This window comes from Leuciscus leuciscus (assembly GCF_965113295.1).
Source record: "Leuciscus leuciscus genome assembly, chromosome: 2".
NCBI classification, from domain to species: Eukaryota; Metazoa; Chordata; class Actinopteri; order Cypriniformes; family Leuciscidae; genus Leuciscus; species Leuciscus leuciscus.
Window position 1 is genome coordinate 35,528,594 of NC_138726.1, and position 72,089 is coordinate 35,600,682.

The 72,089-nt window shown below is 38.7% G+C and overlaps 2 protein-coding genes and 2 long non-coding RNA genes across 5 annotated transcripts; 2 read left to right on the forward strand and 2 right to left on the reverse strand.

The window, feature by feature from the left end:
• Positions 1–467: 467 nt before the first annotated feature.
• On the reverse strand, positions 468–4,061 carry LOC309492275. 2 transcript variants are annotated; one of them, XR_014203492.1, is made up of 5 exons: positions 3,833–4,061; positions 3,660–3,757; positions 3,282–3,582; positions 1,063–3,104; positions 468–934 (listed from the first exon to the last, which is right to left on the reverse strand). It is a non-coding gene; the product is annotated as an uncharacterized lncRNA (long non-coding RNA). The 2 variants fall into 2 exon arrangements; XR_014203491.1 differs by lacking the exon at positions 3,282–3,582.
• A 1,908-nt stretch (positions 4,062–5,969) lies between these two features.
• On the reverse strand, positions 5,970–11,905 carry cebpg (CCAAT enhancer binding protein gamma). The gene is made up of 3 exons (XM_082161188.1): positions 11,749–11,905; positions 10,493–10,732; positions 5,970–7,968 (listed from the first exon to the last, which is right to left on the reverse strand). Exons 2-3 carry the CDS (start codon positions 10,607–10,609, stop codon positions 7,585–7,587), a joined length of 501 nt encoding a protein of 166 aa, XP_082017314.1. The 5' UTR covers positions 10,610–10,732; positions 11,749–11,905; the 3' UTR covers positions 5,970–7,584.
• Positions 11,906–13,312: 1,407 nt separating this feature from the next.
• On the forward strand, positions 13,313–15,547 carry cebpa (CCAAT enhancer binding protein alpha). The gene has a single exon (XM_082161186.1). It carries the CDS (start codon positions 13,551–13,553, stop codon positions 14,415–14,417), a length of 867 nt encoding a protein of 288 aa, XP_082017312.1. The 5' UTR covers positions 13,313–13,550; the 3' UTR covers positions 14,418–15,547.
• A 22,055-nt stretch (positions 15,548–37,602) lies between these two features.
• On the forward strand, positions 37,603–39,859 carry LOC309492281. The gene is made up of 2 exons (XR_014203498.1): positions 37,603–37,967; positions 39,133–39,859. It is a non-coding gene; the product is annotated as an uncharacterized lncRNA (long non-coding RNA).
• Positions 39,860–72,089: the final 32,230 nt, after the last annotated feature.

A 72,089-nucleotide genomic window follows, 5' to 3' on the forward strand; every position in this document is an offset into this window, starting at 1 on the left:
CAGCGTTTGTAATGTCTGCACAAAGGGCAGCTGTGCGAAGATTCGCCTTTGGAGGAAAACTGTTGATTTTATACTCGAAAAATGTAAGTATCATTAATATTAAAAATTAATATTACCTCAGAATGCATTGCTATCCCACCCCAAAACATACAATAATAACAACGATAAATGCTGACCAATACTTAATTATATTACTTTTTACTGAAAATGATATAATTCAATAAAACAAACAAATTGTAATGTATGTCATATGGCATAGCTATGCATGATTGAATACACTCTAGATGTGTATATAATGAACATATATCTACATTTTCTTTCAAACAATTAAATAAAACATTAATTAAATATTATATTTTATTTACTGACAACAATGAGAAATATTAATAAATTAGTAAAAGAATGAATGAAAGTCACCATCACACAATAAACAAATGCATAAGTCAACACATGAAACAAAGCTTTATTCAAACTACAATCATGTATGTAGGATACAGGCGCTGAACCCCACATCCTTCTGCCATCTCAACACAGCGGTTCCCATTCTGCAGCTTTATTCTGATGAATCAGCTGACCGCCAGAGGTGAGCCGTGCCTTCGTGCCTGAGGTTGTTGCGTGATGTGTTGTGCTTCACAATCTGAGGCAATAAGAGCAGGTGGAGTGATGGAGGGTCTCATAAGGGCTGGTGGTGGAGTGATGGAGGGACTCATCGATGGCACCATCTCCAGGATTCAGCTCTGGGCTCCTCATCCTCAGTGCTCACACCAGCCTGCTGACATTTCAGATCCTACAAAATGCACAAACATAACACAAAAGCAGTAATTTTAACCGCACAATGTCATTTGATTTCAGTATTATTTAGAAGACAAAAATGCTTTTTTCCACAAATGCCGCCATCATCTTCCCTTGCAGGTCCTGCTCCACCACAAAAGATCTGCAGCAAATGCACAGAAATCAAGAATCAGAAAAGTGCTGTAATAGCTCTGTTTGAAATTACAATAATTAAAATAAACTACAACTTAAGATTTAAATAGTTGTTATTAATTTCTGTAGTATACTCACTCAAAGCCTTCATGAGCCACTCTCCACCAGATAAACACACATATGTTCATCTGACCCTGTAACATCCAGACAAGATCCACGTTACCTCAGGGATTTATGAACTCAACACTAGATTTACATGTTGAGGTTGTTTTAACTTTTTATCCAACATAAATGTTCCTCAATTTATCAACTACTAATGGACAAATAAAATAGATAACTTATGTTTAACGTTAGTTACTTTATCGATTTGTTCTACATAATAGCACACATTCATCACTCAGATGTCTATTTCATGTTGTGATATTTCAAGATTTTCCTGTCAGATGTAAATAGACATTTAAAATAAGCATCTTTAAGATGATTTATGTAAATCCACTTTAGAGACGTAACTTACGTGTCCTTACTGGAGCTCCCCTGTTAGTTAACATAATAAAACGTGTTTTTACAGCAAAATCACAACTATACTATACTGTGTAACGTCTTTACACCTTCAACAATTCAACAGTTTACTCTACAGTAGTTCAACACATGCAATTTTAACAAAAGGAACTGTGTTTACTCACATTTGAAAGCACCCGCGTCGCCGATCTCTACGATGTTTGATAATGACGTATCCTCTCGCGTGGCCTCCTGGGATAGAAGAGTATCCATCGGTTGAGCACTCGAAAATCTGGCCGGAAGCAGCTAAGCCAGCCGGGAACTTCTCGCCTACTCTTTTATGAATACTGATGTTTCGAACGTACTGCTTCCTTCACGTACTGTTTTCGCCTACTATATAGTAGGAAAGTAGGCATATTCGAACGCACTTAAGTCCGAATCTCGCGATAATTAGTACGTCACCCAGGTAATTCTCGCCTACTCTTTTGGATTCGTATATACTTTTTCGCTCGCCTGCTCTTTTTCCCATACTAAATAGTAGGGAAGTATGCGGTTTGGAACGCAGCACAGGTGCGTCCTCTGAAGGGGGTATATATACACACTCAGCAACAACTACTAGAGGATACCCATAATGCACTGTGAGTGTGGTGCCGAGTGAATTCCCGCGTCTCGCCAGAAGAGAGCGCCCGCAGCTGAATCATCCATCCATTCATTTTCCCAACCGCTGGTCCAATGTGGCTACAGCGTAATATCATACAGGTAAATTCCATTTTAATTGATTATTAAATAGTTTAATTAAGGTTCATACATAGTTTCCATGACAGAGTTCAAGGGTCGATGGTCTAAACTTCCCTTCCCTCGTTCACTTGACAAAGTTGAACACACTTCAAGTTCAAAGTGGTGTTGGGTATTAATTCCCTCGAAGGGAAGTGCTTAGGGAAGTGTCTAAAAGTTTTTGTTTTGTTTAATTGGTTTTAAAGAATTACAACTACAGTCATTGAATAAACAAAAAATAAAACAAATACATACATAAAAGACAGTGACAAACTTACAAGTTAAATAAAAATATGAAAATATTTACTACAGCTTTCTTATTTTTTAAATGTGGCAGGTGAAATATATATGGCTGGGCTTAGACCCAGGCAAATAGCGGACTACGCCACGATGGGACTTACACCCAAAGACTTAATGGTTTTTCGCTAACAAGGCACTCAGGTTCGTGAAGGGATCAGCCAGAGACAGTGGTCAAATACAAAAATATAATTTTATTATTATTAATTTCTCTTCTTTTACTTTTTATAAAAATGTACAACCAATGGAGCCATACACACCAGAGTCACTCCAAAAATTCAAGATTTCACAACAAACATATAGTACGAATTTCACAGCAAATAGAATGTAATTGACACCAAATCAAATAAACACACAGTATACTCTAGTCACAATGTACACACACACACACACACACACACACACGAGGTGAAGCTAGGGCTGAAACTTACCAGTGGGAGGCTAGTGGCCCGAGCAATGAACATCCATAACACAACACCCCACTCACACGTGATAGATTTCACACACGCACCACAAGGGAAATGATCATATTTGGTGAACGCACCGCCACTGCACACACCAAGGGACCCACCACCACAAGGGGCACTGCTCCCACTGGCGGTCTTCAGCACCTAGACAAAAGACAAACACGTGAAAATCAACCAAAACTACACACAACAATTGCAAAACACTATTAAACCCAAGATGGTACTAGAGTTAAAGATATGGGTAGCAATTAAATCACAACTCGAAATACAAAATAAACAAACAAAACACTGAGCCTATAAAATATAGACCAAAATAATTACAGTTAGTGGTGTCAGTCCATCCAACACTCCACACTTAAACCATGAAACTGGCCATATGATGCTGAATGAAACCAATTCACGGTATAACAGGAGGAACGAGATCACCAGGAAGCTGCCGATTAACGTGAGCAAACCACGGTTCCACTTATTCTAGGTCCCGGGTGAAAAAGGCAGCCGCAGCTGTTGACATGAGCATATTATATCCGCAAACAAATCGTGACATTAAAACGTAAGCAAAGCAGCAGATGTTCAGTGTCGATGTAGTCAACTGGCGGCCGCACCCCCGGTTAAATAGCACTCCCTAAAAATGCACAGGATGTCCATTTACAAATATGTCCCACATTAACCATTCAACCATTACTCAGTATAGCAACATACCCATGATTAACAGCGTTGCGTCACAGGCCCTGAGCTCTGATTGCTGATCGCAGGGCGCACACTCAGCTGGTGAAAGGGCTGCTGCCGCACCGGGGATTCTATGGCATGGAACATTCCCTATAAGCTCACGTTATAAAGTTAACAAGTGGAAAGAGAAACGAAGCTAACCATACCTGCAGCGCTACGGTAGACAGATAACCAGGCAGACATCAGGTCGCTGGGCAGGTAAACAAGACAAGTCGCGTACCGGTGACATCATTTGTCAAAAGAAAAGTCCCGGTTTATAAAGGGGTGTAGCCCTCGTGATTGGCTCAAAGTTAACTGCCCAGAACCACTCACAGCTGCAGCAAATTAAGCGTCACTTAAGGAGGCATGAGCCAGACAACTGCATCCTGCTACATAAACATAACATTATATTTAGGTATGGCCGAACTTCTGATTTTAAAATTAAAAACAAGGGCTTATTTCCTCCAAATTTACATTTATGAATGCTAAATTTACCTAAAAGAAGTGTGTAGGCCCTATGTCTAAAAGCAGCCCATGATGTGACCGCTTAAGTGTAAAGAACTGATTCAAAAGGGCGATTCCTTTGCGAATCGGCCGTTGCTATTCTAAACGGCCGGCAAAAAACGGCGGGGATCAGACATAGGATATTTGTTGACAAAGTGCTGGAAAATAAATAGTAATGTTACGCTACTGAGAAATGTAGTTAAACTAACAACTTCTCTGTTTGTAGTGAGGTAAACTGCCCAAAGATGATTGCTGTAATTATAGTTTATGTGGCACATTCATTCATGTCTATCGCCCCCTGTATACTATTAGACTTTATCTAATGGTGTTAAAAAAAAAGAAAAGCAGATGTTAAAATTCATAAGGGTGTGACGTGTGAGCACATTTTGAGTTAAAAAATGTAGACACAAGCATGAGGAGCTTGAGGTTTCAGTACCCCCGAGAGCTTGTCTACTTTACTCTCAAACTTATCAGCATATCCAAATTGGAATCAGTCCAACAATATACTCACTTAACTTGATATCTGTCAGATGATGCTGATGTCAGTCGGTTATAGATTAACTAACGAATGGGCTGTAGATTATTACAGTAACCTCAGCAATGTAAATGTACCACACTTTTGAATCAGCATTTTACTATCTCTTGTCTCTAGCCATTTGCCAGCTGGAGTGACATAGTGTCTGGCCTTGTACGCTTAAACCGGGACACCAAATGCATCAGCATCTTGAAAGCCATTTTATTGTATTGAGTAACCTGTTGGCTTTACGGTGAGCTTTAAGGCCTAGAAATGCAGTGCAATGGAAAATATGTACTTCCGCTGGAATTACAGGGCTGTAAAGATAACTTAATGCCTAAAATCCTTATCACTATGTTCATCTCATGTAGACAAGAGAAATATACACTAGAGAGAGAAAAATAAAAGTTTATAGGAAAAGGGGAAGGAGAACAAAGGCGCGAGTTGTAGGACTTGGTGTTCTGCGTCCTTCCTCTATATTGGGACACTGTGCCTGTGTTCCAATACACGTCATACATCTTATCTCACTGAACAGGGTATGCACTCACATGCACACACCTATAACAGTCCAGAGTTCCAGTACAGAATGACTCACCTTCTCTATGTCATTCGGAACATCAATCTTCAGTCTTATTCAATTTATTTGCCTCCACTCTTTGTCAGTAGTTTTTTTGGGTTTTTTTTTGCAATGACTGAGGTTCGGTTCCCCTGCATTCAAACAGGCTGCTAATGCACATAAAGGGATAGTTAACTCAAATTTTTTTATTCTTTCATAATTTACTTAATGAAACCCTCTTGTCATTTCAAACCTGTATAAATTGTTTTCCTCCGGTGGAACGGAGAGGAGAAATTTAGACATTTTTATTTTATTTTTTAAGTCAATGGGGTCCAATGTTGTCTGACAACAGCATTTTCGTGTTAAATGAAAGGCCAAAACGTTTTTAGTTGAAAACGGAGTTGTGTAAACTGCTACTAAGTCTGGCATTTACAACGTCAATTAAATGTTGTAAATGTAACATTAATTTTGTGATTTTTGTGATTATAATTTTTTTTTGTGTGTGTGTGTGTGATAAAGACCTCAGATGGAATGTATTTTGCTCAAATAGCAGTAGCTCTTAAGTTTGAATTGAGTTCAGGTAGCGAGGTGTTGAAAAGCATACCACGATTTATGTCCAGTTCCATTGACTGCAGCAGGACACTGTGCACTGTTGGCACCTCTGCTGACTTGGTAAATGAATGTCTACGTTTTTTGCCCCTCCTCACAGTTAGTACAAACACAAGGAACGTATTTTGTATTCAATTTTAATTTACAATGCACAAAAACCCAGTATACATTATGTAAAAAAGCAAGTTGCCCAGCAACCCTCATACTTAAGCAAAATATGCCAATCAAATATTCATGAAATATTGACTTTAGTCTCATTTTTAAGAAGTTTTACACAATAGCTTTATTTTAGCCCAACCTGATACAACAATACAAAAGTATGCAGTTGCCGATTCGCTATTACTCTATAGAGCATAATTTTTAATTAGTTGTTTAAATGGTTCTAATCATGCATAGCCTTTCATGCTTTTTTTTAAATGTTTAAAACTTCAGGTATAGAAAATGAAAATATACATTAATTAAAGATGCTTCAGACATCTTAACGAGATTGCCTTGTCTTTTCTTATCCTCCCCTTTTTAATCTTCTCTTAAACGGGAATATACATCTTAAAGGCTGTCTGGTGAGGCTATGACATATAGCCTGAGGTACAAAAGTCTATCTACAGCGACTCCAAGAACACACAGCTCTATGAGAATCAATGAGGGCAAAGGTCACGTGGCTATTCGATTAACTTTTAGTAACACCTCCTGCATATGTACAGTCAAACATATTTCTCTGAGACTGGTCAGGGAAACAAAATAGCCAATATTTGATGTAGTCAGATAAAAAGCTTCTTCGGATAAGTAACTTTTCAATATAAATAAATTTGGGGCACGTCAGGTGATTGATGACTTGAAATTTTCAGCACCAGTCATTCTAAAGCCTATCTTATCTGCATCATCAACAGTATTTACACAGACACAAAAGTTGCTGTTATGAAATAAGTTTGTGTTCATTTAGCTACCAACATCCTAACATACAGGCTAGAGCTAATATTCTACTCTATCTTTCCTTCTCCACCCTTGTCAGAATTGGAGGCTTAACTGTAGGGATTTAAGGACTACTGGTAATGGGGACACTGTCTGGAGTCTGATGCAATATGTTTTGTCTGTCTACAGTCTGTTACCATAGATACAACAGTGTATTAGCTATAATAAGACATGGTCAACAAGTAAAGAGTTTGAATCAATCCAAGCTGACAGGCAAAAAAGCTGTCCTTACTTGATCAAAAAAATTTGGTAGCTCTAATTCCAAGTCATAATGAATCATGTTAACAGACTGGGGTACTGTCTATTAGCTCAGTTTTTGAATCGTATCGTCAGACATTAGAGTGGAGTGATTGAACACATTTACTATTATTTACAGTCAAATCTTTGTGACCAGCTTTGGCCGGATTTCAAAATTGTCTACCGAGAAGCTTTCACAGTCCTCTAAGATATTGCAAAGTTTCAAGTCATTGAAACATGGTGTTTTACAATTGAAAGTTATAAAAGTTATCTCCAGCACATCAAATCAGAGCGTGGGTTGGACTTTCTGCGGTTGCTATGGCCACGATGTCGTAACATTCTGCACGAGATACAATACAAGTGAAAAAGAAACTGAATTTGAGTGTACAAACAGAAGTTAACAAGTTAAGCACTGCGGACAGTACACATTCCAGGACCAGGAGGGGAAGAAAGCATAATACGATTAAGTAAAATGATTTGCCTAGAGAGCCTCCACACAGCATAGCACACTGCAAACCAACATCAGGCCCTCACTGGCTGCCGTTACTGCTGTTGTTGTTGTTGTTGTTGTTGTTGTTGTTGCAGATGTCTCCAGGGCCTCCACCAGAAGCAGGGTTGTCTGCGAGATTGTGAGCATGCTCTAGAAACAGGTCTTTGAGCACACTCAGTTCTTTGCTAAGCAATTTGATTTTGGCCTCCAGTCTCTCGTTCTCCTCCTTCAGCTCATTGACGCGCTGTTGGGTGTCCTGCGCCTTCTGCTTGCTGCGCATGCGGCTCTTCTTTACGGCCAGGTTGTTGCGTTCTCTCCGTTGGCGGTACTCGTCGCTATCTTTATCCATACTATTCTTTTTCATCTTGCTGGGTGGTTTAGCCTTACCCCCACCTCCGGGACTCACTGGAACTAATTGAGGAACCTGTCAGAATTATAATAATGTCACACATAGTAATGATAAGTAACAGCATATCCAGTATATGGCTAATTTGTGGTTTTGACTTTTACATTCCAAGTCTTCTATAAACAATTTTCTTTAAGACTACAAGAAACTGGATGGGTGGATGCACTTTATGAATACATATGAATGCATGATATTGAAGAAAAATGTTATATGCAATAACTTGTTAAATGCAATATTCAATATGCGTTACCATAATGCTTTAAGTGTGTAAAGTAAATTTATGTTAATATTTAAAAACTGAAAATTATATAACCAACATACATGTTTCATATTCTTTTTGTGAGAAGGAAGCATCCCTACAAAGTGAACCGCAGTGTTTTACTGTAGAATTACATAAAAAGTGAGTGTCATTTTAACGTCAGTGTAAACCAGGGGGGTTTAGGGTTTCAGGTAGGTTTAAGTAAGGGATAATGTAGAGCGCGGCGGTAGTTATAGCGAATACAACCCCGACAGGCTGATCGGGTGGTGGTAGCGCAATGGATAAGACACATGCCTTTGGTGTGAGAGACCCGGGTTCGAATCCACTGTGTGACACCAATGTGTCCCTGAGCAAGACACTTAACCCCTAGTTGCTCCAGAGGCGTGCGACCTCTGACATATATAGCAATTGTAAGTCGCTTTGTATAAAAGCGTCAGCTAAATGAATAAATGTAAATGTAAAAATGATCGGGACCCCGACGCGAAGCAGAAGGGTCTTGAATTAGCCTGAAGGGGTTGTATTTGCTATAACAACTGCCTCGCTCTACATTATCCCGCTTATTACATGGCTACCCACCAAATAAATCAATAATTTGACACAAAATATTGATTTAAAAAGGAGTTTATTGATTTAAAAACTATTGTATTGCTTCCGCTAAAGAAAATAGTCCGTTCCGTCTCTACGGTTAGAATCCTGCGTCCATAGCAACGCTGTTTTTCATGGCAACGGTGTGTTATACTTCGCAGTGGTCTGTTATCAAGAAATAACAGACCGCATTCTACATTGGAATTCAACCAAGCCATGTAATAACAACAGATATTGAATAATCAAATATAAAAATAAAACGTTGCTTAGTCTTCACTGTATGAATTAAAAATACACTGATTCTTATTAAAGCTACTGAAGTTATTCAGTCAAGTGCAGTGAGTGATTTTCTCTTTGTCTCTTGTTGTTTGATTAACATTAAGCACACAGACGGAAGCAGGTTTATTAGGCTGCTGTCCCTTTAAAGGTCCTGATATACTTCAAGCGAAATCGAAGAACGAACTGATATGACTTCATTTCAAACAAAATCAGGCCAAATCAAAGTTCGTTTGTGTTCATTTCAGGAGTTCGAAACGTTTCGAGTTCTGGAAAAGTTTGCTCCGGCTGGTAAACTCCAATTGGTCGATGGCGATTACGTAATAGGTAGGTATGCGCTAAGGGTCGGCAACCATTCGCCTTCTTTCACATAGATCTCTTCTCTGGTTTATTTCTTCTGTTGAGTCCGTCGAGGTCAGACATTCGCGGGTAAAAACGCTAGCACAGTGGAGAGTCGCTTTGTAGTAGAAAATGAAGATGAAATGAACTGCTTTTCATGTTTAATACTGTAAAGCTGCATTCTTTTAAGCAATCTATTGTATTAAGTGCTATATAAATAAACGTGACATGATTTTCCTGGAGTGCCGAATTGCAGAGCTTGTGCAAATATCCACGTTGCTTTGAGTTGGATCAGATGCTTTTATTATGCTTTCTTTAAAAAATGCTTGCTGTTTTCTCATTTTTGTTTTGTGTTTATTTTGTTATTGAGAGAGAAAAGTACGCAGCACATATTTACATATTCATCTTACCGTCACTCTCAGCAGTGTGGGCGGTTGTTGGATGTTCGCTAACAGTATATCGCTGGTCACGTAGCCTAATTCGAACTTCTTTTTACCCCTAAGCCAAGAACGAAAAAAAAAAACTTTGCCATGAGTTTATCAGGGCCTTAAGAGCTGCACGGATCCAATATGTTGTTACTCGTGCACTTTCTTTCTCAACCATTTAGTCCACTTAAGACATAACTGACCATGTTTACATGAATACTCACCAAAATGGGCAATTTGACATAATTTTGTGTGTATTTGGCCACGTAAGCTACAGAAGAGAACTGATTTCGGGATCACATGGTTTCCGAGAGGCTCTTCCTGTGCGCCTGAGTACTTCGCTCATTGCATTTAATTTAATTTAATTAAAACATTAAGCATGTCACACATATGAAACAGTCATCTGTCTACTCTTTGCTGTCTGCGATGACCTAAAACTTGGACCTTTTGTAATCTTTTGGAGTATGAAAATCATGCAGTTATCACGAGACCTTGTGATATGTACATCTGCGATTTTTTTATATATCGTGCAGCCCTAAGTCATACCATGGTTTAAGCACTGCAAAATGACACAATGCAATGCTTTGATCTTGGTTTTGCAGAGTCATTTATATTCATTAATGCATGGGTGAATAGATCAGCTTGTTGATGTGTGTACCTGCTGTAGTCCTGCAGCTCCTGCTGGGTTAAATGCACTATTATGAGGCTGATTCTGTATAACACTGACACCGTTCTGATCTGTGCTGGATATCTTCTGTTGCAACTGCTTGTTCATTTGGATCCACTTCCACTGTCTTTCTCTCAGCCTCTCCGACCTATGTTGTCGGGTTTCGCAGAGCTGAAGTTGGTGTTAGCTGGTCTTGTGTGAAGCTGGATGCCACAAAATGCAGCCGTGTGCCTGAAAACCAGACAGAATGGAGAGAAAGAAGTTATACAAGGTACTCTGCACACATCAGCATCATTCTCCATCACACTTTTACATATTTTGTTGGCACACAATCCCCACCTGAACAGATGCTTTACGCAAAACGCATTATTTCAGCAAAATGCTGCAACACCTTAAAGTCGGGTCAACCGCTTGTGCTTATCCGTTAGCATTATGTTGTTGTAATCCGACCGTGCCATGTCAATGTGCATATGTGGCAAATTTTCTTTCTCTCAAATGAGCGCGAGCTCAAGTGTTGCCCGCGGTTGCATCATCGCTCGCGCTCCCACCCGCTCATTTTTACACGGGAGAAGGGAAACTCCGTAGTCATGCTGAACTATGCCGAGCTAAAGTTAACATTTTAATCAAACATCAGAGTAGTGACGATACGGTACAGAAAATGAAAGTTTATTAGTGAACATTTTAAAGCCATACAATGTTTTGTATGTTGTTTTGAGTCATGACAGGCTTGTTACATCATACACGGAACTGTGGGAATGAAGGGGAATACCGCTGACTAGCTTTCAACAACAGTATGCCTAACTTACATTAAAAAATGTCAGCAGCTCCAGTAAATCAGTATTGTATTCTATAGCGTTGAACCCTGTACAACACCCACAATGTTGACACATGTCACTTTAGGGCTACGTGCGTCCGTAGCCAGTGGGATCAACTGCAGGTTAGCAGGTTGGCTAATAGTTGGCACATTCCTAACCATGACGTCAGGCCTCTAACAATGAACTGAGAGCTCATACAGGCTGCTTTCTACATAAAAAGTTACGTGAACGAAGAATAACGATTCGCAGTCGATCGCGATCATGTTTAATCGTCGGTTATGAAGCTCTAGCTGGCCTCAAGATCCGAGAGTTGAAGCTATTTTGCAATCGAGTGAGCGGCACGGATCCTGTTAGCGAGCCATCGGTTAATTGATTAAAAAAAAATACACATTCGACAGTCTGTATTGCTACAATATCCCCGCAAAAACTTACCTTCAAAACGTTCCAGGCTTACAAGTCACCCACTCGAGTTAATAAAGAATAATGTCCTCTTTGTTCACGGAAAAATAAGCACAGGTTGAGGTGTTATTGTTTGGTAAAGCGGCGCTTGGGAGTATTGCGAAATCTTGTGACCATGTAGGGAAATCTGCTCTCGCAACCAATCAAATCAGAGGGTTGGGAGACGACGAAATATACTCTTTGAATGACATGTCCCTAAACCAATCAGGCTGTATTTCTCGGTTTGGGGAGTTTTCATGCGGTAAAACATTAGATCTGTCAAGAATACTAAACAAGTTAACAGTAGACTATAGCTCTCGTTTCATAAAGCTGGCGAAATTTAGAATTATTAAAAGGAAGTATTTTTAAAGATTCATAAGCGAGAGCCAAGCTAAATAAAGTGATTATTGGTAATACTCCAGTTTCTATACTTAGGCTGCAGTCTGGTCAATTCTTGCACTTTCGACTTCTGGAATTTATTCTGATTGACACCCGACTCCACCAACAACAAATGAAACATATCAAGTCAGATAAAACATTGTCATGTTAATGTAGGCTATAAAACATGTAGGCTACTTTTGAATCTAACGAGAGGACTTTTTTTTTTCTTTTTTTTTTTTTTTTTTTAATGCAGGACAAGTAACATAACCTGATAGGCTATATGGCTCCAATACAGCATGGTAATTTCTAAATCTGACATAAGGTAAATTAAAGCAGACCAAAATAAATCAACAGAAAAACGTAATTATAACACATCTGTTGCTGGCCTCTCGTCTCATTCTTTTAATTATGTGCCAGGCTTGCGCTGTAACAATAGAGGGAGCTCCCAGACTGCTCACTTTCAGCGCATGCAATTGTCAAGTTGCTGTGTGCTCTCCAGCTTCTCTCGCTCATGTAGGTGAGACGTGTGCTGCTGCACTGTTAGTTTTGGCAAAGTATATCCTACGTAGTTATTATTGTTCCCAAAAGATTCTCCCAAGCGCTAAGAAAATAATGGATGGCACAATACGGCCAGCGGAAAATATAAGAATAAACACAACAAATAAACACAAAGATAAAATCAATTATTCAATGGGATGGCAGTATTTTTTTTTTTTTTTTTTTTTTTGAGATTTAATGTCGAGGCGATTCATTTGACTTTTAATTTATCATAACAATTTCATATGGCATATAGGCCTACATGGTGCGTTTAATATTTTTCAAGAAGCGAGTTTTAAGGCAACCGCAATGTTTTATTTTTCTTTCTCTTTTCATTTTTTGAAAAGGCTGCTACAATACTAGACCTATCGAGCTTCAAAATCTAAATTAATTTAAATTTACAATGTAAAAAAGCAACAACAACAAAAAAACATAAAGATGCATATTTAATTTTAGGAATTATTATTAATTATCTGAAACACATATTATTTGACCTATAATTCAATAATAATGACATTTCTGAAGGACCAGGTCGATATCAGTGCGTGCGTTGAGCTCTCGCGCAGAGATCACGCAGTGAAGCATTAGGACCCAGAGCACGCCCGCCCTCCAGACTCCAAAGCATATATAAGTGGACTGAGAAAGTATTTGACAGATGTGAAGCTCACACGCTGATGGTGTAAGTGTCATATTAAAGGAGATCCTGAGTGGCGTTTCAGCCTTTAAGCTTTCATTCACTTTACGGCCAAATACACAGCCACGACAGGCTGCGCGCTCCCCTGTCCCGACAACTTGGAGCCAGCACGGCTTTCTCCGGTACTGCGAACAAGCTGGATTCCCGGAGCTCTTCACCATGTCTGGCAGGTTTTAGATACCCCATGGAGCAAGCAAACCTCTACGAGGTCGCCCCACGGCCACTGATGACCAGCCTTGTACAGAGTCAGCAAAACCCTTATATCTACAAAGACACCGCTGGAGACCTGGGCGAGATCTGCGAGAACGAGAACTCCATCGACATCAGCGCCTACATTGACCCCTCTGCCTTTAACGACGAGTTCCTGGCTGATTTATTCCACAACAGCTCCAAGCAAGAAAAGCTCAAACTGGCGAGCGGAGACTACGAGTACCCCCACGGCGTCAATGGCACACCGGGGGCCCCGCAGATGTATGGCTGTCTGAACAGCTATATGGATTCCTCCAAACTGGAACCCATCTACGACAGCCATGCACGAATGAGACCCGTGGCCATCAAACAAGAGCCCCGGGAGGAAGATGAGCTCAGCCACTCGATGCCACCCACATACCACCACTCTCAGCACCACGCACCGCATCTATCCTACCTTCAGCACCAGATCGCGCACTGCGCGCAAACCACCATGCACCTCCAGCCGGGCCATCCCACACCTCCCCCGACGCCCGTACCCAGCCCGCACCACCAACACAGCCACCTGCCGGGGGGCTCCATGAAGATGGGCGATCGAGGGAAATCCAAGAAACAGATAGACAAGAGCAGCGTCGAGTATCGTATGAGGAGGGAGCGCAACAACGTAGCCGTGCGCAAGAGCCGGGACAAGGCGAAAATGCGCAATGTGGAGACGCAACATAAAGTGATCGAGTTGTCGACGGATAACGAAAGACTGCGCAAGAGGGTGGAACACCTCACGCGAGAACTGGAGACGTTACGGGGCATCTTCAGGCAGCTCCCAGACGGCTCGTTTGTCAAAGCCATGGGTAACTGCGCCTAACGGAGCGGGCTGAACTTTTGAAGTAACTTTTGCGTGATTTTTACGTCTGCTGGATAAACGCTGACACATTCTGAAAGTGTTTCTATAGGAGCCAGGCAGCTGCGGTATAGCCTACATGTGCCTTTTGTACAAAAAAGAGACAAAAACAAACAAACGATAAGCTCATCTCTTCATACATTTGGACTAGCTTGTTGTAGGTGTAGTCTTGTTAGAATGTGTTAGCTACGCGAAATATATCAGTGCAGCTAATGGGCATGATTTCACCCTGTCAATGTACCTTTTATGTTAAGTTACCAGCTTTCCTACTCCCCCTTGCCTCTTTGGGTTACATACAAACCTAAAGCGACAAAAAAAACTTTCCTGCCATAGCAGGCTGTTTTCCCACCACACCTGCTGCTGCACAACATTCACTGTATGATATTGTTGATTTAATACTTTTTTTTTTTTGCAGGGGGTGGGTTTGTTTCATGGACGGTAATAGACAAAATGCCAAAGCATAGGACTGGAACTCATAGGTTTTTACTGTGGTAGACTATCTGTCATTCATAACGCAGACTGTATGCACTATGTCGTCCAAACGCGACCTGTTGAAGCGCAGTGTGAACATTTTTTCCATGATTCGGGTACTGATTTGTAAAACGCCTGTCAGTATACGCTTTTAGAGTAAACGCTTTGTATTTATGCAATATGATTGATAAAAAATGTGAAAGGGTGCATATCTCTATGCAATGTCTGTTGCTGTCATGAGAATAATTCCGGTGGACGATCACCGTGTGCTTTCTCACTGGTTTTGCAGTGAAGTCCTGTCTTGCTCTGTAAGTGTGTGCATTTCATGTGAACTTTTTCTTTCTTTTTTTTTTTGTACATCAACACTCGAGCAGAGACCGGTTTCAGTGCCTTTTGAGTTTTGCTGTCTTTATCGTCATCTCTGACTGAACTTGGACAGAAATACACAGCAAGGAAAAGGAAGCACTTTTTCTTTTTTTTCTTCTTTTTTTTTCTTTTTTTTACAAACGGCATATTGCAAATGTTATACGAATGTTTAATATGTTTCAGTTTTAAAATGAACATTATATATAAATATAAATATATATATATGCTAAAATGATGAATTAAAACATTGTCTTACATATACGTCTCATCCATTGCCTTCTCATTTTGAGCAGTTTTGCAACTTAATATGTGTTTGTTTATAGCAATGTAGCTATGTGTATATATTTGTAATTCACCTTACTTCGTTTCTTAGTTTGTCGCGCTCGTGTCTAGTATAATTCCCTCACTGTTGTGTGATTTCTTTTGTTACTCTGTGTAGCATCAGCCCAAGAGTGTTTAGTTGACACATGCAATTCGCTCGGCACCGATAGGTGGCGCTCGAAAGTCGTTTAAGTCCAACATGCACATACATATTTTTTGAAACACGTGTGAGTTAAACTGGAAACCAGAACTAACTGGAATAATACTTGTAGAATAACTTTGTTTATAGTTTAAATGATAGCTTCCACATCATTTGTCTTTTACGTGAATACGAGAAGGCGTTTCCAGAAGGATCCCTTCAGCTCATGCAGGGTCTTTGAGCTTCACTGTTAACTTTCACTCAACAGTCATTCACAGCGCTAAATATTTACAGTGAGTTGTTGCACTTTTAATAGAGTTCACATTGAACACATTGTCAGTAAAAGATCAGGGTCACTGATAACGACTTGTGAGTGCCACTTTCATTGATTAATGCCTCAGCCCTCAGCTCTGAATTGATCAAATTATCCTTAAATTAGATAATGTAGAGTGCTACTGATGTCTTTATTTCTCTTGAGTAGGCTATACTTTTCATAGAGAAAGAGAGACAGGCTCTCTCTGACCTGTGGAGACGTGTTACACTCCATTGTTGTCAATTGACATGTTTTTACATTATCAGCTGTGGAATGATTGAATCAATAAATCAAGCCCCTTTCCAAACCTCTGTTGCAGATAGAATGATGGCACACACAGAATCTGTCTCAGCCAGGTTCAAGCATAGTTGTTAAGCCAACATTTTTAGTCTCACTTGTACTTGCCTGCCAGCTCTGTTCTGTGGCCAGCTCTTTTTCCTCATTCAGCTTCACCTGTGAATGATCTGCTTTGTCTCGCTCTGTTTCTATCATAAGTCAGAGAGAAGTTTCTGTACACTTCCATTATTCTAGATTAATAATATTAATTCTGAATTGAATGAAACTTAAATGGGGAAAGTCTGGTAATGTGCTGATGTTTCCGAGACTTTTCCAAACTTTATGGCAAATATAGCACGACCAGACAAAATACACCATAATGGAGTCTGAGCGACAAGTTAATTGTAGAATATTTATAAATTGTTATGAATTTTGAATTATTCAAGAATAAAAAGCACATTTTTACATTATTGTTTTTAGTTATGATTTTGATCATTTTTTGTAAAAAAAAAGAAAAGATAATCAGCCATTTTGCTAATGTAACTTTCTGTAATTAAATAATTGTAAATTAGCCTGCCTTAATGCTGATTAATACAAAGGACGATGACAATAATGATAACTATAAAGATTTAATAATCCAATTCTGTGAGAATAGGGTAGTCTGCTCTATATCATATCAATTTTTTTTCCAGCTGATGAACGATAAAAATATTGAGAGCCAATCAGAATCAACCCAATTTTAAAGAGCTTGAGCATTGAAACTGGCCGATGACTTAACTGCAATGTTTGTTTATGAGAAATAGAACATTATCATCCTTTAATTGTAGATGCCAATAGTTGTCTTTCTCGGTGTGAACAGGCCTTTAGAGTCTATTGCAGCAGGACCTCCTTTACATTGAATATAAGTGCTTTCTGAGCGCTTACATTTTTTCTCTTACCAGTCATATCAAGAGCCATATATTGTATATTTAATATGTGAAATCCCATTACTGGATAAAAAAGCTATTGTGCATATTGTGCAACAGAACCTAGTTCTGGTCAGGAAACGTGTGGGAAAAATGTTCATAGGGCGAGTAGATGGCTTCTCTTCTCCCTGAATGGAATACATTAAAGCATCAAGCTAAAACCTGGATGCTTCCTTTGCCATCTTATTTCCTCTATAGCTGCGAGAATTCTCCAGTGATTGAATTTTGTCTTCTCTCTGTCCAACTTTTGACATGTTTGAGAAAAGCCAAATCTAACTGGACTTGATGTGAACTTAATGTGTAGTTGTGTGCAGCTGTGTTTCATGTTCGCTTTGTTTCATTATTGCAAATTCCTTTGCTGGGGTGTGTTGTTTTTAACTCTGGTCAAACACCTTGAGAATGTCTGAGATGATATCAAGTGTAAATTAGAAGAGCCAAGTGAAAAGAAGTAGCTAATTTGCCAAAAGCTTAGTATTCCACCAAACAAATTCAGTATCTTATCATTTGCTGAAGAAATACGTGAAAACCAACAATATGATAAATCCAATATGAATATGTGTGCGTAAGTCAAGTCAAGTCAAGTTTATTTGTATAGCGCTTTTCACAATACAGATTGTATCAAAGCAGCTTCACAGTATTAAATTAAAATAATACAACAAAGTTTGTTTCAAGAGGAATTTATTGATTGATAAAATAAAATAAAATATCCCCAAAATATCCCCAACTGAGCAAGCCAAAGGCAACAGTGGCAAGGAACCGAAAAACTCCATCAAGTGACCTAATGGTGTCCTAAAACTCCATCAGGTGACCTAATGGAGAAAAAAAAAACCTTGGTAAGTGTGCATGCAAGTCAGTGTGTTTAACCACGTTATTTGATAATACACTCTTTCTTATTTGTTGTCTGACAAAAGTTTAACTAGACCTTTGAGTGAAACTTCAAAAGCCAGAAACTTGTCTCGGTCTCTCCACACTCCAGACTCTCTCCTTCAAGTGAGATATGCGTATACTCACGTTTGAGTTTGAGAGTCTGATATAGTACAAATCCCTTCAGTATCGATATGATTTAAAACTCCCTGTCCAGTGCTTTCACCAGCTGCCAGCAGGCCCAGAAATTTCTCTTTGGGCCCAATAATAAATATACCCTAAGAAAACCTGAGCCCAGTGCAATAGAAGGAAGTATATAACTGTTTGTTTGCTTAGGGATGGTCGTTAGAAGGCTGGAACCTGGACTTGACAATTGCCAAGACAACCAAGAAGAGGTTAAACCACACAGAAAAATCACACACTGCTCTATGTCTTGGTCTCTGTGAAGTAAGTAAATGCTTTAGCTCTTTGCTGCGAGAATATTCAAGATGAAGATTGATTGCAGAAAAACAGGAATTGATGCATTCTTAAGTTAATTGGGTAACATTTTTCAGCAAGCTCTCATTTGCTGTTTTGCTTTACGTCTCATTTACGCCTGGCTTGTTTTCTTGCCCTGTTCAGGAGCTCCACCAACTCTTATTTTTGATCCATACCTCACTCTCTATCAATCTCTCACTGCAAGTGTTTACGTGATCTCTCAGACTGCTATGGGAAGCATATAGTGTGAACTATTATATATTATATAGTATTATATTATATTATATTATATCATATCATATCATATCATATCATATCATATCAATCATATTATATAATGAGCAGTCTAAAATGCAATGTCTAAAATAGCACTGTCCCGACTGAACCACACAATGCAACACATTGGATGGCACAATAAAAGTGATGTTTTGAACAACTGATTTTTGTTGCAAGGTATAGAAACTGGCCTGGGCTTCACTTTTGGGGTTGTGCATGTATAATGATCTCTAAGCCAATGGGTAGAACAGCTTTGTCACACTGAGCATTTGGCTTCCAATACAGTGCATAACTAAATAAAACTGGCAGTTTGAGGACAAGGAAAGATTTCTGTAATTTGGCATGCAGATGGCCAGGGCCCTTGTGGGACTGCTATAGCCCTAGCTATGAGATCTCCATTATGAATAATTATCTTTATCCTACTAGTCATTACTCAATCATTACATCTATTTTTGCTTATGTTTTAGCAGGTCACATGATTAGAAATTGCTGTCAAAACAATAGTAAGTGTAAAACAAATTCAGTTTAGTGTTTATTTTAGATGATTTGTTTTTATGAATAATATTTTACATTTCATCAGCCTAAAACCTTAAGTACTATAAAATGCTCTTGAATGAATCCAAGAATCAACTTAATAATGGTTTGGGTTTAAAGAAAACAATGAATTGGCCAGAACAAAACCTTTTTTAATTTTGATAAGAAGATTAGGAAAATGTGTTGCCTGGTTGCCTTTCTTTCTTTTTCTTTTCTTTTTTTTGCACTGAATTTATATGTATTAAAGTACTTTTTACTTTATATAAGATATTTTCAACTTATTTAATTCATTATTTCAGGCATTACTTAATTCCAGGACAATGATAGACTATTTTAGTGCATTTGTGTGCGCTTGTTTTTCAAGTGAGGAAATATTTGTGTTTTTAATGGTTACACATTCTTTTTTCAGAAGGGTGTTATACATTTTAAGTTGCAGTGCATGACTGCAACATATTATTTAAATCAAGACACCACTTCACTCTCTGTGCCTCTCTCAGTACCCTGCTTATCTTTGCCTGTCTCACTGCTTCTGTCTCCCTCTGTTTCTCTTTTACTTTCTCTCATATCACAAAATGAAAATTGGCTGTTTATTTTCCACCTGTGCGTTTGGCTTATTATATTCTGCCAGCCTCTGCCCTCTCTTCTCCATTCATATAGCATCTCATCTGCGTCAGACCATCACATACCCCCTAAGCATACAGACTTGTTAGAACAGTGTAATTTTCCACAACAACAGCTGAAATTGAGGGATCTTTTGAACTGGGTTCAGATTAGATTGTCCTCTGAAGCCTCCAATACTGGTGATGTGATTATCAAGAGCAGAACAAAATATCACCAATCATTTCTTTTGCACTTCAAATGCACTTTAGATTGGTGGCAGAGACTGTATAAAATGTTAAATCTGTTTGTGAGTTATTTAAAAAATGCACAAGTTTTGTCAGCAGTTTATTAGTCAGTATTGAATGGCACATTACCATTCAAAAGTTAGTATGATTTCTTTTGGGAAAGAAGTCTATGCACAAGGCTGCATTACTGAATCAAAAATACAGTGAAAACAAACAGCAATAATAATATTATGATGTTGAAAATATTTGTGCTTCAACTTAATATTTTGTGGAAACCTTGATTTGCAGGATTCTGTATGAAATAAAAAAATGTAAAAAAATGTAAAAGTTTTTTTTGTACTGAATTTTACATTTAATGATTTATGCGTCCCTGAATTGAATTGAATTTCTTTCCAAACATTTTTTTTTACTGACCTCAACTATTGATTGGTATTTCAGCTGATGTGTAATTGAACATACATAGTCATTTGATATATATTTCTTCTGGTTTTAAAAAGGTCTTAAAATATCTTTATTTGCCCTTACACAAATTAAGGCCTTAAAAAGGTCTTAAATCAAAGCAGAAAGTCTTAAATTAATAACGTTATGGTAATAAATGTTGCATGCATTGCTTGTCCTGTTTGCCAAAACAAATATCTAAGCATCTTTAAACCAATATACATTTACTTGAGATGAAAATTTAAAATGTGTCCTGAAAACTGGACAAAATTAAGTGAGTTTATACCTAAACCAAGAACAAATATCTGTTAATGAGTTATGAAAACCTCCCTTTGAATTAAATTGATTGTTCTGAGCCCATTGCAGATATTTGTTCTTGTTTTAATCATAAACTCCCTTTTTGACCAATTTCCCAGATAGCAATACTTCATATTTTATGTAATTTTGCAATGTTTGCAAGTAAATGTATATTGATTGAAGAATTGCATTGGGAAAAAAAGACAAAAATACTGAGGAAGAACGTCACTTTTGTGCTGTGTGATCGGAAGGTTATTTATAAGTTATTTAGTGGTTGGGAGCAGGAGCAGTATTCAAGCTACTTTTTTGTAAAATGATTTACAAAGTGATGAATATCTGTTGGAAGTTGTATTTTCAACACTTTGAGGTGTTGCTATAATCCATAAACACAAAAAAATAATTGTGTTTCTCCCTAGACATTTAAATTTAGAGAACATACTGACGTAATGTGTTCCCTTCAATTTATCCCTTAAATGTTCTTTACTTCATCTTAAAATGACTTAAAGTCATACATTTACCTTCATACAAACTTCAGAAATCCTGATTTAGATTACTTTGGCCATTATGTAACACTTATTTAAAGTGAATTAATAATAACACCCATAATTTAATAACACTGTTAAATGTAATCTTTCGTCAAGTTTACTTATTGTGCTTAATACAAAACAGATTGCTTCAAAGCAGATTTACTATAATGCATTCGATCTTTAGCAGATCGAATTTGTCTTTCATGCTTTCGATTATAATTTTATAATGCCTAAATTCACTTGTAGATTTAAATTTTTTTTTTTGATTGTATAGAATTTTAATAACAGCATTTTTTTATTTTTTATTGGGCATAATTTTAAATTTATCAGTATATTCCAGAATATTTATACAAGTGCATAGAATCTAAGTTTACCAGCATCCTGTTTAGACAAGACATAAGTCTACTGGTGTAAAATAGTGAATTAAATATGGTCGTATTAATTTCAGTGTGTATTTCAAAGTTACATACTGGATATTGTTGATATGCATATGCCTGATAGTGCTGAATGCCACAGTATAATGCAGAGTGATTTTTGTTTTGTTTTGTAACTCTACTTTTTGTTCCTTTCACGGTAAAGTGCTGTGTGCAGGCATGATAGCATCTCTTGTGGTTTTCAGTGGATGGCTTTTTAAACGCATTCTCTTGGCTGTGACATGTATCATGGCTGTGTGGAACTGCTTTCATGTCCTGCCCTGTTGTTCAGGTCTGCAGCCCGATAGAAAGATACGCACTGGAGCTCTTGTGGTACTGCTGGTGTGTGTGTGTGAGAGTGTTTTTTTTTCACTGGCTTTTTTCTAATACTTTGAAACATTTGATCTGATTCATACAAAAGTTAACACAACATTTGTCTCTTTTTCTCACACAGTCATGTGCATGGTTTGAGTGGTAATTATCTCAGTTGCAGTGTAGGTTTTGTCTGGGGAGTTTCAAAGACCATACAAAAATGAATAACGTACAAATAGTGTTAATTATTTGAACTATAGGAAAAGCATTTAATATGTGTGGGTTAGCTGGCAGGAGCCAAAAGATAAAAGACTGCCGAAGTCACATACTTGTTTGGATATGAGGGTAGTTTCCAATGGCTGATTGCTTTTTCTGATAGGTAAAGTTCTAATCTATAGTGGCGTTTCTGATGCCAAAATGCCGTTACAGTTTATTGAGTCATTGCTGCCATGCAGTTCTCCTGCCTTCAATATGTGTGACTGACTGAAGAATTTGAGATTGTCACGATAGTTTATTATTACTGAACTCAAAGTGTTGTCAAGTGTTGGACGGACATATGATATGAATCATTGTTCCTCCCAGGATTCGCGTATTTGAGTGGTTCCACAGTGTTACTCGTACATGAATTATAGGTCTTTTCACAGCCTTCACAGTTGCACTAAATTGACATGTGGTTTGGATTCCCCACTCTTTCTCTCTCACCCGCTTTCTGTCTATGTGTTATCTGTGTGTTTTTTATGTGAGTGTACCTGGGGGGTCTATAAGATTGAGGATGATGGCTGAGGAGTTCCACATGTCTTTTCTGAGTGAAATGATCTGATGAGATTTTTGCGGTCATTGTGGATTCTGCTGTTTTGGACTGAAAACAGAGCTGTCCCTCAGGGCAGCCCGTTATAATCAGATACAAATTAGAATTTCATCTGAATGAGGTCAATAAGAGTGACTTCAGTTCACTTGCAAAAGAGATTTAGTAGCTTAATGTGACTTTCGGAGATTTACTAGCTTAAAGTGGCAGCTATCTTCATTTTTTTCTCTTCCATTTTGGTTCAAAAGGGTGATTTGCCTTCAGTGTTCACATATTTTAAGGTCAATGATGTATAAGAGTGTTCAAAAGGAAAGAAAATGAACATCTTTTAAATATTTCTTCTAGTTTAAAACATGTTGGTTTCATATAGTTTTGTACCATTTTCAAGTTTCAAGAAGAATACAATTCTTCTTCATGAAAATAAAAAATGTCATATGTGACATCAAGTGAAATGTAGTGACATATTTCCCTGAAACCTTGAAAACATGTGTTCATGAGTGTACTCAAATTTGGAGTCTGTAAGGCTTTATTGGGAAATAATTTTGCAATTTAAAATGACTGTTTTCAATTTTTTCTATTTTAAAATGTAATGTATTCCTGTGATGGAAAAGCTGAATTTTCAGTATCATTACTTCAGTCTTCAGTGTCACATGATCCTTCAGAAATCATTCTAATATGACGATTTGCTGCTCAAGAAACATTTCTTCATATTATTAATGTTAATAGTAATGCTTAATATTTTTTGGGAAATGAATAGAAAGCATTAATTTGAAATAGAAGTCTGTCTTCACTATTAGCTGTGATCAATTTAATGCATCCTTGCTGAATAAAATAATAATAAAAAAAATAACTTTTGAATGGTATTATATCATAACATTTTTAAATAAACATCATTTCATAAAAAGTATTTTTTTAAGTCACAGCAGGGGGAGAAATTAAAAACACTAATCATAGAAGACGTCTATTCAAGTCACTGTATGTGTGAATTTTTCAGGGTTCGGAAAGAAGAGGATTCAATTTGAGTAATACACAGTTTATTGGGAAAACAGGAGTTCAAGGGTAACAAACAGAAGTAAGGTCTAGACTGGATAAGGTCCACAGTCAATGATGGCCGCAGGTAGCATACAAAGTCCATGGAACAGTAAAGGGCCGCAATATACTCATGGCAAAGTACTTTTTCGTTCTTTGCTGATGGTAAAATGAAGTTTGAAATACGTGAGCAGTGATATACTGTTAGCGAACATCAGATGCCACCCACACTGCTGAGAGCGAAGTTTAGATGAATATGTAAATATGTGCTGCACGCTTTCCTCTCAATAACAAAATAAACACTCTACAAAATTGAGAAAATAGCAAGCATTTAAAAAAAACATCTGATCATAGCAACGTGGATATGTTTGTATGAACTTGCATGAACAGTGTTTCATTTCATCAAAAGTACAACTTAATTTTCTACATTAAAGCGACTCTTCAATGTGTTCATGCTTTCACTCGCGAACGTCTAAACTCTACAGTCTGAACAGAAGAAATAAACCAGAAAGAAATTCAAGGCGGAGCCTCACTGCACACCTACCTATTACGTAATCACCACGGCCTAATGGTAGTACAAGGTGTTTACCAGCCGTAGCAAACTTTTCCGGAAGGTTTGCTTTGGCAAGCTGTTTCAAACTCCCGGATTTGTTCGAAATCACATCAGTTCGTTCTTCGATTTCGCTTGAAGTATATACGGAGCCTTAACGCCCAACCAGCAAGTGGGAGGCTAGGATGACGGTGAATGAGACCGAGGAAGCAACGGGCAGTGGTGGCAGGTGAGGCGGGGAGAAGGGGAAAGGAGATAGCAGCGGAGAAGCCGGAGATGGCAGGATGATAAGCACAGTCCAGCAGCCAGCGAGATGGGGAAACTGCAGAGAGAAAAAAAGGAAAAGACAAGACAAAATTGATCTGAAGGCGAGCCACAGGAGATAAAATGAAATAAAACGGAAAAGAAATAAACAGAAAAAAACAAACTATTAACTATGCCACTTGAAAAATGTTGAGACGGGAAAGAGTAATTAACTGGATAAAACAAACGGGTGCTCTAGACACAGCAAAAGAAAAGCAAAACAGAAAAACCGTAGAATCCAAAGCAGAATCAAAACTGACGACAACTGATGGGCAAACACAACAGAACCACACATGCCGAAGAACATTGCAAACAAACACAAACACCACACGCCGAAACACATGGTCGGACAAACAAGACAGCCATGTGCTCCGGATGAACAACGGCACAGACACAAACACAACCTTTTCTATATTTTCATAATAACGTTTATGACCATCAGTGGACACAAAGTACTTTAGGTAATTTCCAGTGTCTTTTCTCTCACTTTTATAGAGAACAGTTTCATATTATCATGCACCAGATCAGACATGAAACCCCCTTTAAAGTGAAGCCTTTATTGCATATAGGGATTTCTGAGAATCACTTGCTGTATTTCAGATCGGGCCTTTTGTATAGCATACCTCAATCGAGGCTGTTTATGTAAATGGTCAAGCTAAGATGTGAGTTTAGTTTAGGATAATTTGGACGATAGCTTGAGAACTTGTCATTAAAAGATAAGTTGTCAATCTTGACACGATCTGCACACAGTTTCACATATGGCGCCAACATAGCCGTTTCCAACTGTTGCCTTCAGATCCAGAAGTTTTGCCGCGAGAGCTCGGATTTCGCATTTGTGAGGATTGAGACTTATTTCAAGAGAATATTTCAAAGCCATGTAGCTCTTTAAGCCTGAGCTTTTTTTTGTGCCTGGCAGGCACAGAGCATTTCTTTCTCTGTGGGTAAGCCTCCTCACTTTCAGAAATCAAACTGTACCATAACCCACCTCCTATCCTATACATCCAGAGGGTCCCCTCTCAGGCACACAGAGGTGTCAGAGCCCCCTCACACATAATCACTTTTAACGAACCTAGCCAGCCCTGTTTCTGACCACATTCTGCCCCTGGTTGCATGTAGCTTTGTGCACTTAGCCTCTGGGATTTCAGGGGTTTTGGACTATGGACTAATAATCTGAACAGGATCCTAACTGAAGCACGTGGGTTGTGGATGTTTGGAGTACTCCGTTCCCTGTGCTCTGTACACAGCAGGGGGGCAGCGGGATGCCTGCTCATGCTTCACTCAGCATGGATAGAGGGAAGTGGGGAGAGAGAGAAGCCATGCTCAATTTGAGCAGGGGAATGCTGAATGCTGTTAAGGACTGCATCCCAGTACTCTTACATGGTTCACTCTCATTTATGAGGAAAGGCAGAACAAGGCGGTCAGGGATTTTATGCTCTTGCTCTGATATCTGGAGTTTGAAGTTGTGGGCTCTTTATAACACTTAACCATAGATGTTTTCAATTCACCTCCGAAACCTCTGGGTCTTCACAGTGGCGATACTGTGTTCGTTGATTTTTGGAGTAATTTTTTTGTTGTTGTTAATTGAAAACACACACACACACACACACACACACACACACACACACACACACACACACACACACACACACACACACACACACACACACACACACACACACACACACACACACACACACTAGCACCCACCCACACACTAACAGTTGTTTGGCATACAAAATAAAGGGAATAATGAGAAAAGATCATCAAGATAAATCACTTCAGCAGTTTTGCTTTGAAAAGACTGTATATGTATGTGAGTGGAACATACCAGATGTTGAAATACTTTTGCATTTTGATACAATCAAATTTCTAGAACCACCCAGGTGGGCTGTATGATGAATACCTTTAGTATGTGATCTTGTAGAAGAGCATACTATGCTTTGCAGGGTGGGCAAATTTTTTTAAGTCGCTGTTGAAAGACTAATTAAAAAGTAATGAAAAAGAAAAATAATTCATATTTATATAAATATATTTAAACAATTTAATGTTCACATGATTATTCTTATCTAATTATTCATAATTTAGCATTTCATTTTTATTTAGTTAAATATAATTCATATACATTCTCTCTCTTTCTCTCCAGTTTTTGTTTATTTAATTGACTCTGGCAAACGTGATGATTACTAGATGATAAAGGTGATGAACTGTTGACTAAAGTTGATTCTGGCCCTTGCATTGTCCTTCTTATCAGTATGCACCATGGTAAACTGCCAATAACAGACATCTGAGGATCTGAGGATTTCTCTTACTGGTTTATTGCCTTGTTGGGACACTGTCCAGTTTACAGTTTTTATGGAAACCATACTGGAACAGATGTTTACAAAATGTACAAAAGTTGACTTTTAAAACTTAAATGACCAAAAATCTGTTTATTAAAATGAAATAAATAAATAAATAAATAATCATATTAATATGATTAGTTTTAGTTTAAACTAGATTAAACTCACTGCAGGCCCATTTAGGTTAATATATGCCTGAAGTCTCTCTCTTATAGGCTGGAGACACTCATTGCCTTGAGCTGAGATGAAGATGAGCCCTGGGCTTATCTGATATCAGCAGAGCCTTGGGTGAACACTGAACACAGTTCTTCATGTTAATCTCCTCTGTTGTGAGAAGTCATGTGTCTGCTCTCTCCCTGCTGCATGTGCAGATAAAGTAATTAGGTACTTCCTGTGTGTGTGTCTGACCATAAGGAGTTGAAGCGCTCAAGCGCATGAGAGCTCCTCTTAATAAATGTGTGTGTTTGTTCTCTCTGCTTACTTTGATTGATGGTATTGTTTTAAGCCAGGGAGGTTTTGGACCGCTTCACCATTGTTTCAGCTCTTTTTTCCCCTCTTTTTTTCCCTCTTTTTTTCCCCTCTGTGTCTCTAAAGGGAAGAGCAAGGGAGAATAAAATGGGGAGGGGGAGGGGAGGTGTAAGAGAGAAATTAAAAAAGACTAAATGTAGCATTCATCTTGTTTATTCACTCAGTATTAAAGCTGTTGAAATCTGTTATGCAGATTTTTCCTGCTCTGAAAGTTTTTGCGGGTGCTGGTGTTTCACAGTTTGCCTTTGGTTTGAGGCTGGTGTGTGTATGTACTCTGGAGCGTGCCAGTGTGTGTGTGTGAAAACAAGAAACAGATAAAGATAGAAGGAGAAAGAGAGGTGAAGGAATTATGAATTATCCTGTCCAAGCATACTGACCACAACCACATAGCCGTGTACAATCTGGATTCTGCTTTTCCCTACAGTCTCTCGTGTGTGTAAGTGCATGTCAGACCCCCAGGACGACGGAGAGGGGAATAGCATCTCACCACCGTGGCTCAGAACCGGGTATGGAATTTACAGTGTTCTAACAAAAGCCATTCCAACACTTTTTCATTCCCTTTTTTTAGTTTACGACTATTATTCTTACAAGATGTTTTAGGTTCTGGTCATCCTTGCTGACACAAACCACAGTACTTCTGATTATTCTTTTCTTTCCTCTTCTCTTTTTTTTCATTGCTTGGAATGTTTTGGGAAAACAGAATGCAACAGAGCTCTGATGGTGGTCTTTTTCAGTTAGGCTTGTCCAGGGTGTTAGCCACCAAGGACATACTGAAAATAACTCTCTGTGGAGCTAGGTATGTTATTTTAGGGAATGTCCATTTTATATGATGGATATATGGAATTATGACTTGGTTTTTCTCTTTCTCTCACCCTCACTTTCTAATGACCTCATCAATCTTTTATTGCTTTGGGGATTCAGCTCTGCAATTCTCTGTCCTCTCAACATGCTGCATTTACATTTATTCATTTAGCAGACACTTTTATCCAAAGCAGCTTACAAATGTGAAAAAAAGCCTACAAAAAGAACAATTCATTAGTATTGAATTGTAATATCTGTATTTGATCAATAATCACATCCCTAGTAACAATGTTTGTTATTGTTGGACTTGGTGAGTTAACATGTCACTTATTGAACAGAGATCCTGTCCTATTCTTTCTCATGGAAAACTGCTACTCAACACTCCTTACCAAGTGTCAAGGTACGTCCCAACTTGTGTACTTGTGCACCATTCTATGACGTTTTTAAATATAAATAGTGTCTTAATTTTAATTACGTAGAGGAGGGAGAGGGGCACCAGACTCTGATGCTGAATGACAAAATAACCTTATAAAATTCATACACTACATGGATGAGTACATAGTGCATAAGTACGTAGTGTATAAGTGCACAGTGCATAGTGGGTCATAGCTCATATTTGCATGCTGACATTGTTGTGTTTTTAATCTGTGTCTAGTAGAAAAAAAAAAAAACAGGAGTACTATTACAGTTACAGTCAATGATTACGGTCTCTTCAAAAAGTCCAATCTTGTTTTGCATGTGGTTCAGAGGGGCTTTCACGCTGAGTCACAAGTTCTGCAGAGGTTCTGCGTGAGAAACCTCATGTATCTCACTCAGAAAGTGGTTTCACACAGGTCACCACAGTCCATACAGACTATCTGTAGGTGTCATTTCTTTACAGCAATGTCTGAGACAATGTGTGTGTTCTCTCCCCCACTCTCTCTCTCTCTCTTCATCCCTACAGAAAAGAGTTGATCAGCATCATTTCCCACCTCTCGAGTCTTGTAAACTCATCCTCTGGTTGAGTGTAGCGCATGTTTACATACCCCACTGTTTTTATGTTTGTCTAATCAAACAAAAGGAAATGGAGAGAGAGAAACAGCAACATTCCCTGTCCACGCTGTTTACTTAATCTCTGAAGAACTGTTCATAAAATGACACATGAAATATTTCAAAGCCTGACTAGAGACAAATAACTCCAGCCTGACCACAGAATGTCTAGCTGCTTTGTGTATTTTCCTGTGTTCATTTTTTTTGTTGTCTTTCTTTATTTGTAATGTGTGTGTGCCTGTGGTGGGCTGTTCAGCTGTTTTAGGTTCTGTCCCTTTGTCCCCTTCTGAAGGGCATAAATATTCAAGAGAGCAAAAAAACAGTGCTGACATACCACAGACATGGAAATGCGATCAATACACACAGGCTTTGCCTGAGACAAACTCTGGGTTGTAGGGTTGAAAGGTCATAATGTGTTGATCAAGGTCACAAGTACTGACTGGTCATTAAGAAAGACATACTGTTTCAGAAAAAAAAATATTTCAAATAAATTCAGGTTCTTTTGAAGTTCTATTCATCAAAAAATAATGAGAAACATTTGTATTACAGTTTTTACAAAAATATTAAGCAGCACAACTTTTAAACTTTGATAATAGGAAATGCTTTTTGAGCACCAAATCAGCATATTAAAAGGATTTCTAAAGGAGTAACGATGCTGAAAATTCAGCTTTGCCATCACAGGAATAAATTACATTTTAAAATATATGAAAGTAGAAAACGGCTATTTTAAATTGTAATAATATTTCACAATCTTTCTGTTTTTATTTGTGATCAAATAAATGCAGCCTTGGTGTGGATAAGATAATTCTTTCAAAAAATAAATAAAATAAAATCAGAGTTGTGTAAACTTCAGAATTGAAGAATTGGTTCCTTTTCAGTTCAGATGTATTTAAATCTGATTGGTCACACCCCACAGGACGTTGAATTTATGCTACTCAAATTCAACACAGGTAATGGATTCTGGATTCTACCACCCTGGTCCACAAAAGTTAGTTTGTTAACTATGATGAAATGCATTTAATATAAACATTTAATATTATAAAATATATTTTAAAAAATTATTTTTTACAACTTTCAAAATAATCTTTGTCGAGCCAACACAGTGATAAAAAAGTGTTAACACTAACGTCTTGAGACGTCATAATATTCTTGTAAGCTCTCTTTATCTCACTCTGATTATCTATTTTTTGTTGTTGTTTTTTTTGTCTCAGTCTTGATATATCTAACTTGCCATGTTTTATGATATAAAAAAAAACGTAATATCTGTTTGTGTAGTAAATATCTGTGTGTCTGCTCCATCATCCACTCGCTCTAGAAATTCCTTGATACAAATAGACATATGATTGATATATACACACACACACACACTCTCTCCTGCATTAATGCTGTTGCTATGTTTAACCTATAAAACTAGGCTTTAGGCTTTAAACTCTATGGGTGACTAGCATCTCCAAACAAAGGGAGATGACAGGAAGAGGTGTATGGATCATATGACTTGTTTGGATCATCAAGCAATTATTTGCACTTCTTAAACACCACCCCTTACCAACAGATTGATCTCACTGTAGCTCTCTACATATCTTGTTTGAGAGTTATGTTTAGTTAGTTAAAACCTTTATCCTTTCTCTTTTTTTTCTCGACACCATGTTTGCTTGATACCTGTTCTGCCCTGAGGTTCTGGTGTTTTAAGACTTAGTTACAGCATCAATGACACTTGATCTGTACCGTAGCCAAGACCTTCCCTGTGACTCCCTTGTGCTCTTGACCCTCTGTGTTTGACCGTGTTTCAATGTTTTTCTCTTCTGTACTGAAAAAATCCTTCTATTTCTTTTCTGCATTTCTCCTCTTCTTTAACTTGCTTTCTAATCTAGTTGTCAAATAAACATGGCATTGTTCATTACAGATATTGTTGGCTCTCTGACAAATTGCTTTTGTTCCTGTTTTGTAAGTTGCTTTGGATAAACTCGTCTGCTAATGTATATTTTTAAATAGAGATGTAAAAGTACTGTGACTCTTCATATTTGGGTTTTTGTACATCTTATTACAAGTGTGGTAATGATAGACAAGTCAATCTTATGGACAAGTTGTGGTAATATTGGTTTGGCTATTGTGTGCAATAGTTAGTGATTCAGAGGATCTTGAGCCACCCAGCTGTCCGCTCAACTTATTTCTGAATATTTTTCAAGACATTACATAATTTCTCACCTAATGGGAGTTAAGGAACTGATTCTAGACTAAATCCTGTCAGAGATTTAATTCCCAGCTAAGTCTTAATACCCAGTTAAGAGTCAGAGTATGCAGTAAAATCCATCCTGGCCCAATTTTGTCTTAAAACACTTAAATGCCAGGTCATGCTGACTGTTGGAGTGTGAAAGAGGTAGTATAGATGTTTTAGAAGAGTACTAAATGTGCATTTGGACCGGTTGTCCACCCTCTCCAGCAAACACGCATATATTTCAGGTACGGTTGAGTTTAACAGTTCTGAAGGGGTAAACGCTCCTTTCAGAGCACTGGTATTCACTGGTTTCAGGTATGGAGGCAGTTAGTGAGTATATGAGTGTGTGCGTGCGTGTGTGTGTGTGTGTGTGTGTGTGTGTGTGTGTGTGTGTGTGTGTGTGTGTGTGTGTGTGTGTGTGTGTGTGTGTGTTTGTATGTGTGGTGGGATGAGGATAGAGAAAGAGGAGGACACACCTTAACCTCCAGTGTCGACTCATTCTGGCTGGATATCACACTTTAGGATGCACACAAACATGAGCTTAGCATGACTATTGAGATGCATAAAAACCCACCAACACACACCCTGTTGTGTTAATCTGTATTCGTTGTGTTTGTGTCTCTCACCTCAAACAGCCTTAGTGCTAATAGTTTTGTTGATTGAACCATTTAGTCTCAATCTGATGTAAGGAAAGCACTCTTTGGAACGTATAGTCTTTGATTAATCACACGTACACAAGTGCACACACTCACAATCATACACGGAGCTCTTTGGATCACACACACACCTTCATTAATGAACATTAGTGTTGGGCTGTGTTTTGCTGCAGTTATCTTAGTGAGATGCTATCAGCCATATCCAAATGCCAGTAAACTCACACACTTGGAGTTCACAGTGCTCTCTGCAGACCCTCAAACGCCTCCACAACACACTGCTGATCACACACACACACACACACACACACGCACACACGCACGCACGCACGCACGCACACACACACACACACACATACATACACACACACACTTGGTCCTGTAGCTTTGATAGCTGCCAGATGTTGAGAGTCGAATCAGTCACTGTGCTTCAGTACACTGCAGCGGATATCTGTCCTAGGCCTGGTTCTCTCCAGATTTAGTGCACACATACACATGCACATACATCCAGTCTCAGCCATTAGTGTGCTTTATGAACTCATACATTTGTATATACAATTTGGTAGACATGCCCTTAAAGCTCAGATATTAATGTTGTTTGTTTTAGTGCACACTGTGTGTGTTTACATGTTAATGCATGCATTCACATCTATGACGTATCATTTATCAAGTACTGTAGATAAGCCCTTAGTGAGACAGACAGACAGAAAGACAGGCATACGGATAGCTAGACAGACAGACAGATTGATAAGGATAGATAGATATAGATAGACAGACAGACAGACAGACAGACAGAGGCATATGATTAGCTAGGCAGACAAAGGGATTGATAAGGATCGCTAGACAGACAGACTTACGATTGATAGACAGGCAGACAGACAGACAAAAAAAAAACAGACAGATGGATAGCCAGACAGACAGACAAACGGATAGCTACAGACAGACAGACAGACATAAAGAAAGACAGGCATATGGATAGTAGACAGACTGATTGATAAGTTAGCTAGACAGACAGACATATGATAGATGGATAGATGGATAGATAGACAAACAGACGGATAGACAGACAGACAGACAGATAAGTGGATAGCTAGCTAGACAGATGGACAGATAGATTGAGATTTCTAGTTGACAGGTTCTCTCAAAAGAGCTTAGAGCTAGTTTATATTATGAGACTTATTGTATTGTGAACAGATTTTTGTCATTAACACAAAGATCCAGCTGGGGAAGTTTCAGTGCAGAACATGATTATTTTTCCATATAACCACAGAACTCTGGAGAGTGAGATTATATCTTTGAGTGTTGATAAATTGCCACAAATTTGTCTCTACACAATCTCTTGCTGGTCATTCATGAATTTTCATGTATATCAGCTTTATGGCCTGGTTTCAGATACCCCTTTTCCACCAAGGCAGTGCTGGTGCCGGTTCGGAGCCGGTGCCTACTCGCGAACCAGTTCTTTGTGTTTCGACAGCCAAAGAACCGGTTCTCGGCCAGGAAAATTGGTTCCAAAGCGGCACCAACTCTTTGCTGGACTAGAACCGTTCTTTTATCACGTCATGCTTACGTTGGGGGCTGGGGGCGGGGTTATTGTCGAAATCGAGACGAGCAGCACAAATGTGTTCTAAACGTCTTCTTCTGACCCCAATATAGGATCGCAAAGCCAGGAGAAACATTTGGAGAAAGACGATGTAGTCCGCCATTGTAATTGTTATGCTTGAAGTTGGCGCAAGTGTTTCTAGGAAAGCTAAGACGTAGCCTATGGCAACGTACACAGTGACGTAACGACGTCGTTCCCTGGGCTCTCTAGTCAGTGGAAAAACAAACAGGTTCTGAGAAGGTTCGCAAGTTGAACCAACTTTGAACCAGCACCAGTTCCGAACCAGTTCTTTTTTGGTGGAAAAGGGGTAAGAGACAGGGCTTAGATTAAGCCAGGAGTAGACCTTAGTATTTAAGGTGTGTGTGTGTTTACATTTAAGTAGCTGTAATAAACATGCCTTCGAAAAAAAGAAAGAAAAAAAAAACATTACTGGTGTGCATCTTGAGACAAAACAATGGCAGTGACATATTTTAAAATATGCCAGTGCAAGTTGCTTTCAGTTAAACAGCTCACACATGCATTTTAGTCTGGTAGCTTAAGCCTTGTCTGTGAAACCAGGCATATGTGTTTTAACTGTCATATCCATAAAATAAAGGGTAAATCATTTTGTATTTACACCAGTACTGATTTTGTTTTATCTTTGACTTTTTTATGGGATAAACATAGTAGAAAGAAGTCAAGTGCACTGTGGCAGAGCGTAATGGGATTAAAGGGGTCATGAACTGGCTTTTAAAAATTTTTTATATTGTTGTCTGAGGTCAACTTATGACGTTCGCTTGGTTTTTACATTCAAAAACATAAAAAATGAATAAGTAATAGGCTATATTCTACCCTGGTTTTGAGTCTAGCTCCTGAAAGCTCGGTTTTTATGGGCGTGCCCCATTGAAGACTTGGAAGTAAACGCCCACTGCTATGATTGGATAACAGTTTTACATATTATAATGAGTGTCATGTAATGCGCGAATCGGTGGGCGGGGCTGAACAGGCAGTGTTGAAGTAGGCGTTGATCTTCTTCTGCGGAGGCGGTGTTTGATACCCTTTGACGTCATAGATCCCCACTTTTAAAAACCTGTCGTTCGCTGTGCCTGGTGTCAATAAAAGCTTTTATTGGACTAACAAGGAAGTTTTCTGTTCTGAAACTTACAGGATATTCTTATTGTATGATGACCTCTTATATGTCCAAAGCTCAAGGAAAATTTGATTTCTCAGTTCATCACCCCTTTAAGACATTTGAAATGGACTGGATTCATTTGTCTCTCTTTCCACTGCTCTTGCATTCATACGTAGTTTGCAAATCACTGAGATGTTTACACATCGATGTCTCTTCATCATTTGTTCTGTTGAGGATGAGAACTACAGAGTCAAGAGCATGTGTCCAGTATACCTGTACTCCTTTCATCCTGCACCACACCCCTCTTAAACAGCTCACTCACTCACTCATTGCCAAAAGAGGGGCGGGAGGAAATGATGTCATAAAGACGTAATGGAGTCAGTGTACAAAATGTTTCTTGGTCTCAACATTCCTGTAAGTCATGAGCTGCCAGTGCTGCTGTGTCAGTGACGTGTTACTCAATCCTGAAGTGGTTTTGATCTACTGATAGTCCTGCAGTTATGCTTCTACTGCATTTTTATTGGCATTTACTTTTAGAACATGATTTCTAATTTTAGGTCCCATCATGTTAAGCAAATAAATAAGGTAAATGTGAATGACAGTCTCTTTTTAGTTTTTTTTCCCCCACTTGCATTTTTGTCACCATATTCTAATCTCCAGCCATACTACAAAGGAAACATTTTCTAAGAATGGCAATGAAACACATTTTATATGCTGTTTCATTGAAGTATCTGATCTGATAATATGATTTGTCATTCTACATCAGGGGTTTCTCGCATTACACACACACACACACACACACACACACACACACACACACACACACACACACACACACACACACACACACACACACACACACACACACACACACACACACACACACACACACACACACACACACACACACACACACACACACACACACACACACACACACACACAAAAAGAAAAACATTCCTTTATGAACTGTATTTCATATTTCAACTTAAAAAAATAATAAAGGACAGTACAATAAATGTTATATTACAATAATGAAATTGATATTTTAGTTTATGATCCATTTTCTGTTCTATTCATTTGCATAAGTGTAGTCCTTTAACTTATTTTATACTAAATTTAGTTTCAGTCCTCAAATTTTGCTTAGGTGATAAAACATTAAACCAGGGGTTCTCAACTCTGGCCCTAAGGTCCACTTTCCAGCAGAGTTTTGCTCCAACCCTAATCAAAGGGCCAGAGTTGAGAACCCCTTCATTACAGTTTTTCTCGATTGTTTACACACATTTTCTGAAAGCATGCCTCATATTCTCAGAACTCTACACACAAATCCAAAAAAACACACACAATGGGCAAAACCCCTCAATTCTCCTGCAAAATGAAACTTTACATTCAAAACAATGTTATTTCTTCTCAAAATGGTATTTTGTTTTCAAATGACACACACAAACCATCATATGAATAGACATTTATAAGAACCAGTTGAACACTGATGTGCTCAATGTAAAACACTATGATGAATGGAAAACACTTCTACTCCATTCACCATAATGACTTAGGCCTTTTTTTGTTCAGTTACTACAGACAGTACATACATAAGTGTGTTGTAAAATATTTGAGGATATTGTTTTTATACTCAGAACACACAAATACATGGTAAAAAATATATTTTATTTTTCCCACAAAAACAATGTACACAGTGTACATCCCAACCAACACAAAGTTGTACATACAGTGGTCTACATACAAAACAACAGAATAATTGAATGTATACAGTTACAGTAAAAAAAAAAAAAAAAAAAAAAAAAAAAATTCCAATGTTGGCATCCATTGCTCCACTGAAGAGCTCACCTGTTGCCCTTTTATGCTAAAGCTCTGATTGCTAATTGTAAAACTGTGTGACGGGTGTTTGCCCATGTGATGAGTCAGTGTGCATATTTGAATGGCAGTGTGTTCCTTGTGAAAACAAGAGATTTTCTGCATGAAAATTGTGCCAAAAGCAGAGAATTGTGTGTAGTGTTTTGAAAAAAAGTGTGTTTTAGAACTGCAATTTGAGTGTAAAGCAGGAATTGTGCTTGTAGTTTAGCAGAATTGGTTCAGGGGGTTGGTGAATGAGTTACATGTTGTGGTCATTGTGTCTCAAGTACCAGAAAATGTGTGTAAACAATCGAGAAAAACTGTAAATGCATACAATTGTCTTTTTCTTTGCCACTTCCTTATAGTCTTTGTCTCCTTTGGTAGATTTTGATGCAGCCTCCGTTCAACAGATTATACCACTGTTGAAAGGAGGACTGTCTGGCAGTGTGGTAACAGTCCTCAGCCTGTTATTTAGTGTCATACAGATACATGCATGCAAACAAATACATGTATGCGTGTTTGGGCATGACCATGCATACATATACACACATTCAGACAACCTACTGTCCCAGAGACAAAAAACATGAATTCCTGTAATGCTTAAGCCACAACCTGTCATCATCAGTCCACAAACTGCCTCAGTTACAACACTGTTCTCTTTCTCTCTTTAGCTCGCTCTTTCTTTGTCTTTTACTTTTGCTTGTTGAAAGACTCTATAGCACTGGATTTAGCTGCAGATATTACAGGACTCGGGCTTATATATAGTGCAGATCTGCATACCCTAATTATTGTTTCATTTCTCAAAGAAACTTCGAGTTCTTCTGGAAATTAGTATTTTGCTTGGATGTGACTACCGTGTCAAGGTCTGTCAGTTTGTATAATGATGTATGTGTGTGTATTTTCACAAAGTTACAGGCCTGGTGTGTTCTCTGAGAGTCAGATTTTCGTTGTGCGCGTACATGATGATGCTTTTGACGATGTTGACTCAATGTTAGTGATGAAGGACTATAGGCAGTAACGGTGTTAGAGAGACGTGCTATAACTGGAAAAGGCATCAGAGAGAGAGAGCGAAAAGAGTTTGGGGTTTTTTGGTTTTAAGGTTTATGAATATAATCACCCCCGTAGACACAAAGAAGAGCTTTTGGGGTTCTGTGATTTTATGGACCGCTAGAAGAGAAACATTCAGCAGGAAGAAAAACCGCAATGGCTAAATAATAACACAGCACGGGGGACCACTTTCCCCTGAGAGCATCCGCAACACTCTCTCTCCCGCTTTCTTTCTCACTCTCACTCTCTCTCTCTTTTGCCCATGTGTAATTTACAGTATAAACATTGTGTGTCTGTGCTCATTCTCTGTGGCCCTCTGGTGCCGGTCTGACTAACACAATCTCCCATTTTCCCTCCCTTCCTCTCTATTCAGCCCTATTTACAGTGCTCACTGCCTCCACAACCAGCGCTGACCAATCAGCGGTCACTTTGGTGCCATTTAGATATTATTCTGTCCAATTAGACGTGTGGTAAAGCTAAAGATAGATCCTGTTGAATAGACCTGGTGCCTGTATTGATGGCCATTTATGCCAAGCCTGCCACGTTAAAAAACCCAGTGACCTCCCGACAAGACGGAGCCTCTTCGTGAAAAACTTTCAATCGAATAATTATACCACGCATGTGGAATTGAACAGAACGGTGTTGTGTTGTAAAGCTCTCAATTGCCATGCGAGTTTTGCCTACAGCTTGTCTATAGAACAGAGGAGAAAAAGCCAGCATCAGGATCTTAAACAAGTTAATTGATACCTTATCTGGCAAAATTTCAAGTTGTGTTAAGATGTTCACTAAATAATTGCTAAAAGTCATTAAGAAGATTTTGAGTTACTAATTACTATAGGATTATAAGTAAATGCAACAGTAAAGTGTTTCTTCATTCTTGTGCCTGATGTGATAAGAGTAAAGATAGAGGGGAGACCGCAAGGCAGAAATACTTACTGTTTACTTCATTAAGTATTTATCAGACTCTGTTTATTTTTTAAGGAAAGTTCCCAGGTTTGAGTTTCAACTGAGCCAGGAGGCTTTTCTGTGTGAAGTTTGCAAATTCTCCCCATGTTGCAGTGGGTTTCCTCCGGTTGCTCCAATGGACCAGCCATCCATCCAGTGTTTCCCTGCCTTTGGCCAAGACACTGGGATAGGCTCCAGAATCCCCACGACCCTACATACCTTAGGTAAACAACTTAAATTTCATTGCTATTGTTTTAGAAAAATATATGACAACATAACCTAATAGTGGGGCTTTATTTCTACCAAAGGCATCTACCACAACATTTTAAACATTTTACCATGTATTATTTAGATTTGAATAATCTAAATTTAAATTTGATTATTTAGACAGCAAAAATTGAAAAGTTAACATCCAACAATAACAAATTATTGTTTTGGCCAACAGAAATTGAAATGGCCAGAACATTTCAAATTCTCTACTCAAAATTTGAAATGGCATTCTTTCTCTGATGACTTCAGTCAAGCCCACCCTCTATTTTTTTCCTCATTCAATATTCTGTCATATTTCACATATGTAAAAAATACATTTCACAAAATTATAATTTCAGAGTTAAACCCTGGTTAAAACCAGTTCACTGCTCTTTGCACTGCTGACTAACAACTTGGACTTTGAAATATTGAAATATAGTTCTTGACTGTGACCACTTTCTTGGTGTTTTCTTAGCATGCTTAGTACGCCTGGCCTTTTCAAATCTGACACTCACACCTCAGAGAAAAGATTAATCCATGAAATTCTGTGTTGCGGGAGTCTGTAACAGTTGTGGTGCACATAAGGACAGGATCACTGTGGCCTGGATGAAGGGTGTGTGTGTGTGTGTGTGTGTGTGTGTGTGTGTGTGTGTGTGTGTGTGTGTGTGTGTGTGTGTGTGTGTGTGTGTGTGTGTGTGTGTGTGTGTGTGTGTGTGTTTCATGCGGTTTGTTCATTGCTAGGATTAGATTGTAGAGTTCTAATACATATTAGATGCTATTATTGTGTTAATGCCAGTGATTTAGCCTCTGATAACTCATATAAAATGACGTTTCCCTGTGTATTTGTGAATGACGTTCGCCAGCGTGTAGAGAAAGGTGGGATGTGAGACGTGCATGCTGGGAGTTTTATTCTCTCATATAAACTCTGCTTGAACTTACACTGCTTGCGCGTGTACAACTTCCTGCCAAAAAGCATCCCGGAGGATGATGGGACACTCAGGTTGAACCAGAGCTGACATCACTAGCACACTTTGTGTCATAGCGCCCCATTCTGCATCTCTGTAACCCTATAACCTTTAATCAAGAGTGTCTGTAATACAAGACCTTTGCATATCCGATATACGAGAGGCCCTGTTTAGAGTGGAGAGAAAGGAAATTGCTAGCAAACGTTTGGGAAAAAATTTGGATTATATCACTGTAATTGTTGCTAATTAGAATTGTTGAGCCAAATCTTTTGAGAACTATAATAAATAAAGAAACAAAGAAACACATGCTTTCTGACCAAAGCCAAAGGGTTCAAGAACTTAAAACAACTGCCATATATTTATTGATTTATATTTGTGTAGAAAAGGTGGAGAGAGATGAGAAAGCGATATGGAGAGCACAGGCATGCTAACATATAGTTTGTGTAATTACGGGTCTGAAAGCAGGCACGTGTTAAAGCACACCTGTGTTTGTGATGTGCGTGTGTGCACACATTTGTTCTCACAGATCTGTATATAAAAGATGTTTTTGCCTCAGTACTGAGCTTTTCTGTTACGGATGATTTATTGTTGCTCTCCACAGACCAGCAGATATGAGAGATGATCTCATTTGATAACGCCCACAGGTTTATGATTTAGGATCTCACTTCTGTGAGAGACGGTGGAGGTCTGTGATGTTGGGAATGTGGGGTCATCCTCTGGATGCAGGATACTCAGGCCATTCAATTTGCAGTTTTTTTGTTGTTGTATCATTGTGTGTCATTTCAGAGCAAAAGCTAAAGAATGCCTTTATTTTTTTACTGCTTCAGGCATCTATGGTCGAAAGCCAGGTATATATGACACTGTTGATGCCACAGACAGGCACAGTTTTTATAGACACATCTCAGTTTTAATTAAAGAAAAGAGCTAACTCCTGCGCCCTCCCCCCAAATGTAAAGAGCTATATGACATATCAGTGTTTGATGTTTGATCAAGCATTGCATTTTCTTTTATGTTATAATTCCAGCATATTCATCCTAAGCACAATAGCAGGTGTACATTTTGTTTTCAGAAACATTCTCCTATATTTTTACTGCGTAACTGAAGTGTGGCTTCGTACAGAAAATCAAGTGATCAAGATTTTAATAATCACTGCAAATTATAAAATGGTCATCAGGTGGTGACCATAGAGAATTATTACAAATTTGATCATTGTGAAATCTCATTCAAATGAGGGAAACCACATTTAACTATTAATAGTAATTATACTACAGGGCCGTTGAATGCTTGAATCTGATTGGTTGACGAACGTTCTAAGGTGTGCATTATTTTCAGGGAAACGCACGGCTAAAGTAGTTCCAGGCAGGTCTTGACCGCATTACAGTTCCATATCACTTCGCGTAGTCAACTGTAATAACGGAAAATAGGATACAATTCATAACAAGAAAAAGCATTTCGCCCCATGCGCTTGATCTGCAATTTTCAATGTCTAGCTTCACAATCAATAGAAACATGCAGTTTAATTTGAATAAATAAACTATAAAGTCCTATCTATAATCAATAGAAAATTAAACTGAATATAGGCTAAATAAATGGATAGTCCTGCAGCACGGATTTTAATTGCAGATAATAACAAATAAATAATTATTGATAGGCCTACTAGTTAAAAGGGCTTTGGGTTTCATTTATTTGGCTAGTCTACTGTCATCTGTCAATAATAGAAAAAAAAAAAGAATTAACGAATTAATTAAAACGATTGAATTAATTAATAAATAATAATATTGACGCACATGCTTTTCTGTCTCATTTATGCAACATCTCTCTCTAATAACTGCATTAATAACTGCATAAAGCCGGGAACACACTTTAAGGCCGGTTATGAATGTAATTTGATACTTTGACTGATCATGCCCGCGCGTGTTCAGCGCGTTACAGTCTGTGTTCAAAGTCGGTGTTTAAAATCTGCTGCAGTCGATGAAAACAGTCAGAGAATGTGTCAGCTAGTCGTGTGTCCCCAGCATTAGTCTGCTATCAGCGGCTCAAACCTCCGTTACTAACTCTGAAATGACGTTTTGGAATTAGCAACGGAGGCATGGGATTAGATGCGTAAGAAATTAGTCCTACATACAAGAGCGTTTTAATGACAAAAACTTTACAAACGTCTTGAAATACATAATCTGAACAATGTTTCGAGGTGTGGTAACTGTAGTATAAGCGGAATAATTGACTTCAGGCCGTTGAATTATTAGAAAAATAATGCACACCCGAGGTGTAACGGCCACTCCGCTTCGCGTCGTGACCGCATTACCACCTCGGGTGTGCATTATTTTTCTAATAATTCAACGGCCTGTCGTCAATTATTCCTTACTTAATTTACCTGAAAAGTGTTCTGTTGCTTAACTGCTAAAATTGTCTAACATACAGTACACACACTACTGTTTTGTAGTTTGGGGTCAGTAAGATTTAAAACAAATTTTTTTTGACAGAAGTCCCTTTTTCTCACCAAGGCTGCACATTATTTATTTGTATAAATAAATAAAAACAGTAACTGTTTTCTGTTTTAATATATTTCAAAATATAATTTATTCCTGTGATGGAAAAACTATTTCAGCATCATTACTCCAGTCTTCAGTGCCACATGATCCTTCAGAAATCATTCTAATATGCTGATTTGCTGCTCAAGAAACATTACTTATTACTATACATGTTGACAACTGTTTTCAGGATTGTGTAATTAATATAAAGAACAGCATTTATTTGAAATAGTAATGTTTTGTAAAGTTATAATGTCTTTATTGGCACTGTTAATGCAATCGAATGCACCAGTGCTGAATAAAAGTGTTAATTTCTTTTAAAAAAAATAAAAAAAAAAAAAAATTCTTACTGACCCCAAACTTTTGAAAGGTATTCTAAGCCTCACATAATGTATAACATAAATGTGGCATACTGCATAAATGACTGCCATGATTCTGTATGTCTTATTTGTTTTTCTTCTGAAGAGCCTGTGTTCTTCAAAGTGTGTCTGGTAATTGGGATCTTTTTATTTGAGCTACAAGATGGATGTGTGCGTGTATCTTGTGTAACTCTGTTCCTGTTTCAGATCTCCTATTTTCCGCTGTCTGGGACACTCCGTTGAGAGGCAGACTGTATTTACAAGCAACATGGCAAGGAAGGATCATATTATGCCGTCAGAGATCTTGTTTTTCAAGAGGGCCACTAAAGGGCACGTCTATATAGTAGCCAAGCAGCTGTCACTAAGATAGAGAACTACAGTATAGAAACTCTTCACTGCAGGATGGATGATAGCTAAAAGTGTGATCATTTGATTTGACAACTTCTACTTAGTGGTGTACCGCAAATCCCGGATGCCCCCTGCTGAGCATGAGACAGGGTCCCGCCCACAAATAGTAGCCCCTATTATCGTTGATGGAGAGACAGTGATGTTATTTTGGGAAATGTAGTCTCCTCTTAAATACTGCTTTCTTTATTTATCACTTTCATTGCTGAAATATTATCTGTCCATTTTTCAGGATTTGTCATTTACAGAAAACGAAGGATGGTTATAGCTCTGGAGTTTTAACATTTTAATCATTATATCATGACATAAGCGAGAGGTAAGTGATTACACGATTCTAGTAAGTTCTGATGACAGGACAGCATTCAACAAATGCAAAATAAGTTGTTTTCTGCAGTTCTGATTCCCATGTAAATACATTTAGGCTGACTCTGTGCAGCATTTAAAAGGCAGGTAGTAAAATCACTGTATACTATCATAACAATTGCCATACAGCTTTAACAATAAAGGTGCTTTATTGGCATTTATGCCTTTAACATCCATGGAACCTTTCCATTGCACAAAAGTTATTTTATAGTGAAAAAAATTATAATATTTTTTTTAAATATTAAAATGTTCTTCACACTAAGAAAAAGAGGTTATTTTTAGAACTTTTCTCTGGGATCGTTGGGGAACCCAATGTGGTTCTCCTTCTGCCATTGCTGTGAGCCCCCCTTTTGGAACCTCTATTTTTAAGAGTGTAGTGCTCATTCTAAACCCAGACTTTAGAGACACTTCTTCTGAGATACATCTACTAGAAAATCTTCACAGATCTCAATGTTATATCTTACACACTTTTACATGATACATTTTCAAATATCTCAGGAAGTGTATCTGTGAGTGTGTGACTAACAGATCATTGGACAAAGATGACCACACACACAGACACCTTCAAAAGAAATCCGGTATTGTTGTGATATCTTTTTAGGGATGTGCAAAAAAACATTGAAATCGACTAGTTACCTAATCAGACCAAAAGCCCTGTGTAATTAAGCTGTTTCAGGTTGTCTTCACACCCATCAGATGTGTTTCTCTGGGGGCCATTTATATAAGAAACATCTAACATAATGGACCAGAATGCATGAGGTCTTGGGATGCGTTTTTAAAACATGTTTTTAACTTGACATGTGCACAGTGCTAAAACAGTAATTCAACGGCCAAAATTATCTCCTGCACCGTTCAAATTGTAGGGGTTGGGGCGATATCTTTTTTTATGTTTCAATGTCAGCAGGACTACATTTATTTGAAAATTAAATTGAAATATTTTTACATTTTAAAATGTAATTTATTCCTGTGATGTCAAAGATGTATTTTCAGCAGCCATTATGCTGCATTCAAGATGACAACACGTGACATTCTATTCAGAGCTGTTCCATAGACAGTATAAGAAGTGGACAGAGCCATCTCATTGGAACTCAGTTGAGACAAGTGAAGCCCGTTTTTAGCACTTCCGTTCCTGACGCACAGACTCAAACTAAGCTTGATGACGTGAGCAACCAGTCTGACAGATGTAAATCTTCTAGTAGCTGTGCGTGCAAACTGCCAACGTTAATCTTGCAGAGACGGCGAGCTTGAGCAAAGAGTTCTTTGGTGTGAGTGATCAGTAAGTATTCTGATTAATTATTTTGACAGTATAATATATCTATGGGCTTCTCCCTTGACATCCCCCCCCGATTGCCTGCGAGCTTCTCCTCCTGTCTGTACGGTAATTTCTCTACTGTGCGACAGAGAGTCGAGTGGTTATGACGCAATCGTTAGCCTATTTTTACAAAAACTGTTTCTACAGGGCCATAATGTAACATAGAAGGTAATGGAGCCCTTTATACATTGTCGTGTTTCTTTAGAAATAAATAATGGCCAAATGGAGTCTTTAAACGCCTCAGATGTAAAGTTATTCGCTGTCAAAGTGACGCCAAAATGAATGGGAGTCAATGGAATGCTAACGCAAGTGAAGTTCTGCTACAAGATGGCGGAACGCGGCCGGCTTCAACTTCCGGTCGATGGATTACCCGCCTGAGCTGTTCACGTCCTGGGGTACGTTTCCCGAAAGCATCGTTAGCCAACTATGGTCGCAAGTTCTGTCGTTATCAGCATAGTTCAACGAGTCTGTTGTTTCCCGAAACCATTGTTCCAACGAACATTCGCAAACAGCATCGCAAAGTTGTGTGGTTGGAATGACAGATTTCGAGCTGTGGTTAGAAGCATAGTTTCTAGATTGCATGACGTGGACTAAATAAATCCGAATCTTGAGCAAAATAAGCAAGCTGTCATTCAGTACAACCCGTGTCTTTTATTTAGAATACATACAAATGTCATTTACGTCTTTGAGTTTTTCAAGAGATTTAAATCACCGTTTTTGAAGAGTGCGCATACGTGCTCTACTAAGTAAGAACGAGCCTATGACCAAATCTGGAAATAAAGCAAAATAACCGAGAAAATATAGAAATAGTCCTCAGGTGCCATGTCTGTAATTTATATCAAAACATCTTGCATTAATTCGATCTCAAACAGTTTCATTAAAATAAGTTATTACTCCAACACGTGCGTGATGTCATAAACCAACGTGGTTGAACGACCACTTTGCGACAATATGGTTTCGGGAAACAGTCGTGACCAGCTAGTTGATTTCTTCAACGATCCATCGTACTATGGTAGTTAAGCAGCGAGTTACGTCGTTGTTCGGGAAACGCACCCCTGACTGGGAATTCTGCGTTTCTATGGAACCACTATCAACAGCTAAATTAATCTGTAGTAGGTGGTACAGCGGTCACATGGTACAAAGTAGGAGCTCTCAGACAATTCCTATCTTACGTGCTGTAATTACGACCTCTACGAGGACGTGAACGCTTTTTACAAGTTGAAATCACGGAATTGTGGTAATTACGACATGACTTGAATGCATTATTCCAGTTTTTAGAGTCACATGATACTGTAGAAATCATTCTAATACTGATTTGCTGCTCAAGAAACATTTATTATTATTATCAATATTGAAAACAGTTGTGCTGCTTAATGTTTTTGTGGAAACTGATACATTTTGCTTCAGGATTCTTTGATGAAAACAAAGTTCTAGAACAGCATTTATTTGAAATATAAATATTTTATAACATTATAAATGTTTTTACTGTCAATATTGATCAATTCAATGTTTCCTTACTAAATAATATAAATAAATAAAAAAGATCATACAGACCCCAAACTTGGTACAATGGTAGTGTAACTGAGGTGCTAAAGGGAATGCATTAAAAAACTCTGATTACAGCACCATTGCTAAAATATAAAATCTTTTATATATATATATATATATATATATATTTTAAACTAGACGACCTCACTAATCATAGTCTTTTATCATATATTAATTTCTTTTGGTGGATCCTCATTATTTGATTTTCTAGCTGTTTTTTATTTATTTATTTGGTCTTAATATTTTTACTTAATATATTTTACTTAATAGATATTTTCTCCAAGGTGACAAACCCACTGCTAGCAGCTTAGGCCATGTTCAGTGTTTACGTGTCTTCTGTCTCTAGGATGTGGTGGCATGTTTTCACGAAGGTGTTTGGGTGAATGTGAGCCTCAGTCACTGTGTCCATTGTGTGAGTTCAACCCAGCATATAGACACTTTCCTTCTGCTCCAGGATGTTTCAAACAACCTTTTAATACCCATTACTGGACCGCCTTCAGAGCAAACATCACTAATGATGAACAAACTCAACATAAGTTCATATAACCACCCAAACCATTGGCTTCCCCTTTGAAGATCACCCTTAGTGCAGACAATACTTTCACATGCAACTGTTATTCTTTCACTTTCCTCTCTTTCTTTCTCTCTCATGCATACACTCATTCATTTTCTCATTCATTGTCTATTTTTTTCTGTTCCTTCTCTTTTCCATAAACTCCTTCCACTGTGCTGTGCAAAGTTCACAGATAAGGTAGTATGTGCCTTCAGAGCCATATAGACCTCACCTGCGCACAAGGTCATCCTTAGCTGAACTGGTGTCAGCCTGTGACCCAACTTCCACCACAACCCATTCTTTTTTTTCCTAGTCTGTGCTGTTCAAGCTGTCCAGTCATTACATAAGTGCATAAAGACGCCATTCAGTCCAAGAACAGACTGCTCATTTCTGTGTACTTCAAACTTAGTTTATATAACAATTGACGCAGCCCAAAAAAGGGGCTTGGAACAACGGGGTCCAAAGTCCAAACATTAAGTCCCAAGCTGCAAATATCAAAACAGACTTTAAAACCTTTGTTTGTGAGGACAATTCCTCCACGGCCAAGTTGTTTGATCAACGCTGGCTGAGGCTTAGTCCTCTGTTCACACATTGATTATGCTCCGAGTAGACTTTCGCACAGCTCAGGTTAGAGACGTGAGCCAGGCGAGGCCCTCAGTGGAGCCGAAGTGAACACAGCAAAATAAAAGACCAGAATATGAGACTCTCTAGTGAGTCAGTCAATTTTTCAATGTGATGACATACCACTCCAAACCTGTGATTTCACATGGAGCCTGTTTAGTTTTCAGAATAACTCTATACTCTATCTTTGCCATTATAACATCATAATGCATGTCTTGTATCTCAGGAACAATGTGTGTGTGTGTGTGTGTGTGTGTGTGTGTGTGTGTGTGTGTGTGTGTACACACATAATGTTTTTTTTTCTGCTTTATCGTATTAAGGCAGTCCTCCTGCTTATATTGTTGGACTCTGCATGTGTGAATGACAATATGAGTACATGCCTGGAAGTGTGAATTTCTGTGTGTACTTTTCAGTACTGGTCAACCTCAGAGTGGACCAAGAGAGCTCATGTTTTCAATCATTAACACAAGAAGCATTATACACAGTGTTTAAATCTAACCAAGAAAAATAGAATGTGTTTGTCCTTCTGCTGTCGAGTGGGAGTTTATCCTTAGCAGCCGTGGTCAATGTCCACCCAGCCAGCCAGAAAAGCATGCTGAGGAATTCTGCTGCATGCCAGTAGAACAAGACACACACAAAATGTTGATGTGATTCCTATTTTTACCAGTGGTTGCCTATTTATTATAAGATTTTAAAATGTTATGGAAACATTTAAAAATGTCTAATTCAGATTATTTCAGCTATCGGAACCTGGATGGTGTAGCAGATACTGTATTCTTCACAAGTAATCGTGTGTATTTTTACATAAAGTGTGGTTCTACCACACGTACATTTACTTACGTTTTGTCACGGCAGACTAAAAACAAAAGGTGTGAGGACTCAAATGCTGGAGAAAATAAGAATTTATAAATGAAAACACAAAACAAACCCACGAGGGGGAAAACAGAACTAAGTAAATACAAAAACAACAGACTAAGAAAACTCTGGAAAATCTCGGGGAACAGGAAACAAAAGACAACGTACCGACACCGACTGCAAACAAGAGGGAACTAATAAAGGGAAACTAATCAGGAGGGAATAGGTGGATGAACTCAAACAATAATCAGATAACAAGGGGGAGGGATCAGACAATAACACGAGCACATGGCCCAAAATAACAAAACACCCATGTGCAGCACAAGACAGGACAGGCATGTGACATTACCCCCTCCCTACGGAGCAGCTACCAGACGCTCCATAAGACCCGGACGGGAGGGACAGACCCGGGCGGGACGGGAGGGACAGACCAGGGCGGGACGGGAGAAACTAAATGTTTGTGACACCGGAGTGGCCCACAGGGTTCGGGAGGCCAGGACGGAGCAGGCTGTGCTGACGGCCAGAGTGGAGATGACAGTTCATCTGGCGGCCAGGGCGGAGACCTCTCCTCGGGCGGCCGGTGCAGGCTCAGGAACAGACACAGGCACTGGCTCAGGAACAGACACAGGCACCGGCTCAGGAACAGACACAGGCACCGGCTCAGGAACAGACACAGGCACCGGCTCAGGAACAGACACAGGCACCGGCTCAGGAACAGACACAGGCACCGGCTCAGGAACAGACACAGGCACCGGCTCAGGAACAGACACAGGCTTGTCCAAAGACACAGGCCCGGCAGACGCGACGTGAACAGTCTCTGTGGCGGCCATCTTGTCCGAAGACACAGGCCCGGCAGACGCGACGTGAACGGTCTCTGTGGCGGCCATCTTGTCCGAAGACACAGGCCCGGCAGATGTGACCAGTCTCTGGCTGGGTAGACGTGACGTGAACAGTCTCTGGCTGGGCAGACGTGACGTGAACAGTCTCTGGCTGGGCAGACGTGACGGATCGCTGGGGTGGTGCAGGCAGTGCGAGCAGCTCGGGCAGGGCCAGTAGAGCATGACGCCTGGGCGGCGCGGGCAGAGCAAGACGCCTGGGCGGTGCGTCAGGGACGGTAGTCACCTCCGGGATGGTCTCCGTGTTAGGAGCCACCGGACTCGGGATAACCGGACTCGGAACCACCGGACTCGGGACCACCGGAACAGGGACCACCGGAACTGTTACGGAGGGAGCCTTTCTCCTCCTCCTGTGTCTTGGAGCCACCGGACTCGGGACCACCGGACTCGGGACCACCGGAATAGCCACGGAGGGGTTCTTCCTTCTCCTCCTCCGTTTCGGAACCACTGGAACTGGGACCACCGGAACTGGGTCCACCGGAACTGGGATCACTGGAACAGAGACCACTCCCCTCGCAATCCTCTCCCGATGGCGAATGAAACCCTCCACCATTGCCTCAAAACTGACATGATCAAACGCTCTACAGATCAGCCAGTCCATCGGTTCATCCAGCGCATAATTAAACAGATCCCTGCAAGCCTCCTCGCCCAGGTTCAGCCCTTCAGCAGCGCGACGGAACCTCTGACCGAAAACCCTCACCTCCATTCCCTGCTGACGGAGGGAGACCAACTCCTGAAATCGGAGAATCCGCTCCCATTGCGGACAGGAGACTGGTTGCGGCTCTCTTCTCCGCTGAGTCCTCATAATGGTCGGTACGTTCTGTCACGGCAGACTAAAAACAAAAGGTGTGAGGACTCAAATGCTGGAGAAAATAAGAATTTATTAATGAAAACACAAAACAAACCCACGAGGGGGAAAACAGAACTAAGTAAATACAAAAACAACAACAGACTAAGAAAACTCTGGAAAATCTCAGGGAACAGGAAACAAAAGACAACGTACAGACACAGACTGCAAACAAGAGGGAACTAATAAAGGGAAACTAATCAGGAGGGAATAGGTGGATGAACTCAAACAATAATCAGATAACAAGGGGGAGGGATCAGACAATAACACGAGCACATGGCCCAAAATAACAAAACACCCATGTGCAGCACAAGACAGGACAGGCATGTGACACGTTTTCACTGAAATGTACAATATTGACGTATTGACAGTATTAAAATCATGGTATCAATATTTTGATTCAATTGTATTGAATTGTCATATTAAATTATGAATATCACATTATGTTTTCAGTCACATTTATTAAGTGCGGTTTACTCATCTACTTTATATGAAATCATCATAACATTTCGCTCTGTTCTGTGACTTCTGCTGCAGACTCGTTTCGAAAGACTATTAAACCCTTAAAATGAATAGCATTTCTGCAATCATTTAAATCTCGTTTATCATGCAATATTTATTTTGTTCGCGTTTTCTCAGTATAGTCCTATGCTGTGACTGAGAACCATAAATTACGCACACACAAAAAACACGTCATAAATTCACAAAAGTAATAAATACAAATTTGTGAGCTTTAATCCACATCTTTACAATGAGTTTGGGGTAGGTAAGGAATCTATATAATTTATCTATAAAAGTGGTAAAAGGGCAGTTACAAATATCTTCGTTTCTTTAGCTGTAAATAAGTAATAATATTGTACGTTTCAGCATCTATCCAAATGTACAAAAATGTCCGTTTTGCACCTGAAAATATTACGCATTTATACCTACGTATTAACAATGAGATCAGGCTGCTTTATTTTACTCCACAGAGGAAACTGAACTCATCTTCATCTTCACTAATCAAACCGAAACTTGTTGAATCAGAATCTGATTTACCACTGAAGCCAGAGTACAGTCTTGCTTCTGTAAAAGCCAACAGACCTCAAACTGAAACTAATGGACAAAGAGACAGACAGAACGACAGAGAGATGGAGGAGAGGGGAAATGTCTGAGGTTGCTGACCTTTTGGCATATCCCTTGACGTAAATAAGACATATTTACCCATGCACATACTCAAACACATTTCTGATACTAACCATTACATTTAGTCAAAAACACATTGAATTCTTTTATATTATAAGACCATTCCCCCAATCCACTTTCCCTTCTTCATCAATGCATGTCTGGAGTGCTGAGATGAGGCTCTGGTCACCAGCCACCAACCGTCCAGACAGAGTGCATTGGCTTTAGAGGAGGAAGTCCAGAGCCTTGGAGATGCTATCACTACCAACCAGCTGAGACCAGAGCGGAAACCAGAACAGAAACAAAGAGAGACAGAAAGAGAAAGAAACATTCGTGGGTTTTGGGGGGTGGTTAATGGAAATAAAAGACAGGCAACAGATCATAATTCTTCAAAAGGGCAATCTAGGCTCAGAGCCAGTCTGTCATACAAGTAACATGACATGCGATGAATTCTCAGTGGTGAGCGCACACACACTCATGCACAGAGAAACAATTTCCTGTAGGGATGTGCCTGAAGCTAAATAACTTATTTGGAAAACGTGAATAATGGCTTTAAAAATCATATATTTTTTTTATTGTCTCTGTTTAATTGTAAAAAAAAAATCTATATACTTCTTCTACTTCTGTCTCTGACTTGATCCTCAAGCATGCTTGCATTCTGATTACTGTGTATGAGTTTTTGACCAGTAAGATCAATCTCTTTCTTTTAACTTTTTTTGGTCTTAATTTTACATAAAGGTTGTAATGAATGAATCATTTAAAAGATATATACAAGGAATGTTTGCTATTTTGGAAGCTTTTAAAGTATTGTATAGTATATAACAAAAGTATAGTAAAAATTGCCCTTTTTTGTTTCAATAGGTTCTGACCGATACATTTACAGGTAATATCTTCTCTGCACACCCCAAATTCCCAGAAACTATTGCTGTCGTCACCGTCACACAAACCGGAATCCACGTCAACACACGAGAGTTGTCCGACTGGCTCTCTGTCCAATCAGTGCTTGCTGTGTATATGACTGCTTATTGATGTAATATTGTCATGTAATTTGCTGATTCATATGGAGTTTCCAGTTAATGTCTGAAACTGCAATCAGTCCCGACACCAAGATCAGGTCTGACTGGCTGCTGCACGGCAGATTTAGAGGATTATGAAGACAATAGGCTCAGACCTTTTGAAGCTGGTCTGTTACCGCTGTGAGATCACGTCTTGGATGTTTGTGTATTTCAGGAAAAATAGGATACGAGTGGGAGTGTTTGTGGCTGTTTGAATGTCCATGTGTCAGAGAGAGCAATACTGAGACTGATCGCTCCATCAGTTAGCACTCTTTCTCCCTGTGGTGTGTGTGTGTTTATGTGCGTGCATGTGTGAGATTACGGTTTAGGGCTTTGGTTGGCAGTGTGGTGCCATGTCTTATTCTCCTTGATTTATGATAGTTGAGAAGGAAAACTCCCATAATCCCCCATCTCTCATTGTCAATACCATAATACCACAAACACACAGCAAACACAAACACATGCTAAAGAACATCTTATTGATACTCGTTCTCTCTCATCATCTCTCTTTTCCATGTGTATTTTCTCCCTTACTGTGATTGTAGTGTGTTCATGTCCGTGTGAGTATTTGAGCATTTGTGTGATTGATAGAGTCGGTTGGTTCTCCTCAGCTAACCCTGTTGGTTGGCTCATCTCAGGGTGTGTGGGTCTCATGCCACTCCCCTAAAACCTCTTAAAACACTCCACCCCCTCAAATCCCTCACATTCCTGCCTACACACACACACACACACACACACACACACACACACACACACACACACACTGTGATAGTGTATGACGTTCAGTCCTCTCTCCATGGCACCCTACCACCAAAACATGGCACCTGTGGAATCTGGACAATTTTTAGGTTATTAAGAACAGTGACAAAGGGGATCTCCAACGTTAAGTTACACTAATTAATGCAAAATCTTAGCATACATTAGTACGGTTCATTTTCAGGAAACTGAGCAAAGACCAGCAGCATTCCTATGTTAAATGCTTATTAACAAGCTATTGATGTTCTTGATTTATTAGATTTGTTTGTTTTTAAGGAAATTGAATGTTAGTAGTGGGGCATGTTGTCACATTACATGAGGTATTTTGTCATAATGGAACTTGTCCGTTATAGGCTTTTCAATAAAATGTAAACTGTGAAGCAATTCATAAAACAGCAAATATACACTAACAAAAGTTTTGAGGCGGTAAGATTATTTAATGTTTTTGAAAAAGTCTCTTATGGTCACCAAGGCAACTTAAAATATCTGTTTCATTTTTAAAAGATATTGTATATACTCCAGTCTTCAGTGTCACATGATCCTGGTGCTCAAGAAGCATTTCATTATTATCAATGTTGAAAACATTGCTGTGTTGAAGTCATGCTGCTTGATATTTTTGTGGAAACCATGATACATTTTATTTCTGGATTCTTTGATGAATAAAAAGTTCAAAATAACTGCATTTATTTGAAACAGAAATATTTTGTAACATTATAAATGTCTTTACTGTCACTTTTTATAAATTTAATGCATTTTCCTTGTATTCATTTTTGTCAAAAAAAAAAAAAAAAAAAAAACTCTTACTGTCTTTTACCATCTTTACTCTCTTTACTGACTTTTGAATGGTAAAGGTGACATGCATCAAAATATCAAATCACAGTTTTGGCAAACAAATATTGTAATTAATAAATTAACTTATTATTTAACATTTAAATTGAATGTGAAAATTTTCCCCTAACCTGACATTAAAATGATGGAAAAAAGAGCTGATTTAGACCTGCGACCAGGGTTCAGTATCTCAGTTAAAATGTACCTTCATTATGTAGTTGACCTTTGTCTGAATGTGCTGGTGTGGTTTTACCGTGTTTACTTGTTTACCCAACTGCACACAACTGCAGTGTGTGTGTGTGTGTGTGTGTGTGTGCGTGTGTGTGTGTGTGTGCGTGTGTGTGTGTGTGTGTGTGTGTGTGTGTGTGTGTGTGTGTGTGGCTTAAGTGAACTGAGCTCTTGAGGCCTGTTGTTAACAGCATGAGTTAGTGAGGGCCCATTGAGCCAAGACAGGACCAGGTCGCCTATATGATGAATGACTGCTGTATTAATACTCCACTAGACCTTCATATTACTCTTCCATTTAGAACATTTGTCTTCCAGCCTCCAGGAAATATTGGATGTAAAGCAGTAACACAAGGAGCATGTATGTGTGTGTAAGTGTGTGTCATAGTAAGTAAATATATGAATCTGACAAGTGCTATCAGGCGAAATAATTCTCATTGTTTGTGGAATACAGTTCTGTCATCATTCAGTCTGTTTTTAGTCCATTTACTACACCCAAGGGATTGGCTGTGTGTGTATGTGTGAGTGTGGTGGATGCTGTTAACCTTTAATTCCAGAGTAGTTTGTTTTTTATATATTTCTATAATGGCTGATGGAACCTCTATAGTTGGCATCTAGTAAAGCTACTATCGTGGGGAATCACATGTTAACCTCCAAAAATGCTGCTATTCAGCCAAAACAAAGCAACTGTAATCGGCCAGAGTCAACCAAATCCCATAACGCTGCTCCCCCACATACGCACACGCACATGCACATGATCCAGAGCTGCACAAGAACCCGTCTGCTCCCACCTCTGTCCTCCCCATCCCAAAACATCACACACACACACACACACACACACACACACACACACACACACACACACACACACACACACACACACACACATACACTAGCGCAGCTAAACACTGGACCTTGTGTCCACTCACCTATGAGAGCAATTACTGCAGATAAGAGCTAAAAAAAGAGAAGGGAGGGAGAGAGTGCAGTTTGGATGCGAGGTGTGCATTAAACGTCCAAAGAAAAGAAACTCTAGCTTCTCTCACACTAGTCTCTTTCAGCAGGAGATGCCGTGATGCTGCTCTTCTCCTCTCTCTGTTTGTTCCCTCTTGTAAATAGGGTGCTCTGAGACATAAAACCTCTAGAAATTGAATCTGTGTCCAGAAATATTTAGGCTTGAACTGTTAGAGAAACTGAAACAGACTTTCACTTTTTGTGTTTGAGCAGTTAGTGTTGAGCTTTTGAGATGGGCTTTCCCACGACTGAATTTGATCCCTCCTTTTTTGCTCTTCCTCTTTCCTGCAAGTATGCGATTTCTCTGCCTCCTCTCCTCTCCATTCTATCCCTTCTGTCAGGTCACTCAGTGCCTGCCAAAAAACACTTTCTTGTCATATAACACTTCTCCAATTTGGTTATCTGTCAAGAGCGTAAGTAGTTCGATTTAGACAGGCACATAGGAAAGTTTATGTGGAGGGTGCTTTAAGCTGTGGATTTTAAATGAACATGGGTATACTGATATAATGCTTGCTATTATTGTGTCCCATAGTGTAAGAAGTTCACTTAAGGAGCTATTTCGACCTAATCTGACCCTTAAAATGTACATTTGTTGGTATAACCTAATGCATGGGTTTAATCCATTGTAATAATGTCTGGTATGTGTCATCCCTCTCAATGTATTTCGTCATGCTGGAATGACTTACATTCATTGGCAGCCATCTCTGTATATACATTAGTAGCGTAGTGTAGTTTGGCAATGCGAAGAGCAAAAATTAGACAATGGAAGATAGTTGTTATAATGCTTTACCAGCAGAGACAGCTGGAGAATCAGTACCTGTATGGCTGTATGGCTGTATGGCTGAAGAAGCAGAAAAGATCTGAAGCCAGAAGACAGAAAGACAGACAAAGACGATAAACGAGTGTAAACTTAGGTACAGCATTCACAAGGAACACTGGACACTTCCATGGACCCCAGGAAGACTAGCTGATTGCACAGACTTTCAGCTAATGGGATCCTTAAAAATAAACAAATAAAATAAACAAGGAGGAAAGATGCAATGATTTTGTTGATTCTTTTTTTGTTGGACAGGTAAGGGTTTATTGTGTAGATCATTTTCTAAAACTCACTAGTATCAGTAAAATTTACATTGAAACAATGAAATCATTGATTGTTGAAAGAGAAAAAGAACTGAATGACCCCTTTAAATTGTATTTTTGACTTTGACTTAGAATAAAATCAGATGTTGACATTTTTAGGTTTCCTGACAAAACAATTTAACATAGTATAGGTATAAACTAAGGATGTGACAAATAATTTTTTATGGAAAATATGAATCTCTAATATCTGACAGATACAGTATCGCTGAAGTTGGTATCCTGAGTCTGTGACAGCCCTAGACTCTTGTAAACATCAAAAAATGTAGCAGAACACATTAGCCACTATGGAGATCTTTGATGTGCTGTCTATCTGTCAGTCGTTTTCTCTGTGTTTGTTGACATGTCAACGGTCTAAATCAGTGGGAAGTCTGGGGGAAGTTAGCAAAACAGCTAACATTGCTTACAGCAATTTGTGGTTCAGTGGATTAAACAGCTGTTCACTTTTTGATTTTCTCCTGAAATCTAACTTTATGAAACAATAGCACATTTATTGAGAATTAGCTTTAACGTCGGCGTTAAACAGACGTTGTGATTAGTATTTTCTTCCCTATTGTGATGTATATCCGAGTGAAACAGTTTCTTAAATTAAAAAATATATATTTATGTGCACAGATAAATCATTTATAATAAATACTGCAATGTCCCATTCAAAAATAAGAATTGTCCGTTTTGACTTCATGGTGAATACTGAATAGAAGCACATAAAATTGGCTAAATTATATTTTGAGTGTCCAGAGGCAATGCGACTGTGGATCGCGTAGGTGCATCAAAAACATGGAGCATTGAAGCACAAAAATCAATATATTGATAATATATATATATTTTTTAAATGTCCATACATTGAAAAGTCACTGAGGTCCAATGTTGACATTCATTATATTGACAAAAACAGTTCTTCACAATATCATCTCTTGTGTTCTTGGAGATATGAAACAACATGATGAGAAAATCTTTATCTCTTTAACACGGCCATTACTATATAGTTTCTGGGAGAAGTTGACATATCACCAGATGGTGATGATTTAGCTTGTTACTGCTGCCTCCTACACGTCTGTGTCCACCAGTCTGGTGACGAGTCAACCACGGTTAGGGGTCATGACTTTTAGTTACATCCTTTTGACATCTGTATTTCTGCTGAAGGGCTATCTTAGAACTGAGATAACCATTGTATATCTCTACAAAGGTACAAGTTCATAACCGTAACCATTAAACATACAGTGCACCCCCGCCGAACCCCCCCAACAACACTGAAGCATGACTCCACCGCCTTCTTATCTGGAGTTTGTGGCTGTTGTACTCGTCATTGTGAGTTTATCTCCTCATCAGTGTGTGAGTGAGCTTCTGCATGCTGTCACTCCGCTGTGACAGACACCAGTACTTGAGAAAACTCTCTTTGACACCTGCAGCCGCCTGAGTCCTGCTGAGAGCTCTGTGTAGTTAAAGAGCACATATGTGCACAGACAGCAGACGTACACACACACATGAACCAGGTGTGGCGAAACCATAGATATGTGCTGTATGCCTTCAAACAACTTTATCTTTGAACACGCACATGCATTGGTTTCTTGAGTGTTGCACTCTCCTATATGGAATAAGAATGTGTGTGTGTGTGTGTGTGTGTGTGTGTGTGTGTGTGTGTGTGTGTGTGTGTGTGTTTTGAATTCTTTTATGTGATTTACAGAGCCAAATTGGCCACGTAATGCATTTCTTAAAGAGAGAGAGACTTCTAATTACAAGACATATAAAGTTCCTTTGTCCCCTGTGTCAGGAACAATGTCAGGTATGTTTGAGGTGTGTAATGCTATTATTGTCCTTAACAAGAGATATTATAGACACATATCCCCACCCTCCTCTCTTTCTCTCTCTCTGAGTCAACATCAGCTGTTTTCTTTTTCAATTCAATGTTTTATGTAAATTTTAATACTTTTCAATGTGTACTTTTTATTTAACTGTTCATTAACTTTTTTTCTCTGTGACTGCTTTTTAAATTTAAATTTAATTATTTTTAATCTTTACTTTTGTCAATTTTGAATGGAAAATGATGGAAAAGGATGGGAAAATAAAAGAAAATGACAAGGCAGAAATAAAATAAAGAAATACAATAGAATAAAAATCGGATAAATTTACATACAAAATATGGTATATGCATAATATGACCCCCTCCCTCTCTCTCCCTCACTCCAATAACAATGAGTTAGATGAATGTAATATGAATCGAGTCCATGTTCCAAAACCTCCAGACCTCATGGGCTGCAGTGCAGAAAATACACAACATTTTATGTAGTAACTTGATAGCTGCGTGGAGAGAGAGAAAGAGAGATGTGTTTTTACACCTGATTAGATTTATGGAAAAACACTGGTAGTTTTGTTACAGAAATATGATAGAAAAATATGAAATATGTTTAAGCCAATATCTGCAAGTCCCTGCCTCCTTTTAAAAATGCTGTTCCAGAATCTGGTCAAGACAAAGGCCAAGCTGCAACAAACCCCTTAAATTACAAAAACTTTTAGTTATAATTGTGAGGATAATAGCTCTTCATGGACCTGTTCCACACGATCTATCTGAGATTCATCTATATGCCCCTGCATGTGCTCTCAGGTCGTCAGTTTCTGAAGTACTTACTGTTCTGAGGTTTGGACTTTGATGCGGTAGATCGTTCTGTGTTAAGGCACGCAAACTCACTTTTGCTGCACACTATATTCTATTGTTCTTATGGCAATGATTATTGTTATGCTGCACATAGAGAACACAGAAACTGGTTCTCAAGAGTCTGACATAAGCTCTCAGAGCTGTCGCTTGTGTTGTGTTATCTGGAAGAGAAAGAGGTTGTGTGACGGTGGTGGTTCTGAGGGTGGAGTGTTTGTTGTTATTGCATTAACCTGCAGCTGTGATGGTACTTTGAGTGTTAGCGGTTTGAGGATACGGCCTGGCTGCCAACCTACGCGTACACACAAACATGCACACACATACTGATACCTGTATTCTGTAAATCTGTATAATAGCACTCCATTGTTGGCGGTTGAGCCTGTGTAATGAAATATGTTCTTCAAAACCACAGAGTGGCAAACAAGTCATTCTTTCAGAGGTGTGCCGACCATTAAAGAACCACCCGCCATCAGACACAGATTAGGAGATTAGCTATGCTGAATAACTGTCCAAATGTACCTTCTTGGCATGGGTATTATCACTCACAATGGGGGTGAAAATGGGTGGAAACCCCAAGTGCATCTATCTGACCCAAAGCTGTGACGTTTACTCCTCCTACTGTGTCATAATAATACGTTTAATATTTATGTAGGGCCTTTCCTGTGCTCCAGGAAACGGTGTCTGGGCATTATTCATAAGCATTATTCATGAAACATGACAACTTACTTAAGATTGAATTTATGAGTAATTTACACAAATTTGTTCTACATTTGTTTCATGAATAAAGCCCTCCGTACCTACCTGGCAAACCTTAAATGGACAGTTCACCCCAAAAATGTAAATTCTGTCATCATTTGCTCACTCTCAATCATTCCAAAACTGTATGACTTTATTTCTTTAGTAAAACAAATAGACAGATTGGCAAAACTAGAAAAATGTATATTCATTCAAAAATGCCTACGGCATTTTAAAATTGTATTAATTTACATGATTTCTCCAGGTCTAGAAATCACACTTTTAAAATTAAGACCACCTAATATATCTAGGCTTTCCAAGATTGTGGGAACACTGTTTTTTCAAAGACAAAAAAACAAACTAACAATAAATAAATACATAGGCTAAGTAATATCTTGATTTTTAACTGTTTTATCTTATTTTAATACTTGTTTTGTCTTAAAACATTTTAATCTTGTGGCCTTCTTGGACGTTTTTCTGAGGCCCCCTAGTTATGAACCACTGAACTAGGGACTGCACTTTTTTAATTGGTATAATTTTCATTTGGACAGTTTTTGACTCTATTGCTGTCTGTAGAGGATTTGGTGATGTTTGGTTGTCACCCGTGTTCTTTTAGTATTCAGTGTTCATTCAATTTAGTTTGTTCATTAGTTGCTTGTATATTTAGTCCTTTTGTTCTTTCTGTCTTTGAGCTGCAATCGTCTGTGCAACCAGGTTTTAGTCAATAAGTGTCTGTATTTACCTGGATAGTGGCTTTGTAATTAAACATAAATGTCTTAATCTCAACTCAACCTGGACGTAATGGTGTTTTAATGAAGATGGATCACTGAGTGTCAAGAAATGTCAATGCACAGAGATCATAGTAAAATGACCTTTTCTGTGTGCATGTGTGGTATTTGTAATTTTAGTGTACCAAAGAACGGAGCTTTCAAAGCACCGCTAAATGATGTCATCAGGGTCTGGCCCTAATTCATCACAGGTACCCTTAATTGCCTGTAAAGTTTTCAACACAAGACAGCCACACACACACACACACACACACACACACACACACACACACACACACACACACACACACACACACACACACACACACACACACACACACACACACACACACACACACACACACACACACACACACACACACATTTTGCTGTGTTTATCCCTATCTCTCTCTAAATGCATGCATTCCTGTCAAACCATTGGTTAGTATCAGACAAGTGTCAACACGGCTTCTCCACTCTTAGTGAAGCAGAATGTGCAAGAGAAAAAACGCGCTACTTTATCATAGCCAGTGTGACAGGAACACAACAAAGCAACATGCCAAAATGAACACTCCCTGATCTTCAGTTTTCTGTCTTCCCACTGCGAACAGAGAGACAGGTCGGACTGGATTAAGTGTCTAGACTACAGAAAGAATCTAAATAGAAACAACATTTGCGTACTTCACCTCCAGATATCTATTATATGTGGCAGCTAGAGATTATAATACTGTGATGTAGCTTTCAGCCACTGGAGTTTGGGTGTTTCCGTCACTTGATATGGTGTTATATTAATTGGTATTTAAACCTGGTTGAACATTGTCATGGAAATCCATTTACATTGTCATTATTATTTATTGCCTGACATAAATGGATTAATGTCAGAGAGCTTTGATGACTGCTTTATTCATGACAGCCAATCTAAAAAATATTCCACACCTCTTAAGGTTCGGTTTAGATTTGATCCTGCCTAGTGTTTGCAAAAGCATTGGATAAGTGGTCTTTTTAAGTCATCGGTTGTCAAAGCCTGTTGTAAACATTGAGTCATGCATAAACTAGGAGATATGGAAGATCTTTAGAGCTTTCCGTCTGAAGGTGTAGGTGTGTTGGAAGTGACTCAAAGGGATTTAACCATGCACTGACTGTTCTGGATGGAAGTCTGCTGTATAATTTCAGGCAGCATTCACAAGTGTTTCTTGTGATCAAGATGCTTCCATCAATATACAGACTAGGCTAAATGAAAATCTACATAGAAAGAGGGTCCTTTTGAGCTGTAGAAAAGTGCAGAGTACCGGCCCTGAGAATTATTCTTACAGAGATGTTTAACATACTTCAGAGATGCGCTTTGCTCTTTAGACCTCTCATTATCTGCATGCCGACTGTTTGTCTGGTCGCACTTGCTTACCAGAAATCACCCAAGTCTCTCTTTTTTCTGTCAAGAAGACTAAACCTTTAGTCGATGCCTCTTTGCACACAGTAGTTTAAGTGACACTATAATGTTTAAATGTTACAAAGCTTCCTCTCTTGTTCAGAATGAGTAGACAAAGTATTGGGGGAACCTGACAAAATTAAGCATTAATGTGTTATTAAAGTGTATTGTCATAATTGTAAACACACTAGTTTGTAGCTCAAACAGTTTTACAGTTTACAGCACTTTGTTATTCTTCTCATTATTTCCCAATATCGGCTAGTGAACCGGAAGTCTCGCACATTCACATAAAACAGCTTACTTCCGCGTTAAAAAATAAGGTGGATAGCATATCTTACATAGTGTTTTGTTTTATTAGTTATCATAGGTTATTAAACTGGATTGCAGTAATAAAACATTGATCGTTCTTGCTTAAAGGATGAATAGTCATGCTTGACTTGAGCTCATATCACTATATTGACAAAGTAGAAGTTATGCCAATTCATTTGTTAGTCTAATTCTGTTTCCTGTGTTGTGTTAATCTGTAAATTAATCTAGTGTCATGTGATTCTGGATGTGCTCTTGTTAAATATATAAGCCCTGTTTAGGCCTGGTATTAAGATGCGTTTTGGTCGATCGGATCACAAGTAGACGATGGAGATTCATGTTTACACCTGTTGTTTTAATCCGTCTCTTTTGTCCACTTGAGGGCCATCACCAGAACATATACAGTGGGGACAACAAGTATTTGATACACTGCTGATTTTGCAGGTTTTACAAAGCATGTAGAAGTCTGTAATTTTTATCATAGGTACTCTTCAACTGTGAGTGACGGAATCTAAAACAAAAATCCAGAAAATCACTTGTATGATTTTTAAGTAATTAATTTGCATTTTATTGCATGACATAAGTATTTGATACATCAGAAAAGCAGAACTTAATATTTGGTACAGAAACCTTTGTTTGCAATTACAGAGATCATACGTTTCCTGTAGTTCTTGACCAGGTTTGCACACACTGCAGCAGGGATTTTGGCCTACTCCTCCATACAGACCTTCTCCAGATCCTTCAGGTTTCTGGGCTGTCGCTGGGCAATACAGACTTTCAGCTCCCTCCAAAGATTTTCTATTGGGTTCAGATCTGGAGACTGGCTAGGCCACTCTAGGACCTTGAGATGTTTCTTACGGAGCCACTCCTTAGTTGCCCTGGCTGTGTGTTTCGGGTCGTTGTCATGCTGGAAGACCCAGCCACGACCCATCTTCAATGCTCTTACTGAGGGAAGGAGGTTGTTGGCCAAGATCTCGCGATACATGGCCTCATCCATCCTCCCCTCAATACGGTGCAGTCGTCCTGTCCCCTTTGCAGAAAAGCATCCCCAAAGAATGATGTTTCCACCTCCATGCTTCACGGTTGGGATGGTGTTCTTGGGGTTGTACTCATCCTTCTTCTTCCTCCAAACATGGCGAGTGGAGTTTAGACCAAAAAGCTCTATTTTTGTCTCATCAGACCACATGACCATCTCCCATTCCTCCTCTGGATCATCCAGATGGTCATTGGCAAACTTCAGATGGGCCTGGACATGCGCTGGCTTGAGCAGGGGGACCTTGCGTGCGCTGCAGGATTTTAATCCATGACGGCGTAGTGTTACAAATGGTTTTCTTTGAGACTGTGGTCCCAGCTCTCTTCAGGTCATTGACCAGGTCCTGCTGTGTAGTTCTGGGCTTATCCCTCACCTTCCTCATGATCATTGATGCCCCACAAGGTGAGATCTTGCATGGTGCCCCAGACCGAGGGAGATTGACCGTCATCTTGAACTTCTTCCATTTTCTAATAATTGCGCCAACAGTTGTTGCCTTCGCCAAGCTGCTTGCCTATTGTCCTGTAGCCCATCCCAGCCTTGTGCAGGTCTACAATTTTATCCCTGATGTCCTTACACAGCTCTCTGGAGAGGTTGGAGTCTGTGGAGAGGTTGGAGTCTGTTTTTTGATTGAGTGTGTGGACAGTAGGGGTTGTACCGACTAGTCGATTAGTCGACTAGTCGACCTTAATGCAATGCCGTGACGCTTTAAGCTTGACGTCGACTAGTCGCGTTGATCATGTGACACTATGATTGTCACCATCAAGTGTGTGGAAATACTTCACTAAAGATGAAGCTTGTAAAAATGTCACTTGGAAAGTAAGTCTGTCCTGAAGTACAACAAAAGTACAAGTGCAATGCACACTCATTTGAAAAGGCATCCGCTAATGTTAAGTGAGGAATGCAAATCATCTCGACAGCAGTAAATTTACCCTTCGCAGGGAGTTTGATTGACAGGCGATCTGACCAATCATAATCCGCCGAATCCGCCATTTCTGTCCGACAAAGCAGTCAGGAGAGTTAGTAGATTAACGTTGGAGGATTTGAACTTGAATAACGGCGTGTACTGACGTCTTTCTGCAGTTAAAACAACATTCCTTCTTATGTATATTCATGTTTATTTGATGCTATAAATTAACTAGAAGGAAGAGATGATCGGTTCACGAGCAGCTTTAAGAGGCTCTACAGCGATCTGCCACGACACATTAAAGAGCCACAAAACGGTATTTATTGTTTAAATTTCTTTATAAAATGACCAAATATGAAAGTTGAGACTTTGTTTACATATTAAAAGTAACCTGCTCTGTCCGGTCTGTCAGCACGTTGTCAGTGTCCTCTCTGCTCCGCGATGTATATTTCACTGTGTCGGACATAGCAACAGTAACTAAAGGGGGAGGGTCTTTGCGAACGGTCAATTAGAAACTTCACTAAACATGCAAACCATGATCGAAAAGTAAAAACTGTGAGCAGGACTGTGACAGTGAGTAGGCTTACTTACAGCCCATCTTGCATAAATGGCATTGTTATGCCAACATAATGCATCACTAAAAAATGTTTGCACTAAAACGGGAGTTATTGTTGCATTGTTACCGTTAAGTTGCAACATATTATGAACTGTCTGTCAGCATCTGTATCATTTTCTGCTAATGCTAATTGGGGCATGTTGCAAAGCAGTCCCATCTCTTGTGTTTTTATGAATGAAGTCAGTGACTAGTCAACGTCGACTCGACTTTGATGTCATAACAGTCGACTTCAAAAAATCTGAAGTCGTTCAACCCCTAGTGGACAGGTGTCTTTTATACAGGTAACGAGTTCAAACAGGTGCAGTTAATACAGGTAATGAGTGGAGAACAGGAGGGATTCTTAAAGAAAAACTAACAGGTCTGTGAGAGCCGGAATTATTACTGGTTGGTAGGTGATCAAATACTTATGTCATGCAATAAAATGCAAATTAATTATTTAAAAATAATTTTTCTGGATTTTTGTTTTAGATTCCGTCACTCACAGTTGAAGTGTACCTATGATGAAATGCACCTCTACATGCTTTGTAAGTAGGAAAACCTGCAAAATCGGCAATGTATCAAATACTTGTTCTCCCCACTGTAGAATGGGATGGGATGGGGTGGGGTGGAGGGGAACATGTTGTTTTCAATAAGGGCACACATTTTTATGATCTGAGAAACAGACTTTCACCAAAACAGTAACATCCCATATTATTTATCACTGAAATAGACCACGTTCTATATTAACACCAACTGCCCCCCAATACCCCCCACTTGGTGACGGGCCTGGTCCACTTTCAACCACTTCTGTCCTGCTTTCTCTTAGGGGAGGGTCTATGGGCAGGTAAATGTTTGGGCTTTTTCAGATCTTTCAGTCTAATGGATGGAATAAGCTCATGCAATATGAATGTAAAATATGCAACATATGAATGAGCCCGGAGATGATTGAAAAACATACAGAGAGCAGCAGCTTTCATTTCTGCTCTGATAGCCGCAAGACCACGCCGAAGGAGAGTAGGCGGTCTTCAATGGCTGTTCGAACGCATTCGACCACATAAGTGTCTACACTACAAAAGCAGTCCGGTCGAATGCGACTTCTGGAAGTGGACAAGCTCAAAATGTTAGACCCTGTTTACACCTGTATTTAGCGTTGTCCACTTGTGATCCGATTGACCAAAACACATCTTAATACCAGGTTTAAACATGACCATAGGGATGTTTTGTATCTTTGGATGATTTATCAGTTTTTCTTTAGTAGTCATGATACATTTAAAGACTAATCAGAAACGTATTTTAGAAGAGATAAAAAAACCTTGAACACATCCACACTTTATTCAGAAAAAATTTGCAAAACACAACAGCTTATCACTGGGGCAGTGCCCTTAAAGGGACAATTTTGTTGCTTATCTATACTGTGAAAAATGCTTTTCTTACTTAGTAGTTTTGTCTTGTTTCCAGTCCAAATATCTAAAAATCCTTAAATCAATCAATGCATTTACTTTATTAATTTTAAGTTATAAAATTACATAATATATTAAGTGTTTTCTGGGGAAATAAATAAAAATTAAGTGAGTTTTTGCTTAAAACAAGCTAAATTATCTGCCAATGGGGTAAGAAAAATAATCTTGTTTCTGTTTAAATTAGCTTTTTTTAAAGCATCAACTCACTTAATTTTGATTAATTCCACTTGAAAACAGGACATAATAACTTATGTCATTTTACTCATCTAGTAAATGCATCTTGATTTAAGAAGTTTTATATAGTTGGACTGGAAACAAGACAAAAATACTAAGTTATAACAGCATTTTTTGCAGTGTACCACTAAATCACTAATCATAATACTACTGTAAGCGTACATTACTATACTAATAATATGCACCTTTTAGGGGTAGATAAGGTACAAAGTTGTCCCTTTAAGGGTACTGCCCCAGTGATAAGCTGTTGTTCCCCTAAAGTTACAGTTTTTGCGCATTTTTCTGAAAGAATCCAAAATACTTGAATACATCATTCTGAAAGTGTTTTATAAATATATAATAAAGACAGAACATTTAGTTTGGGAGGAGATATCTCTTTGGTCTGCCTCTCTTCCCTGTCCCAACGGAAGATGCTGCAACATGGGCACAAACTGCTTTCCTAACTACTAACGGTCATACCAACACTGACAATAAACTGGTTACCTCCTCTTTATTGATTTATTATTTGCACTTAAACAATTTTTAGGTATTTATGTATATGAACTTAATCTAAAATTTCCATCTTATTTGCATCGCACAGTTTTAAAACCAATTAAAAACTTAACGCGATGCATATTTTTCAGTCATACATTAGTTTCAATATAATACATTTTAACTAACTGAGTATTGAGAGACATTGTTTCACAACTAGCATATTTTAACTATGTTTATACTTTTTTTTTTTATATCAGATGTTTGTTGATTCCCAGCAATTTTAATAAATGCATTTAAAAATATATATTATTTAAATAAATTCAAATATAAGCAATTAGTTCATAATAAACTATGCTATGATTATTTTTTTTTTCAAGGCTGAAATCTCACTGATTTCTTAAATGTTTTATTATGTAGGCTATGATTGACAAATATGCACTTTATGTATTAGTTTGTTTATGTTAAAACTGTGCAATCCGAATGCATGGGAACTTTATATGCAATTCAAATGCATAAATCTTAAATTTAGGCCTAAATATTTATTTTTGAGTGTGTATGCTTTCAAGTTTAGTTTCCTCCATGATGTATTCCTCAATATGACCATGTTGTTTATAGTTTATTATAAAACATTTATGTGACTGTAAGCAGTGTTGATGAGACTGGCGCTAAAGCTCTGAGTATGATGCCGTCAAGGACAAGGAAGAAACAGATCTTTGAATGTGTGCGCCCATCTCACCGTGTGTCTGTCATCGAGAGAATAATGGGGGATGTATGTGTGTCTATGAAAGCGAAGCCAGGTGTGTGTATTTCCGCTCTTATGCTCCTGTTATTTAACCTCTGCTGTGTGAGATTTGGAGTCTGATAAGACTGCAGCGCTTGGTAACAGACGCTTGGTCACTCAGTCACACTGTTGCTGAGAGAGATAGGTGCTCGGTAACCACAGCCCCGGGGCCAGGCCCTGCCCCCTCGGCCACAGGAAGTGTGGAGACTGATAAACACACAGCACTTCCTCTTTCTGCCCCACATCTTCTTAACCAGCAACTTCCTCAGAGTACAGTCTTACATAACCCGCACACACAATCATGCACACTATCACCGCAGGTACAAACATGCACGTACACACACACATACACGTACACACACACACACTTACAGTGGTGCAAACACATTTGAACTTAATAAATGCACAACATTTTATAGTTTGAGTGAAGCATAATAATGGTAAATACAAGATTAAATCAAATATACATGTATTGTAAAACTTTTGCTTATTGACTTGTAGGGTCACCCAACGTACCTTCTCACCTGATGAAATCTGTGAGTGAAAAGTGTGTAATATGTCGTGATCTCACACACCAACTGTATCTTTAATTTAAAGCTCTCACAATGTTAATGGTGAGATTTTTGCTTTATTACTGGCTCATCGTTGTTCCTTTGAAAAGGTCTGTGGACACATGATGTTCTCAATGACAGCTGTTTCCAGTCACTGTGCATCTTACAAGTGGCCTGAGACCAATAAACACACAAGCACAAACACATAAATACTCTGCACAGAAACATTATTTTGCTTCTGGTACAAACAATTTCAGTTCATTTCTGACTCAGTGTGAAATGCATGTGTTTCTTCTCAGCCTTTTCCTCCATCCGGAGTGGATGTCACTACTGCTTCAACATGTTTGGACGTGTGCGTCCAGATAGTTTCCGGTCATTTATTATTTAGTTTTATATGTGTTTAGCTCTATTTGTTTTTTGGATGCCTGTTTTTGTCTCTGAATAATAACAAAAAATGTAAGAATTTAATTTGCATTTTTTTTTTAATCATTATTGCATCTTCTTGCATCTCCTGTTTATGACTTTGTCTCCCAATTGCTACTTTAGATTCACAATATAAATATCACTCAATATTCTTTATTACTCGCATTTTGACATTTGTCATATTTTGATTTTGTTTCTTTGTAACTGTGACTTTGGGTCCTATCATACAACCGGAGCAATGCAGCGCCAAGTTGTTTTTACTTGTTTCAGCCCGACGCAGTTATCATTTTCCTGTGCCACGTTGTTTAAATAACAAATGCATTTGCGCCCATTTGTGCGCCCATGGGCGTGCTGGTCTGAAAACGAGGTGTATGCAGGCGCATTGCTATTTTGAGGCAACTGAAATAGACTGCGCCATTGACCAACTGAAGCCTGGTCTAAAGTCAATTGTTATTTAAAGAGCGCGTTAGTAATGTGCGCCTGTAGGCCGGTCCACAACGTGCGTGCACTTTGATGGTCTGCTCGCCCACTTTAATCTCGCGCACAAGCAGATCCGTTTCCTCGCTAGAGAAGCGTTCAGTTTTTCCGCTTGCAAATTCCGCCATGTAAATAGCGAATCCACCATGACACGAGTGCAACTGGCTTTTAAAGACTCTATTTATTTCTGATTGTGGCAGCGCGGGGTCGAGAGCCTGGATTTTATGGTGTTTTGTTTTCATTTATGCAGCAGTCGTTCGTGAGAGGATGTCGCTTTACTTTGGTTTTGTTGTTTGTTTATTTTTGGATTAGAATTTGCGTTGATCGTTCGCTGGTAGTCGCCGCCTTTTTCCCGGGTTTTGGCACCAATGTAACAATATTTAAAGTTCAGGGAAGAAGTACATAAAAAACAACATAAAATCCAGGCCTTGTCCTCTCTCGTCATGCACTTTCATCACTCCTCCTTTTATCCTTCCGGTTCTCCTCCGTGAGATTTGAGACCGGTGTGGCGTTCAGGTGATGCTCATTATCACTCCACTGACTTTCCACTGCTTTTTTCCCCCGCCCTGCTTGCCACACTTATTTTATACTTTATATCACTATTCACCTTTTTATCTTTTGCACTGAGGCAGAAACAGGCTTTCATAAGATGTGTTAGTTTACACAAATAGCAGTGGTTGACACTGATTCTTACATCCTCAATTATATTCTAAACTAATTATAATAATACAAAAATATATTACACCCATTGCTAAATGTGTGTGTACTATAGGCCTTTGTAGATTTTCACTGAGCAAAGCAACCAGTCATGATGCACAAAGATATTTCATTTACTGACTCCCCTGACACGTATAGTCCATGCTATGACACTCATTGTTTCTCTTTGAGCAGAGGCTGGGTAAGGGTCAGGTCATATTTACCTGAGTGAGATGGGTATGCTGCTCTTTGTTCATTTCTAAAGAGAAAGGTTTTTCTCAGTGCAAACACTCTCTGCATGATCTGACCAACCTACAAAGTATGCATATGTTTGATCATGGGTGTGTTTAAGTCAGCAAAATGCCATATCTTCAGTGAATTTCAAGGAAGCCTAACTTTTGCTATGTGTGACTAATCGTGATAGAAGTTAGATTGTTGCCACAACACACTGCTGAGATCCGCAAATCGCACAAACACACTCCGGTGACCTGGCAGGTCCCCTTTCAAAGCACTGAATTACATTGATAGAGAGATAATGTCTAATTTTTAAATGTACCACTTAGGCTGTTACTTAGATTCAGTTTAGGGATATATCTTGTAAACATATTTCCCCACTTCAGCAATGCTCTCTCTCAAGCCAGGGCTTACTACCTTGTCTTTAGCCTATTATCATATCATCAACCTATTAACAAACATGACAAAGTGATAGCCTAAGAATCTGTTCTCGAGAGGTATATGTCAAGCTAATGAAGTGAGAAAGTGATAACTGGTTAGTTATTTATTATTAGTTATTTACTGTTTCACTTTAATGAAATACAGTGACTTGTGCAGCATGGTTGAGTATATGTGTGAATACACGTAGTATATGTCAGTGAATCTGACATTGAACATTGACTCAGCCAATGATGTGAGTTTGAGGACTATCTGTTTGTTTGATCAATGGCAGAAAAAAAGGGAGTATTTGGGAAACCTGTTTGAAAAACATAATTCTTGCAGTTTGGTAGCCCGTAAATAACACACATAAATGTATACAGAAGTTTACCCCAAAATGATTGGTTGATATGCAGCTGGCTGCATTCATTCAGCGTTTGCTTGCATTCAGTAGCCAGTATTTTCTGAAGACGTTAAAAACATTCATGTTTGAACGAGCAAAGAGGGGGCAGAGGAAGTATTTATTCTTTAGCACAAGTGAGAGTGATGGTGTTTTCCAAATTAAGTTTACATAGTCTCATGATAAAGTGATGTTTTCATTTGCTTATGTCTGTGTGCGTGAGAAATATAGAGACAATGAGATGGATGTTACCTCAGGCTTTGAGGGAGAGAGCTGAAGACAAAGAATGAGATGGGTTTGAATTTGTTTTCTTGTTTATTTGCAGATACAGTTTGAAATATCTGCTGAGAAGAGACTTGATACAGCTGTTCTGAACTCTCTTTGTTTCTTTTCCTTACTCTACATCTCAGTCTGTGAAAACAATGTGGCAGTATGTCTTTAATGTCCTATACAATCAAGTATCTGCTCCTTACAACTTGATGCTAACATCTTTATTCTTGTCAAAAAACAGATTTATTGTCAAATAACAAATTATGTTTTGAGTAACAACCTCATAAACATCTTATGCCTTTGTTCCTGGAAAGGTTTATTTTAATAGCTGAGTAGGGTTGGATTTGGCTCTGTTATCTGATTGGCTTAGGAGGAGCTGAGTTTTGAGGTTAGAACCATTTTAGTTGCTGTTGTTGGATTATCCAAATAAAAATGTTGCTCAGCGAATGAGTCAGATCTTATCGTGCAGTTATGGAT

What these genes read in the sequence shown, in the direction of transcription:
- cebpg (XM_082161188.1), bottom strand. Translation starts at nt 10,609, where the DNA reads ATGAACAAGCAGTTGCAACAGAAGATATCCAGCACAGATCAGAACGGT. An exon ending in GAGCTGCAGGACTACAGCAG is followed by an intron (nt 7,969 to 10,492) that starts GTACACACATCA and finishes TAATTCTGACAG; the next exon opens with GTTCCTCAATTAGTTCCAGT.
- cebpa (XM_082161186.1), top strand. Translation starts at nt 13,551, where the DNA reads ATGGAGCAAGCAAACCTCTACGAGGTCGCCCCACGGCCACTGATGACC.